The sequence below is a fragment of the Choloepus didactylus genome, chromosome 8 (genome assembly GCF_015220235.1).
Source record: "Choloepus didactylus isolate mChoDid1 chromosome 8, mChoDid1.pri, whole genome shotgun sequence".
NCBI lineage: Eukaryota > Metazoa > Chordata > Mammalia > Pilosa > Megalonychidae > Choloepus > Choloepus didactylus.
The window spans coordinates 47,102,376-47,174,464 of record NC_051314.1 but is presented as its reverse complement, the minus strand read 5'-3'; the positions used below and the strand labels follow the sequence as shown (position 1 = coordinate 47,174,464).

Genomic DNA, 72,089 nt, shown 5'->3' with positions numbered 1-72,089 from the left:
AATATTTATATATATGCTGGGGTGTTGGAATAGCTGGAAGGAGGTAAATGACCTGGTAGAACTGTAACCTATAACATCCTTTGAAATTTGCTCTATAGCTACTCATTGAATTGTGCTTTGATGGTCTTCACCTTTCTGTATATACCTTATATTTCATAATAAGGAAAGCACTGAAACTGTAGAACTGGAGCCCTTAACAATTTTTGAAATTACCTATATAACTGCTTGTTGAGATATACATCAAAAGGTAACACCTTTCTGATGTATGTTATATTTTACAATGATGGAAATAGCTAAAGTTGTGAAATTGTGACCCATGTTATTCTTTGAAATTTGCTAACTACTTGTTAAATGATACTTTGAGATTTATCACTGTTATGTATATATGTTAAAGTTCACAATAAAAAAAAAATGCATTAAAAAAAGTTACCTGTAGGGGAAAAAAATCCCCCAAACATAGTTGTCCCATCAGGAGACAAATTATAATTTGCTGTATTTAGTATTGTATCTGCCAATGCTTAAATCTAATTTGCACTGAGCAGCTTTTGTTTTTCATGAAAGACTTTCTTCCTTCTAATGTATTTTGCAAAATATTGCCTGCTCTTTACTTGTTAACCACATAAGTGATTTTTCTGTGGGCTCCATTCTTTCTGTCACAGTGGGGCAAAGAGAAAGCTTTTATTTCTGCTCTTTTGTCAAAGAGAAGACACTTCTCTGGAGCCTGAAAACAGAAAAAAGGTTTCCTGTGGAGCAGAGTCAATAAACTCCCAGGGCACCACCTTGAATTTTTGCAGGGCAGCAGTAGCTCAGAAGTGTTTCTATTTAAGTATACTAGGCTTGCCTTTGGGCAGGCTACTCTAAGAAGATGAAGTAACACCGAAGTTTTTTTATCAATTAAAATTCTAATAGCATCTATATAGTAAGGGTTCAAAGTAAAATGTCCCAGAACCAAGGCAAGGAGCGTAAGTGAATGAAGCCACCATGAAACATCTTTTTCCTCTATAATTCTAAGAAAAATAACAGCATGACCAAGATGCCAGATGACAATTGATACTAGTGAAAGGAGTCAGACATTCACTGTAGGACTGGCTGGTTGACTTCTTTACTGGAAAAAGCCAAACAGGTGTTTTCCTGTTTTCCATGGCTAGATGTTCCTATTTAAAATAAAAACAAAACAGAACAAACCTATATCTTTTCATGAAATAGCCATAGATCAACTAACTGCAACAATTAGTTACAAATTATAAAAACAACACCACCACAGCAGCTGGAGGGTCCTACAACTTTGTAGACCAAGCAAAATGATCTGTGGCTAAATTCTGGTCTACAAATGGTATGTTTTTGACCTCTAGCATTAGAGGATTAATAGTTGACACTGGAGCCTCAATTTCTCTACAAAGTCTTCACTGTCTGTCACTGATTACAGATTTTTAAAAATCTTTGTACTTTTGAATTTGTTTTCCTGAAGTTAAACTTTGCTTACTTTTTAATTTTAACAGCTTTATTGAAGTATAATTGGTACACAATAAACTGCACATATTTAAAAAGTGTAAATTGATAGGTTTTGATATATCCATACACCCAGGAGAGAATCACCACAATCAAGACAGTGAGTATAACCACACTCCAAAATTTTACTTGTGCACCTTTGTGATCCCTCTCCCCTGTGCCTCCTCCCTCCCACCTCCCCATCCCCAGGCAACCAATGATCTGCTTTCTGTCCTTATAATAATGCTCCTTTATTATCCTTTCAATATTTATAATACCATAGTGCTGGCATAGAGCTCAATCCTTAATTTGGTAGATTGTGTCTCTATTTCCTGATCGGTCTAGAGGCTAATCAACTTCACTGATCTTTTCAAATAACCAGCTTTTACTTTCATTGATTTTCTCTAGTTTTTCTGCTCTCTATTTCTTTGATTTCTGCTCTTTTTTATTTCCTTTCTTCTGCTGACTTTGGACTTCACTTGTTTCTCTTTTTCTAGTTTTAAGTAGAAACAGGTAAGTGACTTGAAACTCTTTTCTTTTCTAGTATGGATGGTTTGTGCTAGAAATTTCCCTGAATGTGCTATTTAGCAACATCCCATAAATTTTTATATGTTGTGTTTTCATTTTTGTTCAGTTCAAAGTACTTTTAATCTCCCTGTTGATTTCTGCTTTGACCCATGGGCTATTTATGAATGTGCTATTTAGTTTCCACATATTTGGGGGGTTTCCAGATGCCTTGCTGTTAGTGATTTCATATTTAATTCTATTGTAGTCAAATAACATATTTTGGATTATGTGTAGTTTTGTAAATTTTTAAGACTTCTTTTATGACCTAGAATATGGTCTGTATTGGTAAATGTTCTTGTGCACTGGTAAGAATATATATACAGTTGTTTTTGAGTGGAGTATTCTATAATTGTCAGTGAAGTTAATGCTGTTCAAATCATTTATATTCCTAGAGACCTTTTTTTCTACTTGTTCTATCATTTATAGAGATGGCAGTATAAAATCCCCAATAAAATCCCCAACTATAAATCTGGATTTGTCTATTTCTCCTTGGAGTTTTTGATTTGTATATTTCGAAGCTCTATTATTAGGTGCATAAATACTTAGCACTGTTATATTGTTTTGATGATTCTACCCCTTTATTATTATCAAATGGCTTTCATTATCCCTGGTTAATATTCATAGCTCTGCCTGACTGAATTAACATTGAGACTCTAGGTTTCCGTGGATTATTGTTAACATGCTATATACTTTTCTGTCCTTATACCTTTGAACTATATGTGTTTGCATTTAAAGTGGATTTCTTATAGTTAGATTTTGGTCTTTTATCCAGTTTGAAAATATCTGCCTTTTATTTGGGGGTTTTTAGAGCATTGCTTTAATGTGATTAGGATTAGTTAGGTTTAAATCAACCATCTTGCTATTTGTTTTTTATTTGTTCCTTCTGCCCTTTGTTCTGTGTTTCTTCCTTTTTATTTGCCTTCTTTTGCTTTACTTGAGTATGTTTTTGTTTCTATTTTTAACTTCTTTGTGTTATTAATTAAAACTCCCGTCTTTGTTATTTTAGCAGTTACAATAAGTTTATAATATGCACCTTTAATATCACAGTCTGTTGTATATATTATAACACTACACATATAGTAAAAGAATCTTACAAAAAGTATACTCCTGGCTTTTGTGTTATTGTCCTCATACATTTTACTTCTACGTGTCATAAATGTCACATTGCATTGTTGTTATTTAAAATAGCAATTCTTTTTCCTCCTTAACCGTGTCTAATTATTTCTGTATTACATTCACCTTCTCTATATTTGTTTTTTTTTTTTTAATTTTTATTTTTCGATATAAATGCAATGCAGATTTGCTGCAAAGAAAAAAAAAACCTAAAAAATAGAAACATAAAAAATATAACAACAACCATCCATAATCCTCTGGCTAAAAATAACAAGAATCTTTTCAACCAGACAAAAAAATAACAACAGGAAACTTTCTTCCACATAACTAAAGGTAAAATGAAATCATACTCTATATATGTATATACTGTTATCTAGTCCCTCCACCTTCTACATCACGAACATTTTCCTGTCCATAAATATTCTACATCTTTTTAGATGACAGTTTGTGATTTTACATTTTGCATTAGAAAGGTTGCTAAATATTCTCCAATATCGTTTTTTGTTGAGATGGTCTGTCATTTTTCTACCAAATTATAGTACAATATCACAACCAGGATACTGACACTGACATGGTCAAGATACAGAGCAAGATGCCCCCTATTGTCATATCCACTTCTCTGACATCTCCCACCTCTGTCTTTAACCCCTGGCAATCACTCATCTGTTCTCTAACTGTATAATTTAGTCACTTTAAGAATGTATATAAATGCAATCATATAGTATGTACATTTTCAGAATTGGTTTATTTTTCAGTCAGTATAATTCTTTGGAGATTCCGGAAAGGTCTTGCGTGCATCAATATTTTATTCATTCTCATTGCTGAGATGTATTCCATGGTATGGAATGGACCACAGTTTAATTAACCATTCACCTCTTGAAGGAGCTGTATTGTTTAGTCTTGTCTCTTGCAAGTAAAGTTGTGATGATCTTCCCCATATAGGCTTTTGTGTGAATATAAGTCTTCATTTCTCTGGGATAAATGCCCAGGAGTGCAGTTTCTGGGTCACATGGTAGTTGCATGTTTAGTTTATTAAAAAAAAAATTACCAAACTGTTTTCCAGATTTGCAGCACCATTTTACATTCCCACCAGTAATGTATGAATAATCCAGTTTGTTTGTATCCTCACCAGCGTGTGGTGTAGTCACTATTTTTTCTTTTAGCCATTCTGATTGATATGTAGTGATACTTAATTGTGGTTTTCATTTGCATTTCCTAATGGATAATGATGTTAAACATCTTTTAATGTGCTAATTTACCATCTGGATGTCCTCTTTGGTGAAATGTCGCTTGATATATTCTGTCCATTTTCTTATTGAATTGTTTATTTTGTTTACCATAGAATTTTGAGAGTTCTTTATATATTCTATATACTAGTTCTTTGTTGGATACTAGTTTGCAAATATTTTCTCTGAGGTTGTATCTTGTCTGTTTTGTCTTCTTAATGGGGTCTTTCCCAGTTCAAAGGCTTTTAATTTTGATAAGATCCAATTTATCATTTCTTTTTGTTTTATGGACTGTGTTTATAATGTCAAGTTTAAGACATTTCACCAAGCCTGACTCCTGACGAGATTTTCTTAGTTTTAAGCAAAATCCTATAGCTTTATGCCTTACAGTTAAGTCTGTAATCCATTTTATTTTGACACTTGGGTCTGGTTTTTTTTTTTTTTTTTTTTTTTGCCTATGAATGTCCGGTTGCTCCAGCTCTATTTGCTTAAAAAAGGCTCTCATTCTTCTGTTGAATTGCTTTTGCACCTTTGTCAAAATCAGTCGGGCATATTTGCATGACTCTGTTTCTGGGTTCTTTCTTTTGTTCCACTGATCTATGGGTTTATCGCTCTAAATGTGTAACAGAACCTTGATTACTATGGCTACATACTAAGTCTTGATATCAGATAGATAAAGGGATTCCTCTCACTTTATTTTTACTTTTCAAAATTAATTTGGCTATTAAAATTTCTTTGCATTTATATATAAATTTTAGCATAATACCTGCAAAAATCTTGTTGGGATTTTTTATAGGAATTATGTTCTGTTTGGTAATATTTTGTTAAGGACTTTTGTGTCTAAATTCATGCAGAATATTAGTCCTTTTCTTTTTTGTTACTGTCTTTGTTATACGGGTAACACAAGATTCATAAAACAAATTGGAAAGCATTCCTTCCTCATATTTTCTGGAAGAGTTTGTGCAGAATTGATGTTAATTCTTTAAACATTTGTTAGTATTCTCTAATGTAGAGTCTAGGCCTGGAGATTTCTTTTGTGGGAGTTTTGAAACTATGAGTTCAATTTTCTTAATAGTTATGGGGATATTCAAATTATTATTTCATATTGGGTAAATTGTAGTAATGTTTTTTTTTGGAATTGGTCCATTTTATCTAAATTGTCAAATTTATGTTGTAGAAATGTTTGTAGTATCAGGAAAAAGGTCTGCAGGATCTCTTTCTTTTGTGATATTGGTAATCTGTGTTTCTCTTTTTTGTTGTTGTTGTCATTCTTACTAGATGTTTTTGTCAATGCTATTATCAATTCAAAGAACCAGGTTTTTGTTTCATTGATTTTCTTGTTGCGTTTCTATTTTTAATTTCATTGATTTTTGCTCATATTTTTATTATTTCTTCCTTCTGCTTTGGGTTTTTCTCCTCTTTTTCTGGTTTCTTCATGTGGTAGCATTGGTTACTGATTTAATCCTTTTCCTCTTCTCTAATGTAAGCATTTAGTGCACTGCTTTAGCTGCATTCCCCCAATTGTATTTTCGTCTTCATTCAGTTCAATGTACTTTTCGATTTCACTTGAGACTTCCTTTTGACCCATAAATTATATGTATATTTATAATTTCATTTTGATTTATCTATAGTGTTTTTGGGTGTATCTTTTTGTATAGTTTTTAAAGTGGTTTCTTTAGGTATTACATTATATATAAGCTGAAAGTCTAGGTCCCCTACTCACCAGAACCTGCAGTCAGTGGGCAGGCAGACACAGAGTCTTCTGTGATGCTTGGCTGGAATAAAACAGTTATCATCTAAAAATTTTCCATATTGCTAGGCTGACTCTTTCCTGATCCTTTAGCTAGAGAGAACAGGCTTCTTGGGGCCTTTATTTTTTGTCTAGGTGCCTGGGCATTTTTGGGATACTGACTTCTCCATCTCCAAGTCTGTGATATATGAGGCAAAAAGAAAACCCAAGGAACTTAACATCATGTCATTTTGTGGGCCCCTCATTCCCTGTCCATTCTTCCTTCTACTTTTCACGTTTCAGAATCTTCTTGTATCTGTTTTGTTTATAGTGTTCAGAGTTTTTAATTGTACACAGCAGGAAGAATATAGAAAATACTTTTACTCCTTCTTCCTAGAAATGGAAGTCCAGTTTTGTTTTAAGTTTACATAATGAGAAAAATCATATATATTTACCCATGTATTTGGTATTTCTGGTGCTCTTCAATCTGTCTTTTAGACTGAATTTTATTTTGTTGGGTGCTGGTATTTTTTATATTCCTGAAAGTACTCTTAAGCTTTTTCTGGGACACAGTTGAGTTACTGAGAAAACTGTTTGATCTTTTTAATTCTTGCTTTTGAGATGAGCTGGTGGAACCAGAGTAGTGTTTAGTCTATGGCTATAATTGTTCCCCACCACTGAGGCAAGGTTTTTCTGAGTAGTCTACACAGCGCCCTGTGGATTAGAGGATTTCCATTCTGGCTGAGGGACAGGTTCTATTCCTGTCTCCATGTTTGCTCTGAGAATTGTTTCCTCTAATCTTTTGGGCTATTCTTTCCCTGGCCTTAGGTAATTTCCTCGCATTAATGTGCTTCTCTGTACTCAGCTGAATACTCGAGAGGGGTCCTCTACAGATCTCTGGAGGTCTTTTTCTGCGCAGCTCTCTTCTTGCTAGTACTGTCCTGTCAGCTCCCTGGGCTCTCAACCCCAGCTCCTCAACTCAGGGAGACTGTGGGGCTCTTGGGCTTCCCACTTTCTGTGCCAGGGCCTGGAGAGTCTCTAAATGTAGTAAACTGGTGCAATCATAGGGCTCGCCTCGTTTGTTTCCTGTTCTCATAGATCATTGCCCTTTGTCATTTGATAGCCAATGTCCTTAATCACCTACGTCACCTAATTTTTAAGCTAAGTGGGAAGGCTCCTGCTTAAATTGGGCTCCAAATTGCCCAGAAGCAGAAGTTTCACTTTTTTTTAATGAGAAAAGAGACTGTTCTCATAAATTGTCTTGCATAGTATATCTCAATTAATAGATATTTGTTGAACCTGAATTTTAGGGAATGCTTGTTTATTGGCCATTTGAAATGAACATTTTGAAGTCCACATTTCACTTGGTTCTTTTACTGTTATAAAATAGTCTGTCTAGAAGGAAGGATATTATTATTATTTTTATTATATTTTTTATTGTGAAATTTAACATATATACATAACCATGATAATTTTCAAAGTATGATTTATCACATAGTTAGAGAGCAAATTTCAAAGAATATTATGGGCTACAGTTCCACAATTTCAGTTATTTCCTTATTGTGAAATATAAAATATGGACAGAAAGGTGATAACTTTCAAAGTACATTTTTTTGAACCATTTTAAAGATTTATATTTCCTTAGCAGATAAACATTTTGGTTTTCTGTGAATAAACTCCCAATGTATTCTTTTTTTTTTTTTTTTTTTGAAAATAAAAATAAATATTTTTAGAGAGAAAGAGAGATTGAGATTGAGAATAAGAACATGAGCTGGCCTATCTTAGCCTTATCTGCATGAAAGGCATTCACAAACAGTAATTAAACAATGAAGGTTAGGTTTCACTCATAGACGGGAGCTTTGAATCCCCTTTTAAGTCCTTTTTTTAAAAAAGCATTATCAAAAAATTTAAAAAGAAAAACATTTCAAAGAAAAGGAATAAGAAAAACAACCTAAAATAACTACATTGCTTCCAGCATGTTCCTACCATACCCTAAGAAAATTAACAAACCATAGTCATTCCTGAGCATTCCCGTATCATTAAGATTACCCTCAATATCATATCTGTTCTTATTGGATTATTCTTCCCCCTTCACTAGTTGCTGTCTGTCTCTAGATCCATGTGCCGGTTTGAATGTATTATGTCCCCCAGAAAAAGCCACATTCTTTGATGCAATCTTGTGGGGCAGACATATTAGTGGGGATTAAGTTGGAATGTTTGGATTAGGTTGTTTGCATGGAAATACACCCCACACAACTGTGGGTGATGACTCTAATTTCCATGGAGGTGTAACCCCACCCATTCAAGGTGGGTCTAAATTAAATCACTGGAGCCATACATATGAGCTGACACTCAGAAGGAACTCAGTGCAGCTGAGAGTGACATTGTGAAGATGAGTTACAGCCAAGAGGAACACTATGAAGAATGCATAGAAGCTGAGAGAGTAGCTGCAGAAGAGATGAAGACAGCTGTTGAAAGCAGACTCTTGCTCTGGAGAAGCTAAGAGAGGACAAATACCCCAAGAGCAATTAGGAGTGACATTTTTGAGGAACTACAGCTTAGAGAGGAATGTCCTGGGAGAAAGCCATTTTGAAACCAGAACTTTGGAGCAGACACCAGCCATGTGTGTTCCCAGCTAACAGAGGTTTTCTGGACACCATTGGCCATCCTCCAGTGAAGGTACCCGATTGCTGATGTGTTACCTTGGACACTTTATGGCCTTAAGACTGTAACTGTGTAACCAAATAAACCCCCTTTTATAAAAGCCAATCCATCTCTGGTGTTTTGCATGCTGGCAGCATTAGCAAACCAGAACAGTCCCCTACATTCTACGATGCAATACATTATTTTACATTTTTCACGGAGTTCACATTAGTGGTAACATACAATATCTCTTTCTGTGTCTGGCTTATTTCACTCAGCATTATGTCTTCAAGGTTCATCTTTGTTTTCATATGTTTCATGACCTCGTTACTTCTTATTGTCATGTAGTATTCCATTGTATATATACACCACATTTTGTTTATCTACTCATCTGTTGAAGGACACTTGGATTGTTTCTATCTCTTGGCAATTGTGAGCACTGGTGTGCAAATATCTGTTTGTGTCACTGCTTTCAGATCTTTCGGGTACATACCAAGAAGCGAAACTGCTGGATTGTAGGGTAACTCGATATCTAGTTTTCTTAGGAACCACCAGACTGTCCTCCAGAGTGGCTGTACCATTATACAGTCCCACCAGCAATGAATACAAGTTTCAACTTCTTCACATCCTCTCCAGCATTTGTACTTTCCTGTATGTTTTATGGCAGCCATTCTAATTGGTGTGAGATGATATCTCGTTGTGGCCTTGATTTGCATCTCCCTAATAGCTAGTGAAGATGAACATTTTTGGATGTGTTTTTTTAACCATTTATATTTCTCTTCAGAGAAATGTCTTTTAATATCTTTTGCCCTTTTATAATTGGGTTGTTTGTACTATTGTCATTGAGTTGTAGGATTTCTTTATATATGCATGATATCATGGTTTACAAATAATTTTTCCCATTGAGTTGGCTGCCTCTTCACCTTTTTGACAAATTCCTTTGAGGTACAGAAGTGTTTAATTTTGAGGAATTCCCATTCATCTAATTTTTCTTTCATTGCTTGTGCTTTGGTTGTAAGGTTAAGATGTGACCTCCTAATACTAGGTCTTGAAGATGTTTCCCTACATTATCTTCTAGGAGTTTTATGGTACTGTCTCTTATATGGAGGTCTTTGATCCACTTTGGGTTAATTTTTATGTAGGGTGTGTGCCAGTTTGAATGTATTGTGTCCCCCAAAACACCATTATCTTTGATATAATCTTGTGTGGGCAGACATATCAGTGTTGATTAGATTATAATTCTTTGAGTGTTCCCATGCAGATACGACCAACCCGACTGTGGGTGATGACCCTGATTGGATAGTTTCCATGAAGGTGTGACCCCACCCATTCAGGGTGAGTCTGAATTAGTTCACTGGAGCCCTATATAAGCTCAGACAGAAGGAGCGAGCTTGCTACAGCCAGGAGGAACACTTTGAAGAATGCACATAAGCTGAGAGAGGAACTGAAGCTTACACACACTTTGGAGACTGCTGTTGAAAGCAGACTTTTGGTCTGGAAAACCTAAAAGAGGACAAATACCCCAAGAGCAACAGAGAGTGACATTTCGGAGAGAAGCTGAAGCCTAGAGAGGAACATCCTGGGAGAAAACCATTTTGAAACCAGAACTCTGGAACAGACACCAGCCACGTGTCTTCCCAGCTAACAGAGGTTTTCCGGACACCATTGGCCATCCTCCAGTGAAGGTACCCAACTGCTGATATGTTACCTTGGACACTTTATGGCTTTAAGACTGTAACTGTGTAACCAAATAAACCCCGTTTTATAAAAGCCAATCCATTTCTGGTGTTTTGCATTCTGGCAGCATTAGCAAACTAGAACAGGGTGTGAGGTAGGTGCCCTCTTTCATTCTTGCAGTTATAGATATCCAGCTCTCCCAGCCCCATTTGTTGAAGAGACTGTTCTGCCCCAGTTCAGTGGATTTGGGGCCTTATCAAAAATCAATTGACCTTAGACCTGGCGTCTATTTCCGAATTCTCAATTCACTTCCATTGATCTGTCCATATTTTGTATGTCTATCTTTGTGCCAATACCATGCTCTTTTGACTACTGTGGCTTTATAGTAAGCTTCAAAGTCAGGAATTGTAAGTCCTCAAACTTCATTTTTCATTTTTGGAATATTTTAGCAATTTGAGGCATCTTTCCCTTCCAAATAAATTTGATAACTAGCTTTTCCAAATCTGCAAAGTAAGTTGTTGGAATTTTGCTTGGAATTATGTTGAATCTGTAGATGACTTTGGGTAGGATTGACATGTTAACAACATTTAGCCTCCCTATCCATGAACATGGAATATTTTTCCATCTCTTTAGGTCCCCTTCTACTTCTTTTCATAATGTTATGTAATTTCCTGTGTAGAGGTCTTTTACATTCTTAGTTAAATTAATTTGTAGGTACTTGATTTTTTTTAGTTGCTATTGAGAATGGAATCTTTTTCTGGAATGTCTCTTCAGTTAGGTCACTGCTAGTGTATAGGAACTTTATTGACTTATGTGCATTAATCTTGTATCCCACCACGTTGCTAAATTTATTAGCTCAAATAGCTGTGTTATTGATTTCTCAGGGTTATCCAAATATAAGATCATATCATCTGCAAATCATCACAGTTTTATGTCTGCCTTTCCAATTTGGGTGCCTTTTATTTCTTTGTCTTGCCAAACTGCTCTGGCTAGAACTTCTAACACAATGTTGAACAATAGTGGTGACAGTGGGCATCCTTGTCTTGTTCTTGGTCTTAGAAAGAATGCTTTTAGCCTCTTGCTATTGAGTAATATGCTGGATGTGGGTTTTCATATATGCTCTTTATCATATTGTGGAAGTTTCCTTCAATTCCTACCTTTTGAAGTGTGTTTATCAATAAAGGATGCTGAATGTTGTTGAATACTTTTTCAGCATCTATTGAGATGATCATTTGATTTTCCCTTTTGATTTGTTAATCTGTTGTATTACATTGATTGATTTTCTTATGTTGAACCATCCTTGCATGCCTGGAATGAATCCCACTTGGTCATGGTGTATGATTGTTTTAATGTGATTTTGGATTCAATTTGCAAGTATTTTGTTGAGAATTTTTCCATCTATATTCATGAGGGAGACTGGCCTGTAGTTTTCCATTTTTGTAGCATCTTTATCAGGTTTTGATATTAGAGTGATGTTGGCTTCATAAAATGAGCTAGGTAGTTGTTCTAATTTGCTAATGCTGCTGGGATGCAAAACACCAGAAACAGATTGGCTTCTATAAAGGGGGTTTATTTGATTACAAAGTTACAGTCTTAAGGCCATAAAGTGTCCAAGGTAAGTTATCAATAATTGGGTAGCTTCACTGGAGGATGGCCAATGGCATCTGGAAAACCTCTTTTAGCTGGGAAGGCATGTGACTGGCATCTGCTCCAAAGTTCTGGTTTCAAAATGGCTTTCTCCAAGGACATTCCTCTCTAGGCTGCAGTTCCTCAAAATGTCACTCTCAGTTGCTCTTGGGGTGTTTGCCCTCTCTTAGCTTCTCCGGAGCAAGAGTCTGCTTTCAATGGCCATCTTCAAACTGTCTCTCATCTGCAGCTATTCTCTCAGCTTCTGTGCATTCTTCAAAGTGTTCCTCTTGGCTGTAGCAAGCTTGCTCCTACTGTCTGCACTTATATAGTGCTCCAGTAATTTAACTCAGACCCACACTGAATGCGTGGGGCAACACATCCATGGAAATTACCCAACCACAGGTCTTGTCCACAGTTGACTGAATCACCTCTCCATGGAAACACCCAAAGGATTCCAAAATCTAATCAACACTAATATGTCTGCCCACACAAGATTGCACCAAAGATAATGGCATTTTGGGGGACATAATACATTGAACTGGAATAGTAGTGTTTCATTTTTTTTTCAATGTTTTGAAAGAATTTAAGTAAGATTTGTATCAGTTCTTTTGGAAAGTTTGGTAGAATTCCCCTGTAATGCCATCTGGCCCTGGGCTTTTATTTGTAGGAAGATTTCTGATGACTGATTGGATCTCTTTGATTGTGATTGGTTTGTTGAAGTCTTCTATTTCTTTTCTGGTCAGTTTAGGTTGTCCATGTGTTTCCAGGAAATTGTTCATTTCTTCTGAATTATCTAGTTTGTTGGCATACAGTTGTTCATAATATTCTTTTATGATTTTTTTAATATCTTCAGGATCGACAGTAATGTCCCCAATCTCATTTACTATTTTGTTTATTTGAGTCTGCTCTTTTTTTGATTTCTTCAGTCTAGCTAAGGGCTTGTCAATCCTGTTGATCTTCTCAAAGAACAAACTTTTAGTTTGCTGTTCATTCTCTAGCTTCTTCAGTTGTTCCATTTGTTCTTTGATTTTAGCTCTTTCTTCCTTTCTAATGTATGCATTTAGAGCTATAAATTTCCCCCTCAGTACCATTTTTGCTGCATCCAATAATTTTTGATATGTTGTGTTCTCATTTTCATTCATCTCTAGATACTTAGCAATTTCTCCTGCAAGTTCTTCTTTAACCCACTGATTGTTTAGGAGTGTGTTGTTTAACCTTCAGATATTTGGGGATGTTCTAGATCTTTGATGGTTATTGACTTCTAATTGCATTCCATTGTGATCAGAGAATGTGCTTTGAATAATTTCAATATTTTTAAATTTATTGAAGCTTTTTTTATATACCAGCATATGATCTATCCTGGAGAAATTTCCATGAGCACTTGAGAAGAATGTGTATCCTGGTGATTTGGCATGTAATGCTTATATATGTCTGTTAAGACTAATTAATTTATCACATTGTTTAGGTTCTCAATTTCCTTATTGGTCCTCTGTCTGTTGATCTATAAGAGAGCAATGTATTGAAGTCTCCCACAATTATTGTGGAAACATCTATTGCTTCCTTCAGTTTTGCCAATTTTTGTTTCATGTACTTTGGAGAACCTTGATTGGGTGCATAAACATTTATGATTGTTATTTCTTCTTGTTGCATTGTCCTTTTTATTAGTATATCATGTACTTCTTTGTCTCTTATGACATCCTTCCATTTAAAGTCTCTTTTATCTGAGATTAATATTGCTACCCCTGCTTTCTTTTGGCTGTAGCATGGATGGAATATTTTTTTCCATCCTTTCACTTTCAATTTGCTTGTATCTCTGGGTCTAAAATGAGTCTCTTTTAAGCAACATATTAATGGTTCATATTTTTAAATCCATTTTGCTAATGTATATCTTTTAATTGGGGAGTTTAATCCATTCACATTCATTGTTATTACTGTGAAGGCAGTTCTTGAATCACCCATCTTATCCTTTAGTTTTTATTTGTCAGATGTATTTTTTCCTCTCTCTATTATTTCCTTTAAGGTACCCTCACTAAAACTCTTCAGTTCTGTGCCCTTCTCCAGGCTTCTCTCTCCTTTCATTTTTCCTCAGCCAGAAAACCTCCCTTTAGTATTTCTTGTAGGGCATGTCTCTTGTTATCAAATTCTGTCAGCATTTGTTTTTATGTGAAAATTTTAAGCTCTACCTCAAATTTGGAGGACAGCATTGCTGGATAAAGGTTTCTTGGCTGGCAATTTTTCTCTTTTATAATTTTAAATATGTCACACCATTGCCTCCATGGTGCCTGCTGAGTAGTCACTACTTAATCTTATGTTGTTTACCTCATATGTGGTGAATTGCTTCTTTCTTTATGCTTTTAGAACTTCCTTCTTTTCAGCATTGACAATCTGATCAGAATATGTCTTGGAGTGAGTTTATTTGGATTTATTCTATTTGAAGTTTGTTGGGCATCTTTGATTTGCATATTTGTGTCATTTAGAAGGGTTGGGAAGTTTTCCTCAGCAATATCTTTGAATACTCTTCAGAGCTCTTTATTTTTCTCTTCTTCTTTTGGAATGCCAATGATTCTTATATTTGTGCGCTTCATGTTGTCCATCATTTTCCTGAGATCTATTTTAATTTTTTTTATTTGTTTTTACTATTTGTTCTTTTGTGCTTTCACTTTCCATCATGATATCTTCAAGTTCAATAATTTTTCCTCTACATCTTCAAATCTGGTTTTATGTGTCTCAAGAATTTTTTAAATTTTATCAACAGAATCTTTTATTTCCATAAGATCTTCTATTTTTTTTGTTTACTCTTGCAATTCTTCTTTATGCTCTTCTAGAGTCTTCTTCATATCCTTTACATACTGAGCCATGGTATCTATGTTAGTGAGTACTTCTTTCATTAATTGCTCCAAATTCTGTGTCTATCCTTGCTTTTTAATTTGGGCATTTGGATTATCCTTATCTTCTGGTTTCTTCATATGCTTTATAATTTTCTGTTATTTTTGGCCTCTTGGCATTTGCTTATCTTAATAGGGTTCTTTTAGGATATGCAGACTTATTTAAACACTTATCTATATTTCAACAGAGCTAGAGCTTGGTGGAATGCCCTTTCCCTGACTTATCAGCAACTGGCGCTTCTGAGCCACCTCTTACCCTCAAGTCAGTTCTCCTCAACTTTGTCTATGCACTAAGTGGGGGTCCAAACCATGCGGAAGTCCTGTCAGTGCCCCAATTTTCCATGTGCAGTGGAGACTGCCAGCCCTGTGGGTGGGGGGCATGTCCTATGCAGTTTGGCTGGGAGACCACTCCAGAACACAGTAATACCAGCCTGTCTTGGGGCTGCAGGTTTCATACCTTTGGGCTGCAGACCTGCACATCTCCCATTCAAATGCCCCATAGTCCCTCTCTGAGGGGCACCCTTGGGTCCTTGAGCTTGGGGGAGGTTTCCTGGCACGTCCATGGGGCACCCCTGCCTCTAGGCTGTGCACACTGTGGGCTTCCGTGGAGGAAGAACAGATGCTATCTCAAGCCTGCTGAATCCCAAATTCCCTCAAGAAAGCTTTTGGCCACAATGCTGTGAAGGGGTATCTCCCAGCCAGGTATAAAGATGGCTGCATAGGTCATGGAAAGCTACCCACTTCTGTGCTCATCTACCTGCTTCAATGGCAAGTCCCTGGTATGGGGACTTTTGTCTGTGGGTCTGTGAAGGGTTATCATCCATGCCACATACTAAGGCAGTTGCCTGGTGTGTGAAAGGTTACTCCCCACCACGTTCATCTGCAGCTCTGGCTGCATGTTCCCCATTGGCTTTCTGGGTCAAACACTCACCCATCTCTGAATGCAGTCTCTCAGTTTCTCCAAGTATACAGTCACTATGGATGTAGGAGTCCCTGCCCAGCTGGTGGAATCCTGGAACTGCTGTTCTGGAGCACTTTCTATCCATTATCTAGTGTTTTTTATGAAAGAGAATTTTGCTCTGTCTCTCCAAATCCACCATCTTGGATCCCCCTCCCTCCCTCAAAGTACAATTTAACAAGTAGTTTTGTGGTAATTTCAAAGAATGTTAGGGCTTAGAGTTCCACAGTTTCAGTTCTTTCCTTACTGTGAAATATAAGATATATACAGAAAGGTGATAACTTTCAAAGTACATTTTAATGAGTAGCTATAGAGCAAATTTTAAAGAATGTTATGGGTTACAGTTCCACCCTTTCAGTTGTTTTCTTCTAGCTATTCTAATACCCTAGCATCTAAAAAATATATTTATATAAAGATTCTGTATTCATAATCCTTTGATAAATCCTATTTTGTGTGTTCCTTCCTCCTTCCTCTCACTTAATCCCTTTCTCTATCTTCAGGGGTGTCTAGGCAGTGACTACCCTAACTTTTTCATGTTGAAAAGGGGTGCTGACATTATGGGGAAGGGAAATGCATCTGATTATTATTCTTAAAGAGGCTGTTGCCTCTTGGTTTTAGGACTCTTCTGTCATAGGAACACTCTGGTGGATTTATTTTCTGAGAGATAAACTTAGTGAAAGTTTTATAAACTCCCAGATAGGTACCTAGGTATTTTGGGACTACTGTTGGTTAGGGGTTGGCATACTGTGGCTATGTGGGGTATCTAGCTGGAGCTTGCATAAGAATAACCTCCAGGATAGCCACTCAACTCTATTTGAAATCTCTTAGCCACTGTAACCTTATTTTGTTACTTTTCTTTTTCCCTTTTTGGTCAAGAGGGAATTTTCAATCCCTTGATGCCAGGGCCAGGCTCATTCCTGGGAGTCATGCCCCACATTGCCAGGGAGATCCTGGGAGTCACGTCCCACATAGGGGGGAGATTGATGAATTTATTTGTATAGTTGGGCTTAGAGAGAAAAGTCCACATCTGAGCAACAAAAGATGTTCTCTGGAGGTACATCTTAGGCATAATTATAGGAGGGATCAGCCTTCCGTTTACAGCACTAAGTTTCACAGGAGCACAGCTGAAGATTGAGGGCTTGACTTATTAAGTACGGGGTTCCTAATTTCACATAGCACAGGGTAAAATTTGCTGGCTTACCCTGATAATCAGTGCATCAGATTATCTTCACTTAGTTGTACAATCATCACTCTCAATTTTAAACAATTATCATAACAAAAAGTGTCCCAGAGCCTTTATCCGCCACAAATTATTAATCCTTAGTACTAAGTATAGTGCTGGTAAGGTATTCATTTTTATATTATTTGTTTTATATTATTTTATATTATGGTGTTTTATATTATTTGACTGCAAACATGTTTTGACAGTTTACTATGCCCCAAGTGTACAACATGATGCAAAATTTCAAGTATAATATAGGGATTGTACCAACTGATCCTCAGTACAGTTGTGTATGTCGTCCCTCATAAATCTCTGTGAATTCACCTTCTTCCGCCTTTTTCAACTTTAAGTTTTGATGTGAAAATTAACAATGTAATCTTATAAAGTTGTCATTCAATTACTAGGATTTGAGTTTGAGATATATCCCTATTTGTCTAGGCATGATATTCATTGTTTCTGTCTTTCTCCATTATTTCCTTCCCTTCCCCCCCCCCTTCATTTTTACAGTCTCTTCTGAAGATAAAACTCAGTAATTCTCAGGAAATTCTTCAGTTTTTCCTGAGGACTTGTTGTTATAAAATTACCAGTTAACCTTAATTTCATGAAAAACAGACTTAAATTACTTATCGTACAGAAAATTAGCACTAAAAATACATTTCTCTGAGTTAAACAAGCTTTACAATGTAAATCAGAGTAGATAAATTTTAATTGTTTTATGGTTTTAAACAGTTTTATGATCACTCTTACTCCTTCCATATGCAATTTATAGCTTACTATTTTCCTTTTACAAATGAGGAAACAAGCGTGAAAGAGATGGGTTTTGCTGTCACCCTGGGGATTCTCTTATAAACTTTCAAAGGGGATGCCTCTGTTGGTAGGAGCTTTAGGTGTAGTATTGGGAAGCCAAGTTAGGGATTCATTCATTCATTCATTTAATAAACAAACATGTATAAAGCATTTGCTATTTTAAAATGGCACACCTAAATAATTGGTTGGTATAGTGTGCTCTAATATATGAGGACAAAAGAGAGTGATCAAGGATTTTGAAAACTATGAGGGCATTGGTGATATATGAGAGACTATGCAAATTAGGTAGCAAATTGTTCACGATAAAAGCTATAGTTTTCCTAATTTTCACTGTTTGACTTTCAATCATATTAGTTGGAAATTTTTCAAGTTTTTTCTTCACCTTTCACTGTACATACAGTCTCTCTTAGGGGTAAAGAAAACCTACATCCAGTAAATGTCACAAGAGTTAATAAGGAAATGTCAAAAGAATTAATATCAAAACCAATATTGTGCTTTGAAAATGGCACAACATGTAATTGCATTATGCTGTAATCATTATTTTCTATTAGATGATAACTAAAAGGTTGGCAATCCATTATGTTGAAATAATGTAGTATCTAGTATTCTCTAGTATTCTCTAGTTCCTATTATCACTGTGCATTAAGAATGCCTAATCCCATTTCCAAGTCTTTATTTTTAAAACTTGGATTTATATAATACCACTCTACTGTAGCATTTCTCAAGATAAAGGGCAGAATGTAGGCAATTGCCACATTTTCTTTAAAAAGAAAAAATACAATTTCTGATATTTAGACCAAGTTAAATAGATAACTACTTTAGCATTCCATTTTGTTATATGGCTATATACAAATTTAAGGGTATTATCCTATATCAAACAGAGTTGAGTTATTTTTGCATAAATGAATGGTTTGGAAAACTGGATGATTCAATCAATGAAGCAACCAATCAAAAAAATTTAAATCTCAAAACTCTGGTCAGATAATTGTTTCAATCCTCCATTTAAATTAGAACGAGTTATATGATGCTTTAATGTCCGTGAATATGTATGTTCCAATTAAAATTAGAATACACGAAAGTATAAGTTCAATAATAAAGAATTATGGGTACCATTATTTTAACTCTTGCTGTATAAAAGGAACTCAAACAATATTTCAACTATTGGAATCTTCAAGGGAAGGGGCCAAAGTTTTGAACATTAAACACATACACATGCACACACACACATACACAATTTGAAAATGGTATTGGCAGTTTTTTTAAATCCTCTGGAGAGCTACTGTGTAGATCAAGCTAGTTCTTTTTTTTTTTAAGACCAAAAAAGTGGAAATAAAGTTGAAAAAAGCACTTGGCTGAATTATAATTAAAGTGGCCTCATATTGTTCTCATTATTTGAATCTAATTTTCTTTGTTAGTTTCAGATTCTATAATTAATTTTTTAGGTACCCACAACTATAAAACTGAATAAGATTTCTGTAACAGTTACCTGTTTCTGCATAAAAATGTACTCAGAACTTAGTGTTTTAAAACAGCAGTGATTTTTTACTTCTCTCTATTGTGTGGGTTGACTGAATGCTGGCTTATGTGAGCTCACAAATGAGGCTTCATTGAGGTGGGTGTTAGCTGGGCTAGAAAGTCTAGAATGGCCCCACTCAGATGTCTGGTAATTAGCTCTGGCTGTGGGCTGGAGCATATCTGTTCTCCTCTACAAAGCCTCTCATTCTGTAGTAAGCTAGGCATAGTTTCTTCAAAGGTTGGTACTTTCAGGGTTCCAAGAGAATGAAAACAGAAACCACAAGGCTCTTAAGACCTAAACTCAGATGTCACATAATGTTGCTTCTGATACGTTTGGTCAAAGCAAGTCACAAGGCCTGAAAAGATTCGGAGTTAGGAAATAGACCACCTCTATTTTATAGCCATGTATAATCTACTATAACTTTAAAAAATTTTTTGTTTTGAAATAATTTCAAACTTTTAAGATGGTTACCAAAATAAAACCCCATATACAGAGAACTCCAACATACTCCCACCCCCCTATACTAATATCCACCAATTTTAGCATTTGGTCACATCTGCTGTATCATGCTCTCTGCCTTACCCCCTTCTAATATATATGTATCTATCAATTGATTGTTCATCAGTCTATCTAATCTCTGTATATTACCTATTATATCTATCAATCTTAGTATATATATGTATCATTCATCTATATTTTCTGAACTTTTGAGAGCAGGTTGCACACATCATACTCCTTGACCACCTATACTTCCACGTACATTTCCTATGAAAAAGGATGTTCGTTTATGTAATCACTTTAAGTGTTATCAAGTTCAAAAAATGTAACATTGATATAAAACTTACATTCTGTATTCCAATTTATTCTTATGTCCCAATTGTGTCCTTTGGAACCTTTCCCCTCCATTCTTAGATTCCACACAATAGCATGCATTGCATTTGCCATCATCTCTTTAGCTTCTCTTTTTTCTCTTTTTCTTTAATTGTGGAAGCAAAAATGCAACATAAATCTCCCCAGCCCAACCCCTCCCAAGCATACCATTCAGTTGATTAATCACATTCACAGTGTTGCAGTACCCTCACCATCCTCCATTACCAAAATTTTCCCTTAACCCAAATAGAAACCCTACACTAATTTTGGATTCTACAGGTACCCTTGGCAACTTGTATTTTATTGGAAAATACGCAAACTCATAGAGAAAGAATTTTCTTTTTGGTTACCATGGCGCTTAAATTTAACATCCCAAATCTATAACAATCTCATTTGCTTTGAGATCAAGTTAACTTCAATAATACACATAAACCATGTTCCTGTGCTCTTCTGTTCTCCTACCTTTATGTAGTTCTCATCACAAATTACATATTTATACATTATGAGAACAAATCCATTGATTTATCAATGCATTTTATAAATTTGCCTCTTAGATTCTATAGGAAATAAATAGTGGAGTTACAAATCAAACACACAGTACTACTGATGTTTATATTTACCAGCATCATTATCTTTACCAGAAATATTTATTTCTTCATGTGCCTTCAGTCAATTGTCTAGTGTCCTTCCTTTTCAACCTGCAGAATTCTCTTCAGCATATCTTGTAGGGCCAATCTAGTGGTGACAAAATCCTTCAGCTTTTGTTTACCTGGGAATGTCTTAATTGTTCCCTCATTTTTGAAAGACAGTTTTTCTGGATATAGAACTCTTGGTTGACAATTTTTTGCTTGTGGCACTTTAAATATATCTTCCAAATGCTTTCTTGCCTCCATTGTCTCTGATGAGAAATCAGCAATTAATCTTATTGAGGCAACCTTGTATGTGACACCTGGCTTCTCTCTTGGGACTTTCAGAATTTTCATTTTATCTTTGGCATGTGATAGTTTGATTATAATATGGCATGTTGTGGAATCTATTTGGGTTTACCCTATTTGAAGTTTATTGAGCATCTTGGATGTGTAAATTTATGTCTTTCATTAAACTTGGGAAGTTTTCACCCATTATTTCTTTGAATATTTCTCTACTCCTTTCTCTCCTTCCCCTTTTGGGATTTTCATAATGCATATATTAGCATGCTTGATGGGGAAGCACAGATTCCTCAGGCTCTGTTTACTTTTTTTTCATAACCATAAATGTAAAATTTATTTGAGAAATCATTTTCACTCACATTTAAAAAAATCATGTTATTCAAACTCATCACACTTAGTGATATTAATGCGTGTCATCTGGTTCTTTTTACACTGGATTTCTGAGCACATCATCCTAATTTCCATCTAAATTGCTTGAGATACAGAACTTCTTGAATTTGTGCATTTATACTATCACTGGAAATTTTATCCTGTCATCCATTGCATAACATCAGGTATGTTTGGGATTTCCTGTTTTATTGTTTATTTTTCCTTTTTTTTCCTTATAGGTGTAAATTTGGGATCTCCACATTATTGCATTGCTTTTTAAAATTTTTAATTTATTGAAGAAGTCATAGGTTTACAGAAAAATCATGCATAAAATACAGAGTTTCCATATACCACCCTATTAGTAACATGTTGTATTTGTGTGGTACATTTGTTACAGTTTATGAAAGGACATTTTTATAATTGCACTATTAACTATAGTCCATCATTTACAATAGAGTTTACAGTTTTGTACAGTCCTTTTTATTTAAAAATTTTCATTCTAGTAGCATCTATACAACCTAAAATTTCTACTTTTATCCACATTTGCATATATAATTCAGTGTTGTTAGTCACAGTGTTGTGCTACCATCACCACCATCTGTTCACTTTTCTTTATTCTTCCTTCTGTACCTCAGACTGAATGAATTCAATTGTCGTATGTTCAATTTCACTGACTCTCTTCCGCCAGCTCCAATCTGCTGTTTAACCCTTCTAGGGAATTTGTAATTTCTGTTATGGATGTCTTTAGCTGTTTGGTTCCTTTTCATAATTTCCATGTCTCTATTGATGTTCACTTTGTATTCAGCTATCATTTTCCTGATTTCTTTTAGTTCTTTGTCCAGATTTTTGTTTAGCTATTTGAGCATATTTAGCACCATTTTTAAAAGTCTTCATCATTTTGATATTTTAATGCATTGTCACTGGAATTTAGACTCTGAGGCATCTGTTCCTTAATTTTATATCTAGCTAGAGTTATGACAGCTTTCCTTTAATTCCAAGAGCTAACAACAACACAAAAAAGGATAAATAGAAAAGACTCTTACTAGCATTTGCAGATTGATCTGTGCCAGTGCTCTTCTTCAGAGTTTATCATACAATGAGTTGAGAGAGTAACTCCAGGCCAAAGCTTAGGAGCCTCCCTTATCTTTTCTGAGCATGCATGTTGTCTTGGGTGTGCATATTTGGCCCTAGGAATTCCCCTGTTTACAGGTATATCAATGTCTCTTCTCTAGGGAATAGTTTCCTTATAGTCCCAAGCACAGCACTGTATGTCTCACAGTTAGCAATCCCTTACCCCAGGCAGCCACGTGACTGCTCTCCCACAGCATTCCATAGGAGGGCTCTGTGAGCCTCCTATACACTCAATACAAGTTCTAGTACCATGAGTCCCTCAGGCCCCCGCCAGATGGATTGAGTCAGATATACATCTTCCCAGTATGTGTTACTCTACTTCCTCTGGAAATGGGGCCAGGGATCCATCTGGGCACATGGACTGGCTCTGTGCTGAGCAGTGTAGGGAAGTGGGGCCAGCCAGGGCTCGGAGATCCTACTGCTTTAAGTGGCCTTTTTTTTGTTGGCATTTGCTCTGGTACCGAAATCCTTTAACTGTTTTCTGGAGCTTTGAGAAAGATGCTTCTGCCGGTTCTTTCTGGTTGTTCAAAGTTTCTGTGGAGGATAGAGCTCTGAACCTTCTTACTCTGCCATCTTGATCAGGGCAGGGCCTTTACCATACCTTTTAAATTTCTATTATGGTTACATATCATATTATATGTAACTCCCAAAGAAAAGCTCTTAGAGGCCCTAAGTGATTTTTAAGGGCCTCAGAGGCCCTGAGATTAAAAAAAAGTTTTAGAATTGCAATTCTAGATCAAATGACACAACTTACAGAGTTGCCAGCTTTATCCTAAGCCCATCTATTTCTGGGCTGACATATTTACAGGCAGGTATAGAACTGGTTTATCTGTTTACATAGGTATTCAGAAGTTTCTTTGGAAGAAAGTTGTTCTAACAGAAGTGAAAATCAGTTATAACAAGCTTGACTCTGTAATACATTATTAAGGTTACTGAGGTAGAAAAATTCTCCATTGAGCATTGTCTTTTTTCTTTTGGATTTCTCACATTTCAGTAGCTGATAGATTTCATGCCTGGATTCAAGAGGTAAAATTCTGTAAGTAGAGATTGAAAGAAATTTTCCCAATAAATACCTTGGAAAATACTTGGAAGGAAGGTTCAGATTCTGGTATTTGGAGTCATGTGTAGTTGTGAAAATCAGCACAATAGTATTCTTGAACAATACACAAGGGGACAATAGTATCTTTTTCATAGTGTGGTAATGGGCATAAATGAGATAATTAAGCCTTGTGCCTAGCATACAGTGAGTGCTAAATTAGTTAAGCATTACTTTGGAGCTTCTCTCTTACAATGTAAAATAAATAGATATTCTCCACTGCCTTTTCTTTTTTCCCCTACAATATCTGAAACAGGTAGTGCCTGATGGGTTTGATAGTTCCCACTGGGAAAAGCCAGCTGTGCCTAGGGGTAACTGGTACCCAGTGGAGCTGGCTTTGATGGTCATTGGTCTTGAGGTCATACCAAAGAAATAATTGTGGTGCCCGGCAGAGGTAACAGTGAGTGGTGAGAACAGCACTACCTGAAGTATTTACAGTGAAGACAGAGGAGGCTGAGTAGAAACTTCCTGGATTTGTTTGAGAGATTGTGTAGCCACCTCTTGCAGTTCACCTTAATTCCACATGGAAAGTATAAGCCTGAAGGGACTGATTGCCCTGCCTTGTCATGGGAGGTAGCAGACAATGAACACAGCTTATTACTAACAAGGAATCCCCATATCAAACCTTGGGCTTGTATGTCTTGGGGCAAAAGTTACTTAAGGAATTGGTACATCATTGGAAACTATGCACTTGCAAAAAAAAAAAAAAGATCATCTTCCCAATTAAACTTCAAAAAAAGAGTTATCCCATAAGGGAAAGTTAGGTAAATTGAAGAAATGCAGTATTAAACAGAGCAAGTCTGAAAATACAGACCTAGGTTTTATAAACGTTGAAACACGTTACAACTTTGCACTCATATAATTGTGAGACACAGAGACCTTCTTTTCAGTAATATTGAACCATGGAAAGTTTTACTTGTTTTATTGACTTAAAGCCAAGGGTTTTTCACCTTCACTGAACTCAGCTAATATAGAAAAATACAATACAGCCAAAGAGTTATTTCAAGTACAGTCTTTTCTCCTAGGTGACAATCTCTGAGAGAGACACAATGAAAGTAAATTTCTTCTAAAACACCTGAATGTAAACCCTCATGGAAGAAATGCCTATCAGTGGTAAAAGGTAACATTGGTTTTCTTATGACTTAATTGTTTTTTACAGTTGGGTTGTCCATTTCGGTTCTCTGTGTCATACATGTATTATATATGACTTTATGTACTAAAATTCTACATATGCATATAGCAATATGATATATAGAATGCCAAAAAAAAAAAAAATTAGGGGCATTATTATTAAGAAAAATAAATTTAGCCCTGAGAACACATTGTTTTGAAACTACTATTTCAGCAGAATATTTTCAAAGTGAATAGGAATCATGAACATTCAAATTTTTAACAGTCAGTGCATTATATGTCATGATTATCATCTCTAGGCAAGGGCTTGCCACTTTAAAGGTATTTTTAATTATATTTATTTTTTGGCTTTCCATAAAGATTTATCTTTTCTATTTCCCATGTTTTAAGAGCACACAAAAGATAAGGTTAAATTCAACAGCCTACACTCATGAAGTGCAAAACCGGGAGCAGGTGCCTTCCACAGAAAAGGGATCTCTGGAGATGATTATTTAACAGCTGGAGGCTGAAGTCATTCCACTGCAAAAGCAAACATGGTACATAAACTGTATCACAGAGTTTGTGTTTGTGCCTTGGTTTTCTATTTCTTACTTAAAGAACAATTAGCACAGTTAAGTCTTTGGTAGGTAGCCCACATCCACTTAAATTGAGCACATGATGTTTTCTACAATAGTGTGAGACTATAAGGCCACAGAATTTATTTTGGACAAGCTCCCTAATGTAATGTAAACATTATTTTAATATCAACATTAATTCTTTTGCAGTATAAAGTATCTCAGCTGAATTAAGTTTACAGATGATTTTTTGTTAAAGTACTACATATATTGTGACCTGAGTATTAAAGATATTCACACTTAGATATTTATCATTTCCAAAGAAAAGTAACTCTCAAATATCACAGTTGGCATTATCTGACCTGCTTCCTGTCAATCCCAGAGGTATGATCACAGGTTAGCCTGGGTTTAGGGTCTGTCCTTTCATTTCACTAAATTTGGAACACAGCATTTACAGAACAAATAAACACCAGTCGTGCAGTCACTCAAGGGTCAAGTTCTGTCTTCAGTTAGCTGGTTGCAAGCTCAGATATAAATTCCCACTATGTCAACAAAGTTGGATTCCAATTCTTCATGAAAATATGCTGGTTGAGGTGGGCAGGAGCCTTGCAATATAGATACCCCATCCAATGGCCAGCAGAGAGAGAGAGAAAGCAGCAGAGAGGGAAGGAAGATCTTTAAAAATTCTGCTGAGAAAATGTCCCCTTTCTTCATCACACTTGGGTTTCTCATGCTGTGAGTTGCTGTGCCTTGGATATTTAAAGAGGAATTCCTGGGTGGGGTGGGGTGGGGGGTTTTCTGGCAGACTAGACCCATCCCATATCCAGTCTGAGTTTCCTTCAAGATGCTGTCAACTTCTTTCCTTCTCTCAATAGAATCTTTCTTAGATTGAGAGCTGTTTTTTTCTCCAATGCTATGGGTATCTGTCTCAAAAACTCTATGAGCATCCTGGGGTGTCTGTGGGTGAGCTGGGCTTTCACAGTGAGAGCTCTTGGAGCTGCACCAACCAGATTCATGATGGGCATCCAGCAGTATGTTTTTCTTGTCACCATTATAGACACTGAGACTGGAACTCTGCAGTCCCCATTCCCATTATTGTTCTAGTGAAGTTCTACCCAAGAGCCCTGCAGGTTCTCTTCCTGCAACCTGGGGGTCCGCTCTGCCACAGGGTGCCAGAGGGTGGCTGTGGCTGGCAGGGTCAGCAGGGCAGGTCACCATGGTGCCTCCAAGCTAGAGCCGGGAGAGAGCTGGAAGGCCCTGAGTCAGCCCCGGCTTTGCTGCCCAAGCTGTCGGTTGTGGGATTTTAAATTTTAATCTCAGAATAACTCTTCATGAAAAAAAAATTATGAATCTAATTTTACAGGTCAAAAACAGACTCTGAGAAATGAAATCACTTCCCTAGTTTCACCTGGTGCTAGAGCAAGCATTTTTACATAATCCTAACATTTTAATTTTGTATTTAGATAATTTTACTTTTTACTGTTTATAGTTAACATAAATAAAGCTGGACTTTTATATTGTAACTACATTATTTTGATTTCTAGCATATCTATGTTTTGTGAGCAAAATAACTTTATTTTTACTTTAACTGTGGTCCAAATGGGAAGTGACATCTTCTTCGTGGCACTGACTCCCTGTCCACAGTCATGGGTTGAGATGTGGCCATTAACCCAAGTCCAGCCAATCATATCCCTTCCTGGGAGATTTCAAACTATTGGTGAAGAAAGAACTTCTTCAGCTCTGTCACTAATATGTGAAGATGTGAGCCCAGCTGTTGACGGCCAGGCCGCCAACTAGCAAGAGATATTTCATGGGAGAAAGAAAAATTATGGCTAATATGCAAAGAAAATGCAGAAATGAGAATAAAAGGGACACTGCTGATGGGTCCAGGCCTGATGATCTGCAAATCTGCTTAGGCCCTGCTTTTCCAAGAATCCTCTTGACTTCAAAACCAAATCTTTATATACAATTTTACTTTGACATATAGTATTATAAAAAAATTCCAAATATATGTTTCAAATTTCCAATTTTTCCAGCAATGCTTGAGGAAGGCTGATCTTCATCAACAATGATTTGCAGTATCTCCTTTATCATTTATTTAGTTTGTATATAAACTTAAGACTTTAGATTCAGAACAATTTTAAATCTACTTTATATCAGAAGGGAAGACAAGTGATAAAGGATCATCCTACAGCAAAGACTGAATCACATCATTCCCTACCACCAGAAAGAGATTACAATGTAAATAACTTCTATACAAGGTGTATAAGGACATTAAAGTATTAAATCTTGAAGAAAATTTCAGAATTAAGCATTGTACATTTGCATAAGTCAAGTTATGGAGATAACTATAAACTGACATTCTATGTATAGATCTCAGGCTTTTAAAACTGGAGCAAAACATGTCTTGTTCACTGTACCTTTTTAGTCCCTGGGTTTTACTGCATTTTTCAAAGACAGTCTACTGAGTTTTGTTTTATCTTCTTTGACAGAAGAACCTCTGGTTGGCTTAACATTGCCAGTTGATGCACTTCTCTCTCTTTTCTGATGTTTTCTATGTGATTAAATACAAATTTTTAAGAAAGATAAAATCAATATTTAAAAGTTATCTTATAATCTATTTTACTAGAGTATTGGTGATTATGAGTATAGATAACACCCTTGCATCACACTGCACAGTATTTTTTTATTACATGACTATCTACTTTCTTGATATAAGCCATTCTATGAGTCATCTACTTCTTTCCTCTCCAATTTCCCTGTAATAAAAGTGAGTATATTGATTACTTAACATCCTTAGAGGGATTTAGTAAAGCACATCTAAAAGAAATTGAGAATGATGACAGTCATTTACATGGCTCTATAGATACTTACCAATCTCTAACAATAGCTTTAAAAGTAAGAAATTTAGGTGGTTGGAAATAACTTATAGTATAGTAGAATCTTGATTTAGATATGAAGAACTGAAGGGTAAATCATATGTGACAAAGAATTACTGTATAACATAATGTTCTTTTCTCCATCATTCATAGTCTGCATTGTTCTTTCAGCCATATATAAAAGGCATAAAAAAGCTATGTATAAGTGTATCAAAATTTTACCCTAGTAAAATTTATAATTCGAGAGTCAGAATCTGTCCCTCTGAAAATCTCTAGTTCATTCATTCATTTATTTATCTGTTTTCATTTATTCCTTTACTCAAGAGATATTAAGTTCCTTTGTACATCGACTACTATACTAGGCTCTGAGTCAGTATGTATTAAATTTCACATTTGAATAAAAGAATAATTTTGCTGTACATGCTCAGGTAAATTTAAAAAACAAGTACTCTGGAATTTTTAAATCATCTTTTTAGCATTTAGATGACAAATGACTCAGGTAAAATCCATTCTTGTAGAAACATTTTCTTGTCTTAAAAATATAAAAACCTCAAATTGCTTCATCATGAGTAACATTTTTGTGAAATCTATGGTTGAGGGCAGGGAGAAAAGTTCTATAGGAAGACATGGATTCAGTTCATTTAAAATTGAATATATCATGAACTTAAAATTAATTTTCCTTGCCAGTAAATGTTCTAAATGTTTTTAGCAAGATACAATTTTGTGGGTCTTTATACATAAGTGCAAAAGATTCTGGAGCAGAATAGGTAGAAAATAGCACTTAACAGTTCTCCAATCCACAGGATTAATGTGTCAGCCAAATACAAGTTGAAGTTGACCAGAAATTTGGGGCATTCAGATAGAATTATGATCACAGAGACTTGGTTGGTACCAGATGTTCAGGTATGCAAAGGGTTCTAATTCAAAAAAAAAAAAAAAAAAAGATAAATAATTTTTAGCACACGTATATCAAAGACCTTTCTATCTTTTCAAAGTTAACCTTCTCTGGATGACCAAAAGCTGTAGGAAATCATGTTAGCAGCAAACTGAAGCAATTTTACCTAGATTATTGTAAATCAACATTTTAACAATTGCTCTTGATTTTTATAGCAAATCATAATAGTTTCTAAATGGAGTCATTTGCTAGTCTAAATGGCAAAGTCCTTCAAACCAGCATAGAAGGAGCATAGCTTCCTGTGGTATTTAGTTTTCAGGCTTCAACTTTCACATCAATATAACAAATTGAACTGAATCTGTTGACAAGTTAAGAAGAATGATGGCTTTGGGGAATGTCAGATTTGTTTTGGAATGGAATACCCCGTGGATTTTCTCTGCCTTAGAGGGCTTTAGTGAACCAGAATAAAAACCATAAGAACCAAAATAAAGAATCAGGCCTCCAAATTCACTAAATTAAAACAAAATAAATACAGTGATGTACAGTGAGATGCAAAAAACTACTGAAATAGATGCATATTGATAATGAAAAACTGGACACAATGTTTTTCATTGTTTAAAATATTTATAGGGAAAATGTGGATTTAGTTATGTACATCATATACCAGTTCTCTTTCAATGCAAATATCTTAATGAATCTTTTAATGTTTAAAATATAATTCAGCAGTTGATTGTATACCATGGATGATATATGGTATGTGAATATATTTCAATAAAACTGAATTTAAATTTAACACATATATATATATATATATATATATATATATATATATATGTATAATTCAACCAAAGGTTTAAATGGTTAAAGAACTGTTTCAATAAGTATTCCCTAAAAACTTATGTGTAGTATACAGTGCTGTATTCTGTGGGAGATACATAGGCCTCTTAAGCCTGGCCATTGCCTTAAGGGAGCTTTATTTCCCTAGTGAATTAACCAACACTATCTAGTCTCTCTGAAAATATGCTGATTTATGCCTAGGATGGACTAATTGCTCATGGCAACTCTTGAGTATCCATGTACTTTTGCTCTCATAATAATTGAGCTGTCTGCTTACTAAAGTCAGTCATATGTGTTCCAAAATTGGTTGCATTTTCTTTAGTAATAAAGTAATTAAATTTAGCATTACAATGTGCCAGCAGTCCCCAAGACCACTCCCAGGTCCGGTGATTCACTAGAACTCAGCAAATAGTTATACTCATGGTTAAAATTTATTAGAGGAAAAGTATCATGGTGTGAAGTTTGGAGGAAATCAGGTGCAAACTTCCAAGCGTCTTCTCCCAGTGCTGTTTGTCAGCGAAGCTTGCTTGAACCTAGGATTCTGGATTTTTACTGGGGGTCAGTTATAGGTACCCTCTGCCTATACACACAAAAATTCCAGACTCCAGGAAAGCAGGCATTCAGTATAAACTGTATTATTTGTATAAACAGTTTGGGCACAGTGAGCCACTTTGATCATTAAGGTATAATTTTATCCCAGTTTAGGGGAACTGTTTACCAGTCAAGTTCCCTGGCAGCAGGCAAAGGACAACAAAAAGGTCTTTTTAAGGAAGGCAGTCTCACGCCTGCTGAGTTAACTCTTTTTTGCACATACATAAACAAATGAAATACCAAAAAAAAAAAAAAGAAAAAAGGAAAAGAGGGAGAGGAAGGGGGAGAAAGAGTTGTTTTTTCTATGAAAACTAAGTTTCATATTTTTGGAGGGACTTGAGAAAGGCAATTTAAAAAAAAAATTCATTTGAATTAGACATATATGGAGACTATTAGTCATCCAAGCTTCATGTTTATAAAAGCCATTTGGGGATTTTGTTAAAGTGTGGGTGCAAATTGAGTATGTTCTGTTTTGGATCCTGAGATTCTGTATTTCTAATAAGCTCCAAGGTATGATGATGATGATGCTAGTACATGGACTATATTTTGAGTAGCAAGATGCTAAGGCACTTTAAATAACAAGAAAAATTAAAAATTCAAGGACTCTACCCTCAGATTTGTATAGATATTTCTTTAATTAGTGCTTTAATAGTAAAGAACAAAAATTGAGGTTAGTAGGCAAAACATTATGAATATGATTTAGTAGGGAGTATCACACTGAATTCTAATCAACAGACCCACAGGCAAAGAAAAGGTCTTGCTTGGCCCTTCACTAAAATATTCCTGAGTAAAGATACAATTACATATTTTAAGTTAATATGAACGTCACATAGTTAATGATTCCCTGTTTTAATAGATCTTTCCCAATTATCTAAGCAATTACTGCCCAGCTAGGTTGAATAGCAGGGCTTCTAAGGAATATCAAAAATATGTCTTGTGGAGAGAACAAAAGAATATAGGTTTGAGGATGGAGAAATTACTTCAATCAAAAATGGTCCTTTGTAAAGGAGGTAGCATTTGAACCTTGGAGACCTTGAAAGATGAATTTTTGATAAGCAGTGACTGAGGTAATGGGAAATGATGATAGGGTCTTTTTCTCAGAGCATGAGGATTTATGGAAGAATGTAGTTGGGATAAGTCCTGGAAGGTGGATTGATTGGTTCCAGATTGTAGAGCTTTGACAGACAGAGTAAAAGCATGCATTAATTACAAAAATATTGGACTCACCATCCTCCTCCACTTCCCTATTCAAAAACCTCCAATGGCCTCCCATAACCATTACAAAGAAATCCCAAATCCTGATAATGGTCTCTAATGAATGCCCCATCTGATCTGAATGTAGAATTCCTTTCTTGTCACTCTTCTCATTCCATTTTAGTCACAATGGTCTTATTTATATTCTTAATATGTCAAACATATTACTACTTCAAGACTTTTTATCTGCTGTTATTTCTGTCTGGAAATGTCTCCTCCTTCCTCCAGATAATCTCTTAGCTTTTCCTTTCTGTTTACCTTTGTCACTGCTCAAGTATCATCAGCTTAAAGAAGGCTTCCTGGATAGCCCCATCTAAAATACCACCATTTTCTATCCTTTTACTCAACTTTAATATTCTGCATAACATCTATCATAACCGACATTCTTTTTTTATATTTATTTGTGCATTTGTTTATTGTCTGTGACTATTACTCAAATGTAAGTTGGGTTGACTACATTATCCCCAGGGTCTAGGAAGTGAGTGCCACATAACAGACAGTAAATATTAGATGAATACACAGTATCATAACTTATTATGCATTGCCTAAGTCTGAGCTGATCTAATGTAATATGATGAGAAAACCTTAGTGATCTAAGGTTTCTTCCCTGAGCTAGAACAATTCTTGACACACAATAGGTGTTCAATAAATATTAGGTGAATGAATAGGTACCCTAATTTATTTTGCACTGAATTTTTCATTTCTATGTCATACTTAATTTCACACAATAAAATAAGAATATTTATGAAATGGATGATATTAACGATATAAGCCTGGTTCAGGGAACAATAAATGTGTAGCCACCCCTCCTCATTAAGGGTATTCATAATGAAATGCTAAGATTATATAAGATACAATGACAAATCAGACAAGGTATGACTGATGTGGGCTCAAGATATAAACAGGGCCTCTCATTTTCCATAAGTAAAAATAATACAACCAGTCAGGGCTGGTTTCTTGGGCATGTGACCTGGAGAATTTCACAGGGCCCTACACAAAGAAGGACCCCAGCTTCATTTAAGGGCCTCTTGTTGCCTTCTTGAAATTCTTAATAGTTTTATCTTTGAACTTGTGTTCTGTGAAGACTGATGGCACAGTAGACAATAGATGTGAGTCTATCACTGTTGTCGGTCACCTCATTAAGTTATAGTGTTCATGATGCCCCACGAGCATTCTGGTTGACACAAAATATATGGGAATTCAGTAAAACTCAAAGCAAGTACAAGGTAAGCATGTTATATCTATGACTGAATAACTGAGGGTATGACAGCCTGCAGAGCCCATGCTTTCTGTTACAATCAGATTTTACTTCAAATGCAGACAGAAGGCAATTGTGGTCTAAGAAAATGAACAATCAAGGAACCCTACATAATCCTTTCTTACTTGTATTACTTCACTTTATTAGCCAGTCATTTACACTGAAAATGATGACGTGGAAGGGAAGGGAAAGTTAGGGCAGTTTACAGTTCCTTTTCATTTAAGTCCTTCCTTACTCATCAATTAGCTGAAGGTAGAGAGTGTTGGTAGAAGTGTGCAGGTTTTAAGAAGTGAAATAAAAGCAGTTGAGTTAGTTTTGTGCAGTGTTTCCATATACATATGAGGTAAAATATATAAATTATATAACTTGGTTCTGCATGCAAGTTAAATGCTCTTAAATTTGTATTTAAAATTTGCATTGCACAATATAAAGGTAAACAGTAAAATTCATGTTAATAAAAATTTTAATTATTATTTACTTAGAATAACATTAAATAGCAAGTAACAAGTCCCATGGGAAACTGAGAGAGAGAGAGAGAGAGAGAGAGAGAGAGAGAGAGAGAGAGAGAGAGAGAGAGAGAGAGAGAGAGAGAGACAGACACTGTGGAAGAAAGGAATAAAAACTTTATATTTTAGTACCCCTAATGTTATTCCTGTTTTTTGAACAAGAGGCTCTGCATTTTCATTTTGCACTGGGCCCCACAAATTACTTAACTGGCCTGCTAAGAAGTTTACAGATGGAGAGATGAACATGTCTAAGCCTAGATGAAAGGGAAAATAGTATGTCCAGGCCTACCCTTGGGCCGGACCCTGCTTGTTTACATACTTGGAGGGTAGGCTGGAAGCACATATTGCTTACGTATTTAGAAAGGTAGGATTCATAAAATATGTTTATGTATTTACAACATTTGAAAACCCAACAGTTTTTACTTTAGATATAAAAAAGCTGTAAGGTAGAGCAATAATTTTCTTCTATTCCCTACCCACCTCCCAGTTTTGGGAGTAGTGAAAGGAATGATTCTTTGAGATTTTATTTTATTCACTTTTATAGTGAAGATTAATTATATTATTGGAAATCTAAACTTTTATAATTTGCTAATTGAAAGTGAAATCTTATCTAAAGGAGAGGGACAATGATGAGGGTAGGTGGATTATACAAAACAGTAGATAATTATCTTTATAGTATTTCTATTCTCTTCAATATGACTATTGGCTTGTTTCAGGATTTTCCAGGTAAGGATACTTATTATAAGAAATTGCTATACCATTCAATAGCTTTCTATAGCTACTGCCTAGAGTTTAGTCAATTATGTACTTTGTTCATCACATCTCCATTGGTTAACACTTGAGTTAATTTCAATTTGTTTTGGCACCTTCTCTTTCCTTTACTCAGTAAGGATGGAAATAAATGTTTAGAATTTGAAACAACCTTTAAATCCTATCAATTAAGGAAAGAATATAGAGCATTGCCATTTATATTACATTTAGAAGTAAGAATAAAATATTTATTTTCTCTTTTCAAATTTAGTGATTCCTTGAAGCAATTTCCTCTCAAAATAGGTAATTATTATTGGAACTGATTAACATTTTCAGTATTTTCTCTTCACAAATTCCTCTTGCTGTTTCTCACCCACATCAGGTTGGTTCTCAGTAATTGTGTACTTACTAAAGCCTTCAAATATTGTTTTATCTCAGTATGTTCCTCTCTGTACTGATGATTACCCAGAAGCCTTGGATCATAGCTCCCCGGTGGAAGAGTATTTACCTCTGCAACTGTAGCTTCTTTATAACAATGTCAATGTGTTTCTTTTTTCACAAAGAAATACTGAGTTTTGTTTATAGTTATATATATTATCAAGACTTTGCTTTTCCTGGAAATCATCAGCTTCACAAAAAAGCACTTATTAACATAATGGACAGGTAGGGTAAGGCAGGCAGAAATGATGTCTCATTCATTTTGCATTTCCTGTACTTAGCATGCTATTTTGTATAGAACTCAGTAAATGTTTGTGGAATAAATGACATAGTATTTTAACCTAAATTTCCCCTGGGAGTATATATTCAGTCATAATTCACATGTCACTGGTTTGCTGTATTTATTTGCATAGTGCTGGATTTCTAGCTCCGTTATGTGATTATATGTGCGGGTGACTCACATAAGCCTATAGATGGTGTTGCTATTGCCCTTTCTACTAAACTATTTGAGATGGAAGCTACCCACTACTGGTATGCTATGGGTATCATCGACATATGCTTCTTCTTGTGTAGGGTGTTAACCTCCCAAAACTAGACAAGCTTGAGCTGCCAAAATAGTACCGAGTTCCCTTCAGTCAGTACTGTTCAGGTGCTATGCTGTTTTCTATGCAGAAATGGAGACTATGTACTGCTCTCCAAATTTGTGACATTGTCACCATTAATTCAATTAACAAATGTGTTGAATGTCTTCTATGTGTCAAGCACTGTTCAAGGCACTGGAGATGAAACACTGAACAAGATACCAAAAGTCCCTGTTATCATGGAATTTATTTTGAAGTGAGAGGAAAGAGAATAAATATTTAGCAAATATGTAATTTTAGAAAGTGAGATAGCATAGCCTGTGTCCCACATCTCAGTTGCCTTATTTATTTCAATCTAAGTCACAAGTTTCTTTCCTATTTTATGGTTTCTGAAATCGGGATATATATATTACATTGATATATGAATTTAATGTAATGTGTCCTTTTGTGTTTTCTGTGAAAACTTGTTATTGACAGTGCGTGTGTGTAAGTGTGATGAAGGATGTCTTCTTTGAATGAAGGAAATTCTGCACTGCCTCCCGAAGACATCTATTTTAAGTTCTGCCTGTTCCATCTCTCATGGAACATTGAGAACCAGTTCATTTGACTGATATGAGAAATAGATAGCAAGCTGTCCACCAACTCTCTTTCCCTAAGACACTGTATGCAAACATTCTCCATAAAGACCCTACCCTACCCTTTTTCATCTGCTCTTGCTATATATGCTTGATGGGTCTTTATGACCTTTTGTTAGTTACACTGAGACATACCTCCAACTTAATCAAAAGCTCCACATAGGCCCAGGCTGTAACACTTATAATCTGGAAACTAGCTAGTCCAAGTCTCTCCTTTTACAAATAAGAAAGCTAAAACCTCACAGGTTAAGTGAGATGTTCAAAGTCAGTTCCAGTCAGAATTGGAGTCCATGTATTCCCAACTTGGAATCTATTTATCTTTCCCCAAGACCATGCTACCAAGTTGCTTTCATCAGTTATAAAATTCTTTCCCCTTGCCTCCAGACATCATTCTCCTTAAATAACACATGCGCAATCTTTAAAATAAAATTATGCAAGACCTTGAAACGAGCCCCCAAAAGCCCAGATACATTTTGGAGAAAACCATTTTGAAACCAGAACCTGGGAGCAAAGACCAACAGATGCCAGTGCCTTCCCAGATGACAGTGGTGTTCCAGACACTATCGGTCATTCTTCTGTGAAGGGATTGTCTTGTTGATGCCTTAGTTTGGACACTTTTATGGCCTTAGAACTGTGAATTTGTAACCTAATAAATCTCCTTTATAAAAGCCAAAGAAACAAAAAAAATGGGGAGTCACTGGGAAATGGGGAGTCAATGCTTAATTGGTACAGATTTTCAGTTTAGGGTGATGTAAAAGTTTTGGTAATGGGTGGTGTTGATGGTAGCACAACATTGTAAACACAATTAATACCACTGAATTGCATACTTAAAAGTGGTTAAAAGGGCAAATTAAAATCTTTTCAAAAAGGATATTTTTGGCTGCCTCCTCAGTGGGGCTACAGAATATATGAGGATGTATAAGAAATTGTCTAACCCATGAAAATGAGTCTCTTGAACAATTGAATATGAAAGATTAGAATTTACAATCATCCTCAAACCTTGCTTGTTCAAGAAGTATTAGTGTTACACAATTTCTGTTTACATATCACTTAAAATTGCCAATAGCTAATCATACCTAAATTTGATCCTATTAAACACAAAGTATAAATATTGAGTGATCTATCAGTGTAGGTTTCATGCTTGATGATAAAGGAAAAAATTTAAAGTCACATAAAATGCATTGCAGGGAACTTTATCTCATTCTTTCTCTCAAGTTCATTTTCAGCCAAGCAGTGAAGCTAAGAAAATTCTCCCTTTATGGGATGGCCAACAGTCACACTTATTTTCTCTCCCCTAACAGTCTATTCAAAGGCATCAATGGGAAGTGATGGTGGGAAATTTTAGTCAGATGAAAGATGATTTTTCTGAGAGTGCTGTGATAAAAAGTTACATGAAGGAATTAGGCCTTTATGATTTATGTTTTTGAGGCATTGAATACAGATAATGAAATGTTTTTATAAAAAGTAGAAGGGTGATATACTCAGTATTGAGAATTTTGGAGGGATGTTTCATTTTTATGTCTTGATTTTAGGATCAGGGGTTTTGTTAAATAGCATCCCCAAATTATATCACCATATATTATATATACCATAAGCAAATATTTTATGGGAAGCCTTGTAAGAGAGATCTATGTTTCCAGATCATCTTTTTTCAACTTAGAATCTTCTTAGCACTATCTTGAAGATATCAATAAAATAATGTCTGAGAAGAACAGTAGCTGATCAAATAAGCTTGGGATATTCTATACTTCTTTCCTAAAGTTTATTGTGCAGATTAGCATATTAAAATCTTCTTGAATATCAGTAAAGAGCACCATTTAATTTTGGTTTTACCTAGGAATTTTTTTTTGAGAATAATAGTTTATTATTATATTCCTGTTATCATCTTATAAAACAGTTTAGGAAAGAGGCAAAGAGAAAATTAAGGTATGATATGTAGAAGATCCCTAAATGCAAGATAGTATTGTTGTGAACAAAAAATGGAACTTGAGAAATAAGTTGTTTAAATAATTGCCGAAGAATCAGATGTGTAAGGAGAAAGAAGTACAATGAATATAAGGGAGGAAGGAATTTCAAGAAAAATAGAACATTCAGTAGTATAATTCTGGGATCTGCTGGCTTCTGCTGCATAACAGATCACCTCAAACCTTCATGACTTAGACTAGTAAACACAAATTTCTCACATCTATGGCATTCAGCTGATCTAGGTCAAGCTTGGCTGAGCACTGCTGACTCACTCATGTGTTTGTGGGTTGGTTCTGCTCCATGTTTCTCTCTCATACTCCTCTTGGGACCAGAAGGTATGCTCAGCCTGTCCTCATGGCAATGGCAGAGGTACAGGAGGGCAAGTGGAGATACCTAAGGCCTTTTGAAGTCTGGGCTTGGAACTGCACAGCTTTGCTTCAAGCTCATTTTATCTGCCAAAGCAAATCAACCTAGTGGAGCCCAGAATCAAATCAAACGGGAGGACATTCATCTTCACATCTTGTCTATGTATCTATCTACTGCCCATCCCACCTCTAAGCTGGAGCCAAAGGAAGTATATTAGCCCTGTCCTACCACCCACAGACACATCAACTGCAGGATTTTTATAAAACGGTTCATTTACCCCCTTCTAATAACAATCTAGAGTGCTTCCTTCCAATAGAAATTATGGGCTTTAGTTAGAGCCAATATTTAAGGAAACTAAAGGCTCTCCAAAAGATCATCTGGAACATATGTTCACCATTTAATAGAGTGACATGCATAACATGTATGTTGATGAGCTGCAGATATATTCCAGGTATATATACATACAGCACACATATATATATAGTTGGAACACTGGTAGACTAAACTTTTGGCCATTTCAATGTAACAGACTTCCTATCTTTATTCTCTGATCTCTTTTCTTTCTAAGTGCAAGCCAATGTCTTTCACCTTTCCTGTTGGGCCATATTTTCTGATACTCCATACTCCAAGAAACAGTTTAATGACCATGATATGAAAACTGAAAATATCATTGGAGAAATATGCAATTCTTGTGAACACCATGGGATCTCCAATACGTTCATTAGGACACAAAAGATCAGAGTAATGATCCTGATAAACCACAGCCCACCTGAGGAATGTACTGGCATAAGCCAAAGCTTTCCAACAAGTAAATTCAGGAATGCAAAAAGGAGCTGAACAGAGCTACTAGGATCTGTTCAATACTTGGCCATTTAAATGCATCCAGCTTTTCCACATATCCTGCCATAGGGATCAAATAAAAGCCCCTGTCTTTGGAGTCACTCAGATTTCTCTCCTGCCAAACTGCTTGTTTTGCTATTCCTAAATCATGTTGCCTTGGCTTGTTTCTATCTCAGTATTGTTCTTTTGCCAGTTGCCTGGGTCCAATCTGCTGAGGCTTTGTATGTTCCCTTTATATGCTTTGGCTGATCCTCAAAAGCAGTATGGTGAGAATTAGATTGAAATGTATGTCCATGATAGAGAGGTTGAGCAAGTAAAGAGTTGGGTGATTGGCTAGGATAACAGGAATACGTCAAGGGACAAGAGATATGATGAGTATAGTGACCAGATTTCTTCACACTGAAGAACTGGTAAAAGCGAAGTCAGGAGAGAATAGTCAAGGGAAAAATCAGAGTCTGAGAACTCAAGAATTCATCACGAAGATGAGATTTAATATGTGGCAATGTGAGAGACTGACCTGCCTTGAAGTGTTGTGGGTGAGTGGGACAAAGAACTTTTATTTTGTTTGATTATCAGAGAATAGAGAAAGCTTTTCAGAGGTTTTAATAATCACAGCAGGCTTCTTCAAATTTTGAAATGTTTTTTCTTCAGGCATACAAAAGGTAATTTCATGCTTAAAAGCTGCCCCATTAAGGAAGCTATTATCTTACCTTCTCAATGCCCTAATCACCCATAAATTGAATTAAAAGCACTGGTTGCTAGATTTTCTTTTGGATTAATCATAATTACCCAGCAAATAGTTTTCAAAAATCATTAGGTTGCAAAAGTAGTATTTGCTTTGTACAGTTGGCTTGAATCCCATCCACATTTATCGGTCAGCCTTATCCCCTGCTGACCCCTTTTGTATTTTACAGCAACCTTGTATAATTAGACATTCTGAGAAAGAACATCTCATAGCATCCAATGTACCCATATCCATGTGACACCACAACAATTGTTTGAAAAGTGTAAAAAATTAATTCAACTCCTGTTTGAACTTTAAGATTTTAAACAATTTTCGTGATTGTTCTAATCAATTGCTTTAGGTGTGGGTTTCTCTAGAAATAATTTCTACAAATAATTGCTACTGAAGCTATGAATATATGAACTATGATGATCTAAACTTTGACTATTACATGATTGCAACAACAGATTTAAAGCCTTCAAAAAGTAAATATTATAAGTGGGGTAGTTTTTCTTGCTGGGTTGGTTTGATGCTTTTTTAGGAAATAACATTTTTGTACTACACCTTTGGGAAACTTTTTTTTCTTTCTGAAGAACCAGTTCAGGAAAAATAATTTTTAAAATACGCCTGGGAAACATTTTTAACATAAAACTTTAGTGAGTCTCATGGAAAATGCGTATTCTTACAAGATAGATTCATTATTTATTGAATAGAGGAATGTCATTTTGAAAAATAGCACTGCAATTGAGCCATTAAATTTTTTAATATCTGGGTATATTTGAGAAGTAACATTAAGGCTGTTCTCTAATTTTTCATCCCTTATATTTAAATTAAAAAAAGTTTCATTAAGGTATTTCATTTCAACCTTGCAACCCAAAAATGGAGATATTATTTTCATCCTTACATTATAGGTGAATAAAGTACATAAGGTACTGAAATAACCTCCCAATTCACATGGTAAATTAGCTACAGAAGAGGCTTAAAATGATTTATTTCATTAAATGCTGACATTTCTGGAAATCTGTGTGTCAAGTACTTGAACTGTGTGCAAAGATAAGTACCATGATAAAATAAAGATAAGTACTCCATTCTCACTCATTTTTCCTAGGCTACAGGGATCACCTGTCTTCTCATATTGTTCAGTCCAGGACAATAATGTAAAATGAGCATGATTCATCCTGCTAATTTCTGGGAAGGGCTGGCCCTCTGGGCACTCTTCTCTGCCTAATGATCTGCTCAGCTCCCACCATGTTGACGTCAGGCTGCTGTGAGACGCTAGCAGGCACTGGCAAGGGTGGATGCTCTCTTACAAATAGGCAGGACTTTATCCCTTAATTTTTTTGCTTTATATAACTGAATAGTCTGAGTTTACATAGGTCAGTGGCTCATTACAGAATATTTTCATGTCAAACAAGATTTGTTATACATGGATGGATGGATTGTGCTTTTTTAATGTCATTATCCACTATCACCACCACCAGGTTAGTTTGGTGAGTATACCTGAATGGAAGGGCAAGTATATCCAATCATTAATTTATAAATTCAATGAACATGTATTACGTGGTCACTATGTGCCAAAAGACCAGATACTGGGACACACTGGTGAATATAAAGAAGTTGCTGCCTTCATGGAGCAGGTGAGTGTGTGTGTGGAAATGATAATAATCTAATAAACAATCCATGTTATGTAAGAAGGTGAGTGCTGTGGAGAAAATGAAACAGGAAAGGAGGGCAGGGGCAGGCACAGTGGAGGTGGTGGTGAGCTATTTTATTAAGTGTGATAAAGGAGGACCTCACTGAGAAAGTGACATTTAAGTGTCTCCCTGGAGGAAGGGAAGGATCAATCCATGTAGATATCTAAGAGAAGAGCCTTCTAGGAAAAGGATGGAGTATAAAGACCATCCATCAGGATTAGGATAGGAAAGCTCAAAGAACTGCAAGGAGTAGAGTATGGCTAGAGCAGAGTGGAGGGAATGAGAGCAAGAGAATGGGGTCAGTAAGACAGTAGGCACCCAGATCACAGATGACATTTTAGGCCATTATTAGGACGTGGGGTTTTTACTCTGAAAATACTGGATGGCTTTCCTCAGAGAAATGACATGACATACATGAAAAAGATACCTTTGCTCCTGTGTTGAGAATAAATGGGGGAGGGGGGGCAGGATTGGAAACAGGAAGGTCAGTAAGGAAAATGTCGCAGTAAGTGATGGTGGATTAGGTTGGGGTTGTAACACTGAAGGTGGAGAGAAGTGGTTAAAACCTGAATGTGTTTTGAAAGTAGAGCCAACAAGATTTGCTGATGAATTAGATACGGGAAAGGAGAAAAAGAGAAAGATCTTTGATCTGAGCAACTGGAAGAATGGATTTACTATTCACAAGGGAAGACTATAGGAATTAGAGGTTTTGGGTTAAAATCAAGGGTTCTATTTTGAATAGGTTGATACTGAAGGTGAGGTATATCGGGCTGTAGATAGAAACTTAGGAGTTAGGATATGGATCATATAAAATCATGAGACAAGGTGGAATCATATAAAGAGCAAGAGAAAACAGGGAAGAGAAGCAGCCAAAAACAATATACCTAAGGGCACTCCACAATTTAGTTTGAGAAGATAAGGAGAATCCAGCAGCATAGCTTAAGTACTGCCCAATGACATAAGAGTTGTGTAAAGAGTGAATGACATCATGGGAGGTGTTCTGGTTTGCTAATGCTGCCATTATGCAAAATACCAGAAAGGGATTGCCTTTTATAAAGGGGATTTATTAGGTTACAAGGTTACAGTTCTAAGGCCATAGAAGCATCCAGACTAAGGCATCAGCAAAATGATACCTTCACTGAAAAATGACTGATGGCATCTGGAACACCTCTGTCAGCTGGTAAGTCATGTGGCTGGGTCTGCTGGTCCTCTGCCCTTGGGTTGTGTTTCGAAATGGCTTTCTCCAAAATGTCTCTGGGCATCTATCTTAGCTCTTCTCTCTCAGCTCCTCTGTGTCCTTGCTTCTTTCTCCCAGGATGTTTCTCTCTAAGCAGCTGGGAGGCCTCTCTTAGCTTTTCTAGGGCAAACTCTAGGCTTTATCTCTTAGCCTTGCATCTCCACATGTCTTTCTGCCTCCATCGCCAAGTGTCTCCCAGCATCAGCAAGCATTTGGGTTGACTCTTGAGTTCTCTTAAGAAATCCAGTGAACCAAATAAGACCCACCCTGAGTGGGCAGGGTCCACACCTCCATGCAAATAATTTAAGCAAAGATATCACCCACAGTTGGATGTCACATCTCCATGGAAACAATCAAAAGTTCCATCCAACAAGATTGGGTTAAAAGATCATGGCTCTTCTGGGGACCATAGCAGTTCCAAACTGGCACAGGAGGCTAAATGAAGAAAGTGTTATGAGGAGAGTATGAGCAACTCTGTCAAATGCTGCTAAGACAAATATGATGATGACCAAAAAAGCATCCACAGGAATCAGCAATAATGGATATAATTGCCAAGTTTGTCAACTTGTGTCATTTGAATAATGAAGATGAAAGTCTGATTGGATTCAAGAGAGAATGGGATGAGAAGTAAAAGAGATTATCAACATTTTACATTTTCTTTCTTTCCTTTTTTTTTTGCTAAAAGAGGAGAAGCAATATTGGACACCAGTTGAAAGAGGACATGAACATCATAGGAATGTCTGAGACAGGATATATTTCAGAATGTTTGTGTCTGAAGGGAACCATCCCAGAGGGCAGCATTTATGAATAAGAAGGGAGTGAAGAAGGGCGGACTGCAGGACGGTTTGGAGGTAAAATTTAGCATTTTGGTTTGACATAGACACTGAGGTGTTGAGAGGAATCTTATCCTTTCCAGGAGACAGATGATGAAAGTGATGACATGTGGGAAACTGTAGTGTCACAAGCAGGAGCAACACAATTCCTTGTAAATTATATTCAATATTTTGAATAGATCACAATGACATTCTGGAGTGAGATTTTTGCCACAGATATGTGGGGGCAGCATTGTCTGCTGTATTCAGTTACCTACATCCACAGTACTGTCTTCCTCCTGGACTTTCCTGATGAAACTGGATCTCAGGAGTCTTTATGTATAGGAATTGTTTTCTTTCCATACCAAATCATCATAAGTAAACCTAGCTAGTGCTCTGTTGCATTCAAACACTTTGACCAGAATGTTTTCCAGAGTTCTCTATTTTGGGGGACAGTACTTTTTTCTGGCCAGTGCTTCACCCCACAACCCTTCACGAATAAAATATCTTTTCCTGAGGGCAGCTGGTGATTGGGAAAGTGAAAATAGATAAACATGGAATGAATTATCACTGATGAATTGCTAGAAAATGAGGATTTTTATATTTGGGGACTTTCTCTCCAGAATTGTGGATCCTTTATTGAGGCTCACCTAGAAGACTGTACAACCTCAGAATCTTCAGATTCACATTTCCTCCCTGTTGGTTTGGAAGTAGAGCTGCAGCTGGCAGTCAAGGACTACCATGCTGGCGACTGACAAAGCATTATTGCTCCAGCCAAATTCACCTTGATGTACAGACTTGGGATCATCTGAAAGAACATCATCCACCCACTTCAGGTCTAATTAAAAATGAAGCAGAGAGAGGGGAGAGAGGGAGGGGAGGGGTGAAGAAAAGGAAAGGAAACAGAACAACAAAACTTGTACTCCTGGGAGTTTATGGTAGGAAATCAAAGGGAGCAGATAAGTATACACGTTGAGGTGGTAATATTTATGACAAAAGAGAAACTCTTTTTCTTTGTTCATGTATTCTTTACAATGAAGTTCTGATTGATGAATCTCTGATGAAAGATACTGACAGAGGGTAAATGCTTTAGGTCAGAGAGAGTGATCTTATTCAAAGGAATAAGATGCTGGTTCAGAGACATTAGGTAGTAATTCTAATCTTCCCCATCTGAAAATATTTTAGACTGGACAGCCTGTTGGCCTGTGATTTCATGCAGCTGGGGTGTTCTATGCGGACAGATTTCATGGGGAAGGAAGGGCAGGCTGTACTTAAAACAAAACTCTGAAGTACAAAAGAGGAGATTTTTGTTTGTTTCTGAGGAGAGTAGAACATGGGCCCCTGATCAAGAAAGGCAGAGAACTAGAGAATGGAGAGGAGGGAATAGAAGTTAGAGACATTAGGAAGTGAGGTCAACAGACTCAGTGCTACAATAAAGACAATGAAGAGAGGAGAAAAAGGAACAAAATATCACAGTGAAGCTGATGAAGGGGGGGTAATAAGAATAATAATTATACCAGCTCACATTTAGTGAATGCTTCTTACATTCAGGTTTACCTGTATTTTTGCAATCTGAAAAATAATTGAACGAGAAAGATATTATCCCCATTGTATAGAGAACAGAGGTTGAGAAAGGTTCAGTAGTTTGCTCATGGTTGAACACCTACTGATTGAGCTGGGCCTCAAGTGATTGTCTAATTCCAAACCTATGATCTTGACTGCTGTTTTCAACTTTGAAATCCGGGAGTGTAGTGATACTATTAACAAACAGGAAAATGAATAACCTCCTGTATGTGGGGAGGGTGGGAGGATGACAAGGGGGGCTGAAGTGGATTGTTCTTACCAGAGTGATGCATGTACCCTTTATAGATGATTACTACCTTAATCTTAGAAATAAGATTACTTTGAATACATATTTTCAAATATTCTTTATGCATAAAACTAGGAAGCAATCCTTCGAAGTAAGCTTAAACATCAAACCTAAAAATTCTTCAAATAAAAACTTCCATTCTTATTTATTTCTCTGAACATAAACTAGTGGCCTGCCACAGCGGACATCTGTAGAAAATCACCATGAAGAAACATGTCTTCCTCATTGTGATTTAGTAGTATTTGCTACTTTTCATAACACATTGGGGAAATATGCTTTCCCACATAGGCATATTTTTACTTTTTCCATGATCCCTATTTTTCTAGTAGATTGTTTTGTTCTACACCTAGCCATTGTTCTTTTCCTTCAATTTTTCTTCCAAACAAACAATATTGCTTTTCTGAAGTATTATTTTCAAATCCAAAATTAACCTCCCATGTGCCTCAGGGTATCTTTTACAAGTATGCCTCCTGTGAGATATTTTCAGTGGATGCTTATTTGGCTGTCTAGTTCTTTATTTATCTTCTGACTCTGTCACTGAAATGGACAGGGAGACTTGTGCTGATCATAGGCACAGGTTTGGGTGATTTAAAGGGGAAATAAACAGAAGCCAAGCAAGCAGAGAAGCATTTGGAAAAGCTAGAGTGGCTTATTAGGATAATAGCCTGAACTATTGTGAGATAAAGGCCTACATATCTGCTAGTAAAATCTGAGTGACATTGCATAGAATGTAAAACAAAATAGCATTACCACCTGGTTTAAAGTAATAAAAAAATTAGATTTAAAGTAATTTATTTATTCCTGTATAAACATTATGTTTTTACCAATACCATATCTATCATGATTGTCAATTTTAGAACATATTAAATCTGTTGCAGTGACAAAATTTCTAATTGTGCACAACAATGAGCAGACATCTATCTTCCCTTATTCCCCCTAGGACTATGCATGTCTTCTTGAAGTAATCATATTTTCTAACATTTTGTGACATCTGTCATACTTGTAATGAGTTGTTCAGTGCTTCCTTATAGAAGTGAATATTTATGTCTAGTTCATATTTACCATTGGCTAGAACAAGGTCTGAAATGTAGGTAGGTATTCAGAATATGTATAGAATGAATGAATGAGACATTACTTGAGATTGTATACGTGATCACAGTGGCTCTGAGAAATATAAGATAGAAATCCCCTGAGTCATTCAAGCTGTGGGCTTGAGACAGGCGGTTATGCTCCTCGTGGTGTTTTATAGCTTAGCAGGAAATCAAGTTTACACTCTGAATTACCTTGAGTTTATTTTATGATACAAAGTCTTACTAAACCTTCTAAAAGACATGTTTTTAAAAATTTGATTTATGACCAATATTTTATGATAATTTCATTTTGAAGATAGTTTATGAAATTGAATTTGCGACTTCTAAATTTAATGCACCATTTCTGGAAGTGGCTCTTCAATTTGCCAAAATTCTCCTGTGTGTGCTTCTGGCTCTTTCTTCACAGGAAAATATTATTTAGGGAAAATATAAAATTTTATCACATATCCATGTGATTAGTCCATGATAGGGTTATCATAATTTATTTTATAAATGTAAACCAGTATGTCTAATAAACACAAGTTATGATCCAATCAAGACACAATTGTTTCTGACTTCCTCCATCACTGTAAACTTTATCCTGTGCACTAATTTTCCCTTCATCTGGATGAAGCTCCCTGAAAATCCATAGATTTTCTGCTCAGACCTTAGTCCCTTTAAATTGCATATGATCTCAACTCAGAAATTAGAATGTTTGGTCCCTGTAATTAAACTCTTTTAACTCACATACATTAAATCTTTTCTTCTATCATTACGCACCTCCACTTGCAAGAACCTGTCTGAGATGGGAAATTTAGAAGGAGAAAGTAGCAATGGCTGGACATTGAGCTGGATTATCCTACTCCCTTCTTTTAACAGCTGCTCTTTTGCTTTCAACCAGGTGGAGGAGGCATTGATCAGGGACTAGGAAAACAGAGTCATTAATTTGGTGTGGCTGGTTAATAAATTATTTCCTGCATTCTTCCTCTTCCCAGGTTTTCTCCTGGTGCCTGCTTTCTAGGGAGAATACATATCTATTGAGAGAGGTCCCTTAAGATGACCTCTTCAGGCCCTGAACATTTGCTGCTTCAACTCCAGCCTCTAGCCTGGCAGTCTTCCAGTCCCTCCTAACAGCTCTATAGGGCAGGACCCAAGATGTCCACTTGCATATTCTCACTCGCTGGTATCACATTCACTGGTCTGCAGGCAGCACTTTTGCACCCCATGGCCGTGCAGGGCAAGCTGATCATTTCACAGCAGCAATCTCCTGGCTTCACCACCTAAGCAGAAATTCTGAGTCCATTCTTCATTAGCGAGAGTCAGACCCCAACCATGGTCTCATTTAGATTTTTGGGTTTGAGTCAAGCACCAGTCCCCTTCAGGGAACATGTTTCATAAGCAGATATCTGAAGGAAGATGGAATTAAATAAAGCTCCTCTCTCCCTATAACTAGGCTTGGACTTAGAAGTAAGGTTTCACAGAAGGGCAACAGTTCTCCCAAATAAATCTCTTCACTAGTCCTCCTTTCTCTCCTCCTTGAATCTCTATTAATATTGTTAATTTGGACAAAGATCATGGAAAGGGTTCTTGTGCATTCCCTTTGAAAATTTCACTTGGAGTGGGTGGGTAGGGGGATTCTTACTCATTCTCATTATTGGAGTCTCAGTTGAAACTGACACAAGATCCAGACACTTTCTAATATCCTGTTACAAAAATAATTACAAGTATGAGGAATGAGGAACAACTAGATTGAACTGTATAATATTCCTGATATTTGACCACTTTGAACTACACAAATGGCAATTTCAATCCAATTTTATGTTACTTTTTAAAACACCATTGTATGATTTACTCCAAAGCATGTGGCCACCCATGCCTTTTCTGAAAGCTTTGGGCCCAGATGTGTTTCAGAATTCAAGAATTCATAAGATCTTTAGGTTATTGATTTAGATTTTTCAACATTATTTAGTGTATATTTTATATATTACATCTCTCCCCCATTTATCTGTATTACCAAGTTCTCTGACATGTTATTGGAAGTAATTTTGGTTGTGGAAAGTGAATCTGTTTTATTTATAATGAAAACTGTGGTGTCTGACAGAATTTGCACTACGAAGAGCAATTTCAGTGATCTGAAGAGACTTCTAGGTAATATGTGTCAATAGCGGATGCACCATATCCTGCCCAAGGTGTCTTTCTAAGTAACTCAACAATGTGATTACATCCCAAGAGCTTGAAAATAAGTGTATTTCATTTCACATTGCCTTAAAAACTGACTCACCTTCTAAGATATAAGCACATTATTTCATAAAATCCTCACAACAAACAAATTTCATGTGTTAAATTTAAGAGGTTTAATATTAAAAGCAGAATGAAGAAAACGGGAATATTTTAGAGTTCTAAAGTTGTTCTTTGCTACTAGGGATTTGATCATTAAAGTCAAATTGATTGAATTTTATAGCTTTACACACAGATTTTCCTGTGGTTTCTTATTTCTTATGCTTGCTCAGTCTTTCTCAAGTTTTAGTGTATAGAAGAATTATTCTATGGGAGTACTTATAGAAAATATGTATCTTGTGAGTCACAGGAGATATAAAGCAACATTTCATAGTGATTTTCACCTCCATGTAGTGATCACTTAAGGAATTAACTTTAGCAATTGACTCTTGCCCTTGCCTAACAGTAGAGGCCACAGTAATGGGACTCTAAGTCCAGTGCAATGTAGGATTGGTTAGTGCAGAATTGAGTGGCAGTTGTTTTTTGCTAAGTGTGTATAAGGTGCTGCAGCTCACAGGTGTGTTACTTCCTTTCTAGGCGTGCTCTGTGCAAGAATCATCTGTTCAGCTATATCTCATTACACTAGGTATTGTAGGGTCTCACTTATCCTGTTTTATTCTCTATGCTATCTGTAAACAGGAACTGTATAAACTATGGGAACTGCTTAATATGGGAACAGGTGTGGTATACTCAGAATACTGTCCTGAGGCATTTAGAAGTCACTTCCATGGCTCTGTCACTATTAGAATTGAGATTGTACATAAATCACTTGCGTTCTCTGTGCCATTATTCCTGAAATAGAGCTAATAAAAATCAATAGCAGTGATTTAGATATATATGGTGTTTTGCTGTTTAAAGATACATTCACTAAATCTCATTTAATTGTCATAAAATACCTTGAGATAAATAGCTTGGACATAATTATCCACATTAAACTGGTGAAGAATGTTAGGTTCAAAGAGGTGATCCATCTAGCCCAAAGCCACAGAGCCAGTGTGGAGAGTCTTCACAATAAATTCTGGACATACATCTAGAATTTTAGCTTTTTTCTGTCTTCCCACTACATCATTGTTGCAAGACTTCAATCATTTGCATCGTAAATTACAGGTTTTTGCTGGCTGTGTTCCACATGTTCTATTCAATCCTTAATTTATTTTAATTGAAAGTTTTCACCCTAAATAAATTTGTGTAAAGTAAAGTTATATATCTTTATTACAAACAGATAATCAGTAACACCATAAATGGGAGGTGTCCGTAAAATACACACATACACAATACACACACACACACACACACCCCAAAACCAAAACAAAGCCATTAAATTCTAGTTAGACGTATTCACATTAGCTAAGGTTCTGAGCTAAACTCTGCTCCTTCTTTGTTAGCGGGATTAGCAAGCCACAGAGAGAGGTTGAAGACAAACTGGCACCAAACTGAGAACTTTTCTTAATGTAATCAAAAGCATTGAAAGAGGATAATTTTCTCACTATGCAATTCAGTGTTATTTAAGTTCATGCCTTTATACCACTTGAATTCAATTTGTGTGTCACACATGGATATTTCTACCATATTTTGGTGAACACTACACTCCATCTCATCTAGCATGACCACCTACATCGTAACGTTATAATGAATTTCAGTGAAAGCACTGAGCAATATTAGCAGTAATTGCCACCGTGGGTCAGAACTCTTGCTTAAGCCATTTACATATATTATTCTGTGGTATAATATCTACCATCTTATGATGTAAGTATTAGTATCCATATTTTTATTAATGGAGAAACTAAAGCTTATGGAAATTAATTTAATACAGGTTAAATAATTAGAAAATGGCCATGCTAGGATTTAAACGCCAGTTTGGCTAATTCCAGAGACTGTGCACCTAACCACGATGCCATGTATATGATTCACGTTTAACATTACATTGAAGCTAATTCAAAAATATTGTGCTGGTGCCAGTTTGGATACATTATGTCCTCCCAAAAGCCATATTCTTTAATGCAATCTTGTGGGGGCAGATGTATTTGTGTTGATTAGGTTGGGATCTTTTTATTGTTTCCATGAAGATATGATTCAGTCAACTGTGGGTGAAACTTCTGATTAAATTATTGCCATGGAGATATGGATCCCGCCCATTCAGGGTGGGTCTTGATTTAATCACTGAAGTCCTATAAAATAGCTCACAAACAGAAAGAGCTCAGAGCAGCTGAGAGGGACATTTTGGAGAGAAGCTAAGAGCTGACACTGACGCTGACACTTGGAGATGCTTGGAGATGTTTGGAGATGCTTGTCCAGAATTTGCTCTGGAGAAGCTAAGAGAGGACCCCAGTGTTTAGATGCACAAGAGCTGAAGAAGCTAAGAGAGACCCAAAGACATTTTGGAGAAAGCCATTTTGAAATGCAAGCTGGGAGCAATGGAACAGCAGACCCCAGCCAGCCATGTGCCTTCCCAGCTGACAGAGGTGTTCTGGATGCCATTGGCCATACTTCAGGTTGCGTTTCAGAATGGCATTCTCCAAAATGTCTCTGGACTTGTCTCAGCCTCTTCAGCTCCTGCATATCTATCTGGTTATCTGGGGTCCTCTCTTAGTTTCTCTGGAGCAAACCCTGGGCTAGCATGTCTTAGCATCTCCAGATGTCCTTCTGTCTGCATCTCCAAGCATCAGCTTTCAACAGCTTTCTCCAAAATGTCTGTCTCAGCTGCAGTACTGAGCTCCTTCTGTCTGTGTGCTCTTATAGGACTCCAGTGATTTAATTAAGACCCACCCTGAATGGACAGGGCCCATATCTCCATGGAGATAATTTAATCAAAAGTCTAGCCCACAGTTGATTGTGTTACATTTCCATTGAAACACTCAATCAGAAGGTCACACCCTAATCAGAAAGATTAACAAATCTGGCCCTACAAGATTGCATTAAAGAATATGGCATTTTCTGGGGGACACAATATATACAAACCGGTACAGTGCTGCTTCACTTTTAGTTTTTGGCCACTTCTGCATTAGGAGTGCCATTGAATGCTTTTAGTCTTTTCTGATTTTATTCTGTAGTTCCTTTACATGTTCCAACATATTTCCTTTACATATTTTTGTATGCAGATATACAGCAATATGTAGAGGAAGGGGTGGAGGGTCTAAATGGGAATAAAAGATACTTTGGGGACTGAACAGTGAAAAAGCCCCTTCACCTCCCCGCCAAAATCCAAAGGAATGTTCTGGCCAGCAGAACAAGGGAAAAAAGAAGCTGCGGAAAGAGAAAAAGAAAATAAAAGGTTTATAACAGCAGATTTTTCTTTGAAGGTTTATGTTTCTAATACCCATGCACACATGCACACACTCAGAAAAATGCTCAAATCATAAGGGGACAGAGGTGGATACATTTTTCCAAAGTGAACACAGTCATGTAATAGCAACCAGATCAAGAAACAAACCATCAGTAGAACCTAGACACTCCTGTCTTCTTCCAGTCCCTATCTTCCCAAAGGTAACTCCTATGCTGACTTATAACATCACAGGCTACTTTGGCCCGTTTTAAAATTTCATAAATAGAATCAGTCATAAGGTACTTATCTTCTCAATATATTTATGAGATTTATAAATATTATTGCATGTAGTGTTTATCCATTTCTAACTGTAATGAGTCTAGGTCAAGTACATATTTAGAGAGGATGCATTCCACACAGCACCACTCTCATTTCTGATCCCAGTTAAAAGTTTGAAGGTCCTCAGGACCATCCTTATGACACCTGTGGCAAGTTTGAAACCAAATCACCCTCATTTTCCATAATGTACTAGAAGGTCTCACAGAGCTCACTGAATGCTATTACATTCATCTTTATGATTTCTTATGGAGAAAAGATTTAGATTAAAATCAACCAAAGGAAGAAGTGCACAGAATGGAGTCTGGGGAAGTGCCAAATGTGGAGCTTCTGTTGTTCTCTCCTGATGAATAAGGATGTATAACTTTCCCAGCATCACTTTGTGACAATACACATGGAATATGCATGTACCAAAGCCTTTGTGTTGAGAGTTTTTATTGGGGCTCCCTTACATAAAGCATTGTTGATTGATTGCCCATGTTGTTGCCCTCAGTCTCCAGACTGACTGATACCTGTCACCCAAAGCCCCTACCCAATATCACATTGCTGGTTTTTCTGGTGTAGGCAGCACCCGTCGTAAATCACACTGTTAGACCATTCAGTGTGATCCAAGGCCCCCGGGCAGACAAAGTCACTCCTCGTAGGCATGATATTCCAAGGATCTTGAGATTGCCCCCGAGGTGCTGAGGGCAAAGGCCAGAACTCTTTTGGGTGAGGTTAAATTTTTTACCACACACTGGGCAATTTCCAGATTTTGCCTACTACCAAGAATATTGCTATGAATATTCTTGTATCTTCTGGGAACATAGGCATGCATTTCTCTTTATATCTAGGAGTGATATTATTGGGTAATGGGATTAATTTATAGAGTTCAGCGCAAACAAATTGTTTTGTTGATTTTTCTTGTCTTCTGCCAACCTACATTGATTCATCTTTTGTAATTGCAACCTGATTAAATTTTGGGGAAAGAGTCACCATTGATATATGGTCTCTTTGGCAGAATAAAGAAAGTTTTCCTACTTCAGAAGAAGGTACCCTTGGGAGCTTCTTGTACTAGAACTTTCCTCTCATTTCTCCAGGAAAAATAAAGAGGTCTGTGGTTTAAGCTTGTTCAGTCAGATTCTCATTCTTGAGATTGGAATCTTGAGCAAAGTGATTCAAACAGAAGAAATTATTGGCATTAAATCCTAATTTCAGTAGTGATGTGGAAATTCTGGTAAACTTTGCAGTTGCATGTTTCTTGTGAGTTTTAAGCCTGGTTCTTTGCCTTACCCTGGATTTTTTGATCTCCTCTCTCTCCTTAGGACATATTCCCTTTTTACTTATAATATCTTTATTGGTTTCTGTTGCTTGCAACAAAAAATATATATCATATATGAAATCATATAGCACACAAGTAGCAATTTTTCTCTTTATGCTACAAATTTTTTTTTTTTTTTTTTTTTTTTTTGCTTTACTCTGATTAGTATGTTGGATTTCAAAATAACCCTTGAAGCTACATATAGATGAGGACATCCATGTAAAACCTGGGCTTATTTATGGTTTTGGATGGAGTGGAAATTCTTTCTACAAATGAGGCCTGGGGGAAAAAATGGTTAAGAGAATGCACTAATTCATTAGCTACATTGGATAGGTGGCTGTTTAAAGAAAGTGATTTGGTGGTAGAGGACATTTTCTCTTCTATAGGTTATGCTTAATACCATATAACTATGTGATTTATAAATATCATTTTACATTTCAGATTAAGTGCCTTAAGTATTAATCTTCACAATTTCACTCTTTATCAGGAGTAATAAGAAGAGGTAAATAAATATCATTTACCAGCTTGGGAAGAATTTTTGGTGATGATTGGATTATATAGATTGGATTTTAGATATCAACTTCAAGTTTCTTCTCACCTGTAAAATGCTAATAATCATGAACCCTGGAACTAAGGGACAGTCCTTGTTCTGTGTGCTTGAGATTCTTCTTTTAAATTCTACTGTTCCTCTTCTGAGTCTCGTGGCCATTAATTATTCTGGGCTGGGATATCTGCTTTTGAATTTTGGCCACTGTTAATAATTATGTTAAATTCTTTTTCTTATGCAGTTGTTGAAAGTGCACATAAAATAATGAAACAGTGATTTATATGGACAATTTTGTATCCTTTCTTTTATACTTGACATACAGTCTGGTAGCTTATTATTTTTATTTATTTTACTTATTTTCAGTTAATGGCAAGGGCCATCATTTCTTGGATGTGTCTCTCTCTCCTTAATATGAGTGCATATGTCTGGATTCTTTCTTCTTGCTAGGAATCAACCTTATTTCTTCATACTGTGGCCACTGTGAGAGAGGTTCAGCTGGAATCTAGAATCAAGTCCTCTGATTATAAATTTCAGGTTTGTTGTTGTTGTTGTTTTTGAATTCCAAAACATATTTAAGCTCACTAAAAGTAGTCAGGTACAACTGGCAATATTGACCATACCAAAGAGTTATTAAATGCAAAGTAAGGTGCTTGGTTTGCCTCTCAATAATCATTTTTTGAAAGACACCTAGAGCAATCTGGTGAACATCTTGGAATTTTTAAAGGACTTTGATCCATGTAATCAAATGAATGCATAGTCTACATTAAAAATCTCTTTAGGCAAATAACTCCACAATTTCACTGTAAGTCAGTCTGATGTTTACCCGCCATATCGGGATACTTTTCTATGTGCCTAAGAATCTTGTGCTGCTCCTTAATCCTTTATATGGTTCAAGCTTCAATATACTTGGGGAATAATTAGTCTTAATTCTTTGATGTTTTATTAAAAACTTATCATTCCCCAACCTCTTATTCTAGATCTTTCCTTTGAGTCCTTCCTTTTTATAATTAGAGAAGTTGTTGGTTTATAGAACATTAATGCATAAAATTCAGGATTCCCTTATACTACCCTATTATTAACATTTTGCATTGGTGTGGAACATTTGTTACAATTGATAATAGTACAATTATTAAAATGTGCTATTTAACTATAGCCCATGGTTTAACTTAGGGTTCACTGTTTTTGTAGTGTAGATCCATGGATTTTTGTTTGTTTGTTTGTTTGTTTTTATTCTGTTACTGAATATACAATCTAAAATTTTCCTTTTAATAGTATTCAGATATATATTTCAGGGATTTTAATTACATTCACATGTTGTGCTACCATCACCACCATCCATTACCAAAACACTTGCATCATTCCAAATAGGAACCCTGTACACTTTAAGCCTTAACTTCTCATTCCCTATCCCCACCCAGGCCCCTGCTTAACTATAGTCTAGATTCTGAGCTTTGAGTCTTTCCTAACTCTGGTGTGTTCTTCTTTCCTTAGGTAATTTAGAAAGCTTCCGTTTCCATCTGTGCTATTTTGCCGTAAAAGCACATCAGTAATTTATTAGCCTTAATAGCAAGCCACACCACAGATTTATATTTATTTAGCATGTTAATCAGCATGACCCCTAGGATTTCAGTTTTGTTTTGGGAGACATACTGTGGCAGGACTCTTAATTATTTGCTTAAATGTCATTTTTCTTATTCATTCAGTTTAATTTCTGCTGCCTTTTGTATCTTGTTTTTAATTCAGTTAAATTACAAAACGCCTGCAATTTTCACCCTATAATTTAGCACCATGAAGGTACTAAAACATTTAGTATAAAATCTATGGCAGATTTTACTCTTAATCTTTCATTCTTAACAATTATCCTATCTTTCTATGACCTTCAAATTTATAAATATGTAAACAAGATTATAAATTTGGAGACGGAACAGTGGGCAGTGTGTATATTAAAGTGATTATGCTCAAGTAAGGTCATTTTTTCTTACTTGGAAGCAACATACTCATTAAACATGAAGAAAATTGTGAAACCGTACCATATTTATTTGCTCTTTATTGCCCCTCTTCTAATTGAATGTTTCAAATCAATCCAATAAAAAAAGAATTGTTGAGCTTTAGGAGTAACAATAGACATTTCTTTCAGAGGATTACATTTTTAAGTTAGTAAATATCCTACGACTATTTTATTTGTTCCAATTCTAACCCAAAGTTTAAATTAAACAGTATAGTACATGATAACTTGGTTCCTTCTGTATTTTAGCATGAACTCTTTCATTTCTGAGAATAACTGTCCTCTCATAAAACATTTTTGAAAACCCAAATGAAACCACATTTTAGAAAAAATCCTCTAGATTTAATCATGTACATTATTCACTGTGTTCCGTAAATAAAATGCATTCCAGAAACCAAAGAAAATATGTAAGGACAAGAAATCCTCTGAAAATAAAAATAAAATTGATGAACAAAATTGTAATAAACTAATATAGGTGTTGGCATGAATTTGAATTATTTTATCTGACCAAAGCCCCCATAGAGCATAAAAATTATTCTAAAAAGTGTGGCATAGGAACCTATCAGACTATATATATAAACCTTTAATTGAAAATAGTTGGAAATGGGTCAAGATCAGACAATTTTGAACAGAAATGTGATTTTATTTATCAAGTGTAGCAGAGAGATAAAGGTACTAGATTTAAGAAATTGAATGATGTGGCAAATACCAGGCAGTGTTGTTAGACCAGCAAATAAGTGGGAGGAGAAACAGGAAAGTAGACGAGGTTGGGGAGGATACCTAAATAGAGAAAGGTGGGCAGATCCCCAAGGTCTAATAAGCAGATTTCAGAATCTGAGAATCAAAGATCCAGAAGGAATATCATGACTAAATAGGGTGGACAAGGAGTAATAATAGAACAGCTAATTTCTTTTCTTTTAAAACTTAGCTCCAGGTGTGCTCAAGATTTGTGATGAGAAAGGAGTCAATGTCCCAAGAAAAAATTTATCTTTTATTAAATTGGGCACAAAGTAGTCAGTAGACTTTCTGAAAACTGTATGTGTATATTAGCTAGCATTATTTTTAGTACAAGTTGGGGACCAGGTGTTATATAAATTCTTTACATGGATTATTTGCCTTAAACCTTAATTTATATTATGTATATTATACAGATGAAGAAACAGACACAGAGAGGTTAAATTATTTGTTCAAGGTCACACAACTAGTAAGGAGTAGAGTAAGGACTGGAACTCTGAAAATTTGACTACAGGTGTACAATGATAAACTAGAGATCTTCAGGTGAGTGTAGATTCGACTTGAGTGGAATTCATCTTTGAATATCATGCTGAAGTAGTATGGACTAAAGTAACTACATCTAACTCCTATATTTGAATTTCACAGTGAATAATAGAAATAGCAGGTATACTTCAGAGCTATTGTGGGGTAGGATCCAGACAACTGCAATAAAATGAATATTGCAAGAAAGTGAGTCATATGAATTTTTTGGTTCTCCGGTTCAAATAAAGTTATGTTTACACTATATTGTAGTCTATTAAGTGTGCAATAGTATTATGTCTAAAAAACAATGTACATCCTTAATTAAAAAACACCTTATTGCAAAAAATGCTAACCATCATGTAACCCCTCAGTGAGTCATCTTTTTGCTGGTAGAGGGGCTTGCCTTGTTGATGGCCACTGACTGATCCAGGTAGTGGTTGCTGAAGGTTGGGGTGGTTGTGGCATTTTCTTAAAATGAGACAACAGTGAAGTTTGCCACATTGATTGTCTCCGAATTTCACAAAAGATTTCTCTGTAGCATGCAATGCTGTTTGATAAGACTGTTACCCACAGCAGCAGCTCCTTCACAATTGGAGTCAGTCCTCTCAAATCCCGCTGCTGCTTTACCAACTAAATTTATGATTTATTCTAAATTCTTCATTGTAGTTTCAACAATGTTCACAGCACCTTCAGCAGGAGTAGATTCCATCTCAAGAAACCACTTTCTTTACTGATCCATAAGAAGCATGCCTTATCTGTTGATGTTGTATATTGAATTGCAACTCAGTCACATCTTCAGGCTCCACTTGTCATTCTACTTCTCTTGCTATTTCCACCACACCTGCAGTTACTTCCTTCAAACTCCTGTTGATGTTGATATTTTGACCTCCTCCATGAATCATGAATGTTTTTAATGGCATCTAGAATGGTGGATCCTTTCCAGAAGGTTTTCAGTTTACTTTGCCCAGTTCCATCAGGGGAATCACTATCCATGGCAGCTAAAGCCTTATGGAATGTGTTTCTTCAATAAGACTTGAAAGTTGAAATGTTTCCTCGAACCATGGGTTTCAGAATGGATGTTGTGTTAGCAGGCATAAAAACAACCTTCATCTCATTGTTCATTTCTGTCAGAGCTACTGGATGACCAGGTACATCATCAATGAGCAGTAATATCTTGAAAGGAATCTTTTTTTTTTTTTTCTGAGCAGGTCTCAACAGTGGGCTTGAAATATTCAGGAAACCATGTTGTATACAGATGTGCTGTCATCCAGGCTTTGTTGTTCCATTTGTAGAGCACAGGCAGAATAGATTTAGCATTAATTCTTAAGGGCTCTAGGATTTCTGGAATGGTAAAAGAGCATTGGCTTCTATTTAAATTCAACGCCTGCATTAGCCCTTAACAAGAGAGTCAGCCTGTCCTTTGAAGCCAGGCATTGACTTCTCCTTGCTGGGTATGAAAGTCCTAGATGCATCTTCTTCCAATAGAAGGCTGTTTCATCTACATTGAAAATTTGTTGTTTAGTGTGGCCACCTTCATCAATTATCTTAGGCGGATCTTCAGACTAACCTGCTTCACTTTGCACTTTGATGTTATGAAGATGCCTTCTTTCCTTAAACCTCATGAACAAACCTTCTGCTAGCATCAAACTTTTCTTCTACAGCTTCTTTACTTCTCTCAGCATTTGATTTAAAGTGAGAAATGTGTGGCTGTTCCTTACACTTGAATACTTAGAGGCCATTTTAGGATTATTAGTTGGCCTAATTTCAATATTGTTACATCAGAAGAAATAGGAAGAACTCAGGAGAAAGGTGGAGGAACAGCCAGTCAATGCAGCAGTCAGAACACATGCAATATGTATCGATTAAGTTCATTGTATTATATAGGTGAGGGGCGTGGTGCCCCAAGCCGTAACAACGTAACATCAAAGATCACTGATTACAGATCACCATAACAGATATTAGAATAATGAAAAAGTTTGAAATATTGTGAGAATTACCAAAATGTAAGACAGAGACTTGAAGTTAGCCCATGCTGTGGGAAAAATTGTGCTGGTAGACGTGCTCGATGCAGGATTGCCACAAACCTTCCATTTGTAAAAAACAAACAAACAAACAAACAGTATCTGTGAAGTGCAATAAAATGAGGTATGCCTGTATAGCAAGATAAGATCTAAAAAGTAACATTTCTATAATTTTAAGACATTGATTTAGTCAATATTTTAGTGAAAAATTATTCTTGGAATTGATTTAATTTCTGCTTAATTTTATTTTGCTGATCATCATAATTACTCCTTTGGATATAATTTTTAGGCATTTATAATCTTGAAAAGCAGTTCATTTTAAGGAAATCTTTGCTAAAACTCTTTTTATTATTTATTGATATCCTATCTTTTTTTCTTTTATTAGAGAAGTTGTGGGTTTACAGAACAATCATGCATAAAATACAGGATTCTTATATACCACCCTACCACCAACATCTTGCATTATTGGGGAACATTTGTTACAACTTACTATTAACTATAGGCCATGGTTTAACTTGGGGTTCATTCTTTGTGTTTTGTAGTTCTACAGATTATTTTTTAATTTTTTCTGTTACCATATATACAATCTAACATTTCCCCTTTTAATCACATTCAGATATTTATTTCACCACTCTTAATTATGTTCACAATGCTCCCATCACCACCATCCATTCTTGCTCTAAACTGCATTGTTGGTACAGTGAAATATTAAATCCTTGATTAATTATTAAGGAGTTACTGGAGTTTGATGAAAATGATATGGTGTAATCATTTATTTTACCTGTGTATAAATGATTCATTTTGTAGAAAATAAATGGTAAATTCATAGAGCTTAGTTATTTTGGAAATAACTCTGTATGTATATGTGCTGGTTTGGACTGTTATATACCCCAGAAAAGCCTTTGTTCTTTTAATCCAATGTGGGGGCAGACCTATTGTGGGTGGGACCTTTTGATTAGGTTGTTTCCATGAAGATGTGACCCCACCCATTCAAGGTAGGTCTTAATCCCTTTGGGGGAGTCCTCTATGACAAGATACAAGGCAGAGACATTTTGGAGAGAGTCATTTTGAAACTAGAACCCAAGACAAAAAGGACCCGCAGACATCACCTTGTACCTTCCCATGTGACAGAGGAACCCCAGATACCATTTGGCCTTTCCTCAGAGAAAATATCTACTTCTTGATGCCTTAATTTGGTTATTTTCATGGCCTTAGAACTATAAACTTGTAATCTAATAAATCCCCATTGAAAAAGCCAATCCATTTCTGGTATATTGCATTTGGCAGCATTAGCAAACCAAAACAGTTTACTTATACTCTGATACCAAACAAAATAGCTTAGTTTTAATGAATAGATTTTTAAAAAACATACGCTTGATTTAAATGCATGTCCACTGTAATTTCCTAAAAGGCATCTCTTCCAGTTTGCTAGTGCTGCCAGAATGCAAAACACCAAAATTGAATTGGCTTTTACAAAAGGGGTTTATTTGGTTACACAGTTACAGTCTCAAGGCCATAAAGTGTCCAAGGTAATGCATGAACATTCGGGTACCTTCACTGAAGGATGGCCAATGGTGTCCAGAAAACCTCTGTTAGCTGGGAAGGCACATGGCTGAAGTCTGCTCCAAGTTCCGGTTTCAAAATGGCTTTCTCCCGGGACGTTCCTCTCCAGGCCACAGCTCCTCATCAAAATGTCACTCTCAGCTGCATTTGGGGCGTTTTTCCTCTCTTAGCTTCTCTGGAGCAAGAGTCTGCATTCAACGGCTGTCTTCAAAATGTCTCTGTAAGTTGAAGCTCCTCTCTCAGTTCCAGCGCATTCTTCAAAGTGTCCCTCTTGGCTGTAGCTCCTCTTCAAAATGTCACTCACAGCTGCACTGAGTTCCCTCTGCCCGTCAGCTCATTTATATGGCCCCACTGATCAAGGCCCACCCTGAATGGGTGGGGCCACGCCTCCATGGAAATATCTCATCAGAGTTATCACCTGCAGTTGGGTGGGGCACATCTCCATGCAAACAACCCAATCCAAATGCTCCAACTCAATCCCTACCAATATGTCTGCCCCACAAGATTGCATCAAAGAATATGGCCTTTTCTGGGGGACATAATACATTCAAACCAGCACAGCATGCACTTTAATCAAAATATTTTTAAATATTTAGGAGTCATAACAAGTTCTTGGCATAGGTTTGTTCCAGTGATTTAAAGCATATTTTTAGATAAAAGCATATCTGATTCTTTTATATAATTTCTTTCCTAGAAATCATACAGTTGGCTATAGTTGATCAAATTAGCAAATCTTAACATTGCCAACTAGTACCTCGTGAATGTCTTCTGACTTCAATGAATTATAAGATGGTTTCTGCACTCACTCTCTTTCATCTCCATCCGGTTTGTGTACACACATACATATTTATAATACATACTTTATATTTGTGTGTTTGTGTGTAAACACACAAGACTTAAGTCTTTTCTTTCTGATGTCAATGATGCAGGATGTTGTCTCACTCACATGAGAACTTGAACCCTAAGTAGAAAATCCAGGGATATCTTGTGCAAAGTATTGGTATAGAAGCCTAGGTTCACATTCTATGAATGTTTTAACATCCTTTCTGGCCTTGATTTGATTAATCTCGTATTGCTGCAACTTTTCTTCTGTGTGCTGATTATTAAGGGTTGTTTGAATCACAAAATTTTAAAGGTAGAAGGAATGGAAGGACTCTTAGAATTCCCCTATTTTCAGAAGAGGAAACTATAATCCTCACAGATCAGGACTTGCTCAAGATGATGTAAAGTAGCAAAGGCCAGATTCTGAACTCAAATTCAAATCCTCTTACTTCAAACCCTGCTCTTTCCAAGTTGTGGGCAGAACAAAGCTTGAAGTATTCTAAGGGTTTGGAGAAAGAGCCTGAGTCAGAGGAAATTCAGTAGGGAGAAGAAACAAGAGCATTTTGACATGCTGTTAGGAAGAAAGCAAAATAAAATGCAGTGTTACTTGAAGATTGGTAAAGAAAAAAGTGAATGAAATATGGATAACTTTAAAAGAACATCACATAAGGCTGCTAACACATCAATCCATAGGGTTTATTTTGAGCAAGTTGGTGACATTTAGAAAGAAGTGAGGGTTTTGGCTGTTTTCAGTAGGTGGTTAGCTTGACATTTCTGTATAATGTCTCTCTGGGCTAATAAAACTTGTCTATTCCTGCTGGTTCCATTTTCATTTTATTCTTTCTGTTCATTTAAAGTAACAATTTAGTAAATCACAGTACATAGGCAAATGCTAGAAGTCAAATGTTTACATATACTACAATTTAAGCCTGAACTTTTTGTATAACAGATGGGGAAAATGTGAGTAATTTCACTGGAATTCTTTAGCCTTAATTTTTTTTCTTTGGAAATTTTTCATTTAGCACCATTTAAATATTCAGTTTTTGCCCAATAAAACAAGTCATATTTTAAAATAAGCCCAACAGTTATCAAAACAGATTCATGTAGTTTGGCAACTAGCAAATAACACAGACTTCTGTTGGTTGGAAAAGAAATTAAACCAAAATAAACTAAGCCATAGTGAATATTGATATAATTTGGTAATTGATATTTTAAACTGCAAATCTGTACTACCTAAAATCAGCTGGACCCTTGTAATCATGTCCTATTTGCAGCATGTTATATCACATGCAGATCTGTTTCAATGACTCTCCAACTTTCTCAACCCCCCAAATACAGACCCACTACCCAACTCACCCTTATCTTTCTCAAAAATTACCCAGTCTCCTATATTTGAATTGTCATAATCCAGTTAGTTTCCTCACTCTTCTTATTTCCTCCTCTGTACTTTAATTCTTATTTCCTTCCCACCTCTAAGGAAGTATTCCTACTTCTTCCAGATATAGCTGGGCATATTATGTTTGGTCTTGATTATATTCTCCCTCCTAGGTTCTTTTCACATCAACTGCCTTCTCTTTCAAAGTGTAATTGGATTGATTCTCAGCACTGCCCTTTTTGTGGATGGGCAGATTCTGGAATGGTTCTGCTTATTCCCATCCAAGTCTAGAATCTTACGGAGTTTTCTCCTTCCAATTCACCTTCGGCAGTCCCCTCTGGTTATCAGGGCTTCATCCTGTTTGGAGAGCTTATCTATCTTGGGGCACTGAAGAAGAGACTGTCCTCATAGTAGTAGTGTCATCGTAATTTCTCCTACTGAAGTTTGGCAGGCATCACGCAGTCATCTGTAAAGGACATCTTCACCTTTTACCCAGCAAGGAGAAGGACTGCTTACATAACTTCTCAGTACTGGCAATTATACTTTTGTGTCTCAGCAGTGGAGAGAGAATGGTATTGGTCATGGGAACCAGCACCTCACTTGTATAGGGAATATTTCAGTATCCAGAGCTAGAACAAACACTAACAAGAATTCTGGATAGTATTGCTCTTTATAAATCTCTTAAAACTATATTTATGCATAAACTCCTGTTTTTCCTTCTTGACAAGCTCTGCTCTTACAAATCAAACGTTTTTGCTTTTACATGGTTGTCGATGAAATGAGCTTAAAAAGCCTATTTGCAAGGCAAAGCTGAACACTGTCTTTTCCTTCATTTTCATTCCAGCTAAGATTGCCAGTATTCTTGATATGTGTTTGCTCTGGATTAAAGGGCAGGAAGACCTATAATTATGGCAGAAAGGGAGCTCCTCCCAAACATCAGTGGACCATTCTTGTTAGGGAATGAAAACTTCAGTGAGATTTCCCAGGTTCTTCCAAGAGCAAATACTGTCTACATCAATCCCAGTATGAGGGAGACATTGCTTGTGCTGAGGAGGTACACAAGCAAGATCGTGGATATTTGTGATTGAATAGGGAGGTCATGTACAAGCGTTTGTGAAGAAAAGCATGTGGATGTAATTAAAATTATTATATATCTAAAATTGCACCTCTACTCTTTGTATTGAATTCATCATCTTTTCACCCTGCAAACTTTCCCTCTGAAATGCCCCAAGAACCACCACTACCACAATGACGACAATAACAAAGACGAATACTTTTACATCTTAACCAGTAAAGACAGCACTCCATTTCTTTCCTTTCCCATATTCCAAATATCTTGAAAAGAGAAGTCCAGTGGTTATAGTGTTCAGTTCTCTTATAATCTTCTGCATGCCCCTAGCGAACTCTCTTCTATTTTTCACCACAGAAATTTTAAACCAACACCAATCTGATAATGGGCATGGATTTTCTCTGAATTTTTCTACCACTACTTTACAAGGAATTGTCCATATCCACATCTATTCATATTGAAATGTTTCCTGTGCAAGTGAGGTGTCTCTCCTTCTATTCAAGCTTCATTTCTTCATTTATCCTCTGGCTCCCATGACCAAAACCCTCCCCTTTCCATTGCCAAGACATGCCTGTATCATTTGATTCCTGTTTTCCTACATCTTCAAACCCTCTGGCTTGAATGGCTCTTTAACTTTGCATATAATTAGGTAAAAGTCTTTACAAAAGAACAATTTCTCTCAATCCAAGTTTTTGCCCTAGCTATTGCCTTAATGCTTTCTCATTTACAGTCAATTTAAAAAAAATTATTTCTTCTGCAAATATTTGTTGAGTTTCTACTGTGTGCCAAACCCTGTTCTAAGCACCATGGATACATAATGAACAAAATAGAAAATCTGCAACTTCAAGGTGCTAATATTCTTGTAGGAGGAAATAGACTATAAGTAAAAGTATGCCAAAGGGTAATTAGTACCCCTGAGAAAAATGAAAGCAGAGAAAATGGTTCATTTCTGCTCTGGGACCATTTTAATTATATGGAGTGCTCAAAAAATGCCTCCCTTAGAATCCTCCCTAATGATATATCCATTGAGTCCAGTTCTATATACCCACTCACTCCTTGGCTCAGTGTATCCTACAGCTCTAATGAAACCACCCTTCATCTAAGCCACAACAAACTCCTCCTACTTAATAATTCCTTCTTTACTTGATTCCACTAAAACATCTGAAAATGTGAATTCTCAGGCCTTCATACTCTTGTTTCCCTTGGATTCTGTTCCTCCATTACCCAACTCTGTCCTCCCTAATATGTATCTCTCAGGCCTCCTTTTCTGTCTATTTTTTGGTTTGAGCTCTCAATGGTAGTGTTTCCCAATTTTTTCTACACTTCTTTTCTTCTTTGGTTCTTTTCAGTCTGTCTAGAGGTTTTCATTTGCCTTCAAGGCTTTAATGACCACATCCTAAGTTGCTGACTCCCAAACCTAAGTCATAAACCAACATTTATTAGCTTAAAAAAGTTGACTATTAAGAAATCACAAAGAGAGTACACAAAAACTCATATACTGCCAAATTTTATTTTCTCCCTTATTTGAACCCAGTTTGCTAACTGAGACAATCACTAACAATATTTTTAATTTTACACTTATGTTTTTATATTTTCTAGTTTGAAAGAGCACATATTAACTCTTGGTGTCAGTCTAACTTATTTTAGTTGTTCTAGAACATAGCATGGAAGTTTGTCATTGACTTTTGCTCACTATGAATGATGCAGCCCTTCTAAATTATTAAAGTGCAAGTGATTTCTCCAAGGCACCATTTTAGGATGGCTCTTGAATTTGGGCTACATTATGACCTTGTCTCTCTTTTTATAAAATGGTAAATTTTCTGTTAGGGTCTAAGAGTTTTCTTACTATGGAACTGCTTAAAGGAATCTCATTAACGTTTTTTATTCAAGCATTGGAATATGAAAAACTGGGCTTCATATCTTTACTCATATAGGAGAAATAAATTTTACCCTTGCTACTGCTGAGTAAGTGTTAAGTATTTTCCAGGGAATAAGTAAAGCAGACATATATTTCTATGATGTAGTCCAGGGTCTAAATTAAGTGTTATTTTAACACTATCAAAACTATTATGTTAATCCCTTCATTAGGTGAAAATATTGAAATTAATGGAGGTACACATTAATAGATATAAAGTGACACACCTTAATATCAGTGGAATTTGTAGGCCTCAATTCTTATATAAATAAGAACAAATAAGAATATAAAATGAGAAGATGAGAGAACATGAGTTAATTCTTGACTTTGAAAAGCCTACCAATTTTCCCAAAGTCACATCTTCAAATTTCTCCATTTTCTTCTCTGAAAAAAAATGACAATTCTTTGGCAACTAGTTCAAGAGGGAATGATTGATGTGAAGTAAGTAAGATGGTGGCGGAGAACATTTAATCTTTAGGCCAGACTTGATTCTTTGCTGAATTTCCTGGAGAAGAAAGATGATTTACTCAAGATCATATGCATATCTATAGTTGTATAAGTAGTTAACTAAGGTAAGGAGTATACCACAAAAAACAATTTTCTCAATAGAATTATATGTTGCATTGTATGTTCAACAAAATATTAGGGATGGCAAAAATTAAAATGTTTAAGATTTTTATATTTCTGAGTATTTAAATTTCTAGCAATATTTACTTAGTTTAAAAACCTATATGTTTTTAAAATCTGTTTTAGAAGGAACAAATTAAACCATAAAACTATATTGGATTTTGGAAGAAGTAAGGAATTAAAATAAAAAGAATGGAATTAAACCACTGGCTTCCCATGAAAATGTTTTTGGTACTGTTAGAGGAGATAGCATTCATCTGTCAAGGAACAAACAAAAAACATTTGAAGGCAAGACTTGAATGACAGACACTTTAAAAAAGAGTTGGCAAGATGAGAGTATGTTTGAAAATATACCTTTTAAACTGTAGTATTTTTTTTAAATAGAAAACATTCAAATTCCTTTAAAAAACTTTTGAAAAAAACAAAAAAAAAGGATTTTTAAAAGTGAAATCAGCTTATTGTTTGATAGTTTAGAAATGGATTAATTAAATTGATGGAGAAATAATTTCAAATTTCAATAATGACAGGAAATATTGTATTATGATTTCCACAAAGTGAAGAAACTGTTGTTGACCCAGGGAGTGCTCAGGTTCTACCACATTATTTGGGGTTCAGCTACTTAAATACTTTCAGGTGATGGGTCCTTATATATCTATGGGGTAGATGGCCCAGGAAAGATTTCTAGAAGACCCTATACTTTGGTAAACCAGAGATTCTGATTCTGTAGCTACAACACTCCCATAAAAATTCCTCAGAAAGAACTATTATCCATGCCCAGGGAATAAATAGTTTCCCATTGGGCCAGTCATGCCATAAATACTTCCATTAACTAGAAGGTAACAAGATTTCAATACATAATTTATATTTCATTCAGTATAACTTCATTTCATAATTAACAAGTGTATTTTATGTTTAAGATAAATTACTATGTATTACAGATTATAATGATGTTGAGCACACATAAGAAGTTTTTACTATAAGAGGGGTTGGGCAGGAATGATGTAGTTATAAATATAATACAAAGTGTAGCCATCTTGTTCAACAGTTTTTCACTGTTGCCTGAAGAAATACCTATCACTTAGTTGATATTCAATGTGTATTTGTTGGATGAATGGATAAATATAAGAGAATAGAAGTGTAACAAGTTACAAGTATTCAGCTGGTGGGTGATAGTGTAGGATATTTATGGAATGCTTCATAAGTCACAGCCCTGGCTTTTTCTTAGGGCTGTGTTCAGTGACAATGGACACAAATCCTGTGTGAAGTGTATTAAGCAGGGTGTGAGACATTCCATTTCTTTTTTTCGCCCACTTATTTGTTCGTTCATCATTCAACAGCTTATAGAACACCTCTAATATGACAGGGCAGAAGACAGAAATAAAATATAAGATCTGCCATTAATAAGGTCACTATGTATTTGGGGAGACAAGTAATGAATTAAAATAGATTTTGATAAATGCTATGGTAAGTTCTGTGTGTAAGATGTGTGGTGCATCTAATTTTGTTTCTTGACTTTTGAGCTGAGTCAGGATGAATAGGAATTAGCCTGCTAAATTATTCTCCCAGAGTAATATTGATCCTGAATTATTGCCAATTCCCCTTTTACCTTCTCAGACCACATCATTAACATAAACTTTATACATCTATGTTGAATGAATACAATTGTTCATAATTATCACAATCTATATTTTGGTCTCTGAATGGATGGACTAGAACTGACAGTTCATTCCATCCTTTGTAAACTCTTTGAACTTATAATTTCTTCATATTGTTATGTATCCATCCTAAGTATCAAATATAAAAATTTGTCTAGCTGATTGGTCCTGTGCATTATAAATCTCTGCTTGCTTTGGGCTATCACTTTGACATACAAAGGGAAATTGACTTAGTTTTCATTATGTGTGGCATTTATTTCAGTTTTCCTTTCACTTGTCTTGCCCTTTAAAGCTTTCTATTATGTACTTAGATGAGCCACTTCAACATTATTTGGCAAGCACCCATAATAACCCACAGATCCACCTAGCTTTTATTTTAAACAAGGAATTTTCCATAACTTCCATCACCCCCACCACTCCCTGTTCAATTTTTTGAAACAAATTTTTGATAGTTCCTCAATCTTAGGGAATCTGCTCTGTATTTTCAGCTTCCAGAATAATCAGAGCGACTGAACTGCATAGAGATTAATAACATGCTCTATAGAGTCTGACTGTTTGCGTATGGATCATCTCTACCACTTACTCTCTATGTGATTATAGGCCATTAACATCAGTAGACCTCATTTTCCTCTTCTGAAAGATGGGAATAATAATAATACCTACCCAATAAGATTCTGATGAGGCTTATATGTGATAATATGTGTACAGTGCTTAAAATAATATTTTCCTAATAGTAGACATTTTTCTACATCTTCTAACCAGATTGCCAACCTCTATTAAAATTATGGAGATGCTACTGACAATAATAGAAGTTGCTAATATTTAGATGTGGATTTATCATGAAGCTAATAAAACTTAGTCTACAGGATGGCTCACTTGTACAGTGCTCTTAAGGGTCACATAATTTTGGTAAAATTTGCAAAAGTAATGTAATAACTGCAATCAGTTGACACCATTGTCTCCTTCTTGTATGATTTCCCCTCCATCATCGTTTTCCTCATATAATCTTTAGGCATTTTTATGATCCAGTTCAGGGAAAGTTGAGTTGGGTGTATGGGTAGTTTGGGTTTAGTAAGATGTAGTTGAGTGGTTCACAGTTCTTTTGGAGTACAGCTACATAATTGTTGGCTGTCCCAGTTAAGAATAACTTTCAGGGAGACTTCTATGGCCCATTGTACAAACTCACCAAGGCTTCCTGATAGCGCTAGAGGCTGTACTGAAATGTGAACTTGTCCAGTGGCTCTCAGCACCAAAATAATGTCCATCATGGAGGAGAAACCACATTTGAGATGTGTGAAGCCAGAAGCTAGTTTGGGGAAAATTCTTTCCATCACAGAACATATAATAAATTTGTATAAGGAGGTTTTCTTATCAATATCTAGTTAAATCTATCAATGATAAACTATATTTTAATTATTTTTCTATCTTTCTATAAAAACCACAAAATAATTTTCAAATGTAAATAATATTATAGTGTCTGGCAATTAATTATCAATATTCTTATTTTTCTAGATTTAGTGATCTTTATGATGATATTTGTCAGATTTTTAAGCTTTGTATTTTACTTATTTGTTCTATGAAATGACAGAATTTTATGTACTTTTGAATTTGTAATTTTAATTCATTTATTTTTCAAGAGATTCCTCTGAATTATTTAAAAATAGGTCTCATAAAAACTGGATCCATACCAGCTAACATACAATGAGTAATTTTACATGTCAAGTATTTTTAAGGACTTTACTTGTAAACTCTCATTCTCAGGCTTTTATCCCAAGTCAAATTTTTTATCTCTTCTAACTTGTATCCCTTCTAACTCTTAATCTCTTCTCCTCCTTCTCTGCCATTCAATCCCCAGCCCATCTCTCTTTCTCTCCTTTAGCATAACTACAGATTTTAAAGTTTATTCTATTTGACAAATTATTTAGAATTTAATCCCATTAACTAAAATTTCTGATCCCTTTTTCAAGTGTCACCCAAGCAGTCATTTATATTTTAGTTCTTTGGTTTGCAACTTTCACAACACATTAAAATCAGCTGGGGAGCTTTATAAACTTTCATTACTCAGGCAACACCCCAGGTCAATTAAATCAGAATATCAGATGGTAGAACCAAGGCATCAGGTTTTTGTTTTTAAGGGTGAATCTAATGTGCAGCTGGGTTTGAGAACCAATGACTTAGCTGAAGAAGCTACGTTTTTGGTAAAATTTTGGTGAAAATAGAGAATGGTTCCCTGAAAGAGAGGAAGGAAGGGGAAAAGAAAGCACTGAGGAAGAAAACAGTGTGCAGAGAACACAAGCTAGCGATCTCCAGAAAAAGGATGTTTCCTTTGTAATAGCTAGTGGAGAAAATAGGGGCAGAAATGTGAATCCAGGCTCTGTCACTTTACCTGTGCATGAGCTCAGAGAAGCCATTAAATACTATGCAATCTCAGGATCTTCATTTGTAATATTGGTGTAATATGTACATTAGGGCTTGTTTGAAAATTAGAGCTAATTTATGTAAAACAACTGGTGATTAAAATTGGCACTTATTATTGCTATTGTTATTAATTATAAAGGTTTATAGTACATAGTGATTGCTTCCAGGGAGTTATAATTGTTAATTGCATTCAATTACATAATACTCTCTAATGGCAAAACCCTCTGAGCTCTCTGAGGACTGGGTTACTTCTGTCTTGCTTACTGCTATGATCACAGACCCTAACAAGTGCCTAATATAGATGAGAACTTAATGGGTGAGTAAATGAATGTTCCATATAGCTTAAACTTGTTGGTTCAAAATAGAAGGGTGACACCAGGTTACATATTTCTTTTGTAATCTCTTGCAACTCCTTTTTCTTTTACTTGATTTTTAGCAAATTAGTTCTGATAATAGTTTACCATGTTAGTACTTAATTCCATGAATTAGGTATTATAATATACCCACTTTACAGATAAGAAAAATAGAAGTATAGAAAGGTTAAGACACTTTTCAAGACATGTAGCTAGGAATCTGTTGAGCTTGTATTTGAATTTACTTAAATTGGACTTTAAAACCAGTTCTCTTAATCATTAAGATTGCTGCTGCTGTCATTGCTCTGAACTACTTAAAGTATTTGAACCAATGGTTAATCTCTTATCTCAAAGCTATAAACAAGATTCGACCTCTAGGTTTCTTGGGAACTATATAATTTTAGAGAGAAAATAATTGTACTAGACAAAGATATAATCATCTTATTTACTTTGTTTGTTAAAACATATTTTACTTTGAAAAAATAGATGTTATTAATTTTTACTTGGCTTAGACAAAAACACATGGATTCAAATCAATAAAGCTG

The 72,089-nt window shown here is 35.8% G+C and overlaps 1 pseudogene; it reads right to left on the bottom strand.

Annotated features, from left to right (window-relative positions):
* Positions 1-26,111: 26,111 nt before the first annotated feature.
* Positions 26,112-55,294, bottom strand: LOC119542623 (annotated as a pseudogene).
* Positions 55,295-72,089: the final 16,795 nt, after the last annotated feature.